At 39.7% G+C, this 70,706-nt stretch overlaps 5 protein-coding genes across 11 annotated transcripts; 4 read left to right on the forward strand and 1 right to left on the reverse strand.

The window, feature by feature from the left end:
* The first annotated feature begins 17,544 nt into the window (after positions 1–17,544).
* On the forward strand, positions 17,545–23,249 carry LOC117616267 (ferric reduction oxidase 7, chloroplastic-like). Of its 2 annotated transcripts, XM_034345524.1 has the most exons (9): positions 17,545–18,321; positions 18,409–18,502; positions 18,632–18,826; positions 19,789–20,023; positions 20,349–20,676; positions 20,763–21,027; positions 21,371–21,626; positions 21,738–22,164; positions 22,744–23,249. In XM_034345524.1, exons 1-9 carry the CDS (start codon positions 18,087–18,089, stop codon positions 22,911–22,913), a joined length of 2,205 nt encoding a protein of 734 aa, XP_034201415.1. In that variant the 5' UTR covers positions 17,545–18,086; the 3' UTR covers positions 22,914–23,249. The 2 variants fall into 2 exon arrangements, with proteins under 2 accessions (XP_034201415.1, XP_034201416.1); XM_034345525.1 differs by lacking the exon at positions 22,744–23,249 and having other exon boundaries at positions 21,371–21,627; positions 21,740–21,994.
* A 7,139-nt stretch (positions 23,250–30,388) lies between these two features.
* Positions 30,389–33,832, forward strand: LOC117626227 (endoglucanase 25). Its single transcript, XM_034357890.1, has 6 exons — positions 30,389–31,108; positions 31,390–31,697; positions 31,789–32,253; positions 32,492–32,627; positions 32,741–32,913; positions 33,053–33,832. The coding sequence occupies exons 1-6, from the start codon at positions 30,724–30,726 to the stop codon at positions 33,452–33,454; spliced, it is 1,869 nt and encodes a 622-aa protein (XP_034213781.1). The 5' UTR covers positions 30,389–30,723; the 3' UTR covers positions 33,455–33,832.
* Positions 33,833–34,550: 718 nt separating this feature from the next.
* On the forward strand, positions 34,551–39,340 carry LOC117613855 (MLO-like protein 13). Its single transcript, XM_034342454.1, has 14 exons — positions 34,551–34,757; positions 35,601–35,658; positions 35,877–36,094; positions 36,573–36,689; positions 36,845–36,885; positions 36,973–37,075; positions 37,530–37,604; positions 37,750–37,838; positions 37,994–38,043; positions 38,153–38,193; positions 38,306–38,521; positions 38,609–38,676; positions 38,785–38,845; positions 38,958–39,340. The coding sequence occupies exons 1-14, from the start codon at positions 34,638–34,640 to the stop codon at positions 39,216–39,218; spliced, it is 1,518 nt and encodes a 505-aa protein (XP_034198345.1). The 5' UTR covers positions 34,551–34,637; the 3' UTR covers positions 39,219–39,340.
* A 449-nt stretch (positions 39,341–39,789) lies between these two features.
* LOC117614694 (transmembrane protein 64) lies at positions 39,790–44,493 on the reverse strand. Of its 6 annotated transcripts, none has more exons than XM_034343585.1 (6): positions 44,301–44,493; positions 43,904–44,020; positions 41,488–41,768; positions 41,094–41,330; positions 40,748–40,965; positions 39,790–40,465 (listed from the first exon to the last, which is right to left on the reverse strand). In XM_034343585.1, exons 3-6 carry the CDS (start codon positions 41,737–41,739, stop codon positions 40,234–40,236), a joined length of 939 nt encoding a protein of 312 aa, XP_034199476.1. In that variant the 5' UTR covers positions 41,740–41,768; positions 43,904–44,020; positions 44,301–44,493; the 3' UTR covers positions 39,790–40,233. The 6 variants fall into 6 exon arrangements, with proteins under 6 accessions (XP_034199476.1, XP_034199474.1, XP_034199475.1 ...); XM_034343583.1 differs by having other exon boundaries at positions 41,488–41,781; XM_034343584.1 differs by having other exon boundaries at positions 41,488–41,781; positions 44,296–44,493.
* A 1,581-nt stretch (positions 44,494–46,074) lies between these two features.
* On the forward strand, positions 46,075–48,333 carry LOC117620492. Its single transcript, XM_034350589.1, has 3 exons — positions 46,075–46,114; positions 46,302–47,227; positions 47,314–48,333. Exons 1-3 carry the CDS (start codon positions 46,075–46,077, stop codon positions 48,331–48,333), a joined length of 1,986 nt encoding a protein of 661 aa, XP_034206480.1.
* The last annotated feature ends 22,373 nt before the right edge of the window (positions 48,334–70,706 follow it).

Raw genomic sequence — 70,706 nt, forward strand, 5'->3', positions numbered from 1 at the left:
GTAAGAAAATTCCTATATACTATGACAGCAGTCGTATCATTCATTATCACATAATCATTAACCGTCATATGACGATTTTGGGATACAAAGGGTGGAAGCCAGACTTTAACATCACGGTTTGTTATGAGAGCAACATTTATATCGAAATGATTTGGGCAAGAAGAAGAGGAAGCCATTTTAAGAGGGTTTCGAGGAAATTCTTATAAAATCTGAATTTTCTGAAAATGGAAAGAAGTTGAATTGAAATGCAGATCAGGCCTTGCAGAGGCAATATCTATAGATGGAAATGTGGCACCGTTTCCAAGATCCCAATATTTTCTCGGATCCTCATATTCTCTTTTTCTTTTTCAGATTCCAAAACTTCACTCGGCCTCCATTAATGTCTATTGGCACTTTAAAGGTTTTAAGGACTATTTTGGTCAAAGCTGATCTTACTTTGCGGATTTCACGAAATTACTTTTTCAAAAGCATCTCGAGAACCTCACAAATTTCTATGGTTAATTTGACATTCACTGGATGTACCTATTCCTCTAATTTGTGTATAAATATGTTATTAACGAATTCTTTTTTGTAGACTGCATCTAGTTTTCTCCATATCTAGTAATGCAATATCCACTTGTTTTTCCTATCAATGAGCACTCAATGTGCTTAAGAAGCGAGACTATCTCTAATCATCCATTCAGGAAGCAAGACTATCCCTGATCACGTTTCAGCTAGATCAGGGAACTGTAAGGATGACCACATGCTCTAATCTCCTGAAGTTCTTCTAGGCTAGGAGAAATGAGAGTTTGTTGTCTGTTACCTCACTGGTTTCCTTCCTTGATTTCTTGCATACCTTGCAATTAATATCACAATTCTTTGTATCTTTTCTTTCTTTTTACAACGCTCTATTCATAAAGGGATTTTGTTTCTTTAGAACGAACATATGAAGAACAAATCCATGTAGTGAACCTAACATTGATGGTTTTTTTTTTTTGGGACAGAGATAGAAGAATTGTGATTTTTGCTCTTGCAGGATATAATTAGATCATCAAGCATTACATTGTATTTGCTGAGTCGATACGAGCTTGAATGATATTTGAGCAAAGTTTCTCCCACCTAAGGATGTAAGCAATACTTGAGTTATTTCATGCTTGTACACTTTTTTTTTTTTTTTTTTACGACATTCTTAAAGATAACCAAATGGGGAGATAAGGTCGTTCCAGAAGAATGACTTGTATTATCGATCGTTCCAGAATAACAACTTGTATTATGACTATTCCACAAGAATGGCTTGTATCATTTTGATATGTATTCATGAATTATTAATGCAAAATTCACATATTGCAAGTTGAATACATTGATAGTACACTGTATAGATTAAAGTCCCACAAGAACAGAACATAGGTATATTAGTGATCAATATGATGTACGCCTGCTGCGTAGCAAATGATATGGATTGAAGTCCCGGGAGGACAATCCATTAACATGTCAATAGTAATACAGTGCATGCCTAATCCGTAGCAAATTATATGGTTTAAAGTCCTAGAAGGACAATTAATTGACATGTATGTATTAATATGTGGCCTGCCTGCAACATGATAGATATATGGGTTCTAATTGTTCCAACTCCTTGAATGAAGATTATCCACGCCCTACTATAAAATAATGCTCCATTGGAGGTTAGGATCCACATTCTCACATAATTCATCCTATAAGAGATGTCTGTTTGGACAAAAACAATAAAAGCCCCTTGAATGGCTTGGGTATCTAAAAGCAAAGAAATATTCATAATTGATGCGTGCACATGACATGAAAGTGGTGCAATCACGAATTGATGAATGATAATTTTTGGTTTTGGAGTAGCTACTCAAATCATCAATGGCTGTATTGATTGGAACCACGTTCTATTATTAAATGTCAACAATATAATTGCCCAAAAATGGAAAGAGGCAATTCCATTACAGATGAGAATGAACGTGAAGGAACAAACCCATAGTACGAATCCCAAAAGATGTTAACCCTGAAAGTTATACTTGGGTGTTCGGAATAAAAGAGGAATATACTCAATTTATCTGACATAATGTTTCTGGTAGAAATAAAGAATGTTGACGTTCTCCATATTTACAGATGAAATCGTTCCTTCTCATTGCACATTTACGGAGACTAACATGTTATTTTTAAGGGTTATTAAATGCACCGGAGTATATCGCTAGAAGCGATTCCCTAAAGATGTACAAGCAAAACAAATAGTTGGATATAAAGCTGTATAATGTGTGAAGAAGTGTAATCCCTTAAATAAAATCCTTGAATGATTGTAATTGCATGAAGCAAGTCTCTGAAGGACATGTGCCTGGAGCACAAATTTTGTACTCAATATTAATATGTATAAATTGCCTCAGTGAGTATATTAATTATGATATGGTTGCAAAGAGTTGATAATTGATTAAAACTCTTGACGAGTTCAAGAAATATTTATCTCTGCCTGAAGATCGAGAATTATGCCAACGAGATTCTTGCTTATACTAAGAAAGTATTCAAGCATTTTTATGTGGATTATCAACTAGGCACTTTAATGATTTTTCGGGATACTGGATCAGACATTGTATTTTTTAGATAGAGCTCAGCTCCATCCCCACCACTTTGGGATGATGTGAGACATATTTGATGCCATCTCCGCATAAAATAATATACAGGCATATTCTTTTCAAGTGAACTTACAAATAGCCCAGATTTTTGTTTGATTCACGGACTCTAGAAATTTCTATGATTTACATAGAGATAGCTTACTGAAAATATATTTGCTTACTCAACTACATGAATTGTTGATGGCTACATCATTCACTGAGTCCGAAAGATCTTCCCTCTAGAAAGATAGTCATGAAGATACTAGGGGGATCATCCAACAATATTACAAGATTGACTCACAGAAGCAGTGTCAACTATGACATTCAGAAAGATGATCAACAGTATGACTTAAAAGATATTTTGCCAAGCATCAGGGGGCGTGTGCTGTCAATAAAGATATTCACACACTGTACTCTTTTTCATTCGTCCAGGTTTTTATCCCACTGGGTTTTCCTACCAAGCTTTTAACGAGGCAGTGTAGCACTCGTGTCAATATACACAGAATTTTATGTTACACATGGTTATGTACTCTTTTTCCCTTCGACCAGTTTTTGTCCCACTGGGTTTTACTGGCAAGGTTTTTATCGATGCATATTCCATACATTGTGGTCTCCAAGAGGGAGTGTTGTAAAGAAAGTGGTGGAGTCCACATAAGAAAAAGAAGGAAATAATATTCAAAAAGCTTAATGATGATGTTGGAAGCCATCCAATTTGCCTATAAAGAAGTTTTCCATTGCTTAGCAAAACACACCAAAGAAGAAGAGAGGAAAGAAAGGAAGAGTGAGAGGAAACAAAAGAGAGTGAGTTCTATCTGAGAAGAAATTCTGTTAGTGTAAACATCATAAGAGCAAATACAATTTTACTCCCAATATTTAGTGGTACTTTTCATACTATGTTATTTTATTTTTAGGATTATTTATGTACATGCCCCCTGTGCTTTCAAAGTTGTCTCATATTACCACATGTTCTTTGAAACATCTCAAAATACCACCTACACTTTCGATAACTGTCTCATGTTACCTATTTTGTCAATATTAAGAGACGTTGCGTTACGTGATGGGTTTATTGAGTAATTTGGGGTCTATGTTGGTGGTGGGTGGAGATTTTTGAGAGAGAAATTGTAATAACCCAAACCAAAATATCTAAAAAGAAAGAAAATATCTAAAAAGTAAGGAAAATATCTTTTAGCAAAAAGACAAGTTTGCCCTCGCATATTTTAATAGGGGAAAATTTGACTTTTTAATCGAAAAAGAGCTTGGGAATTCCGCTTACTCCATTGCGTAGAGCGAGGCGAAACGAGTTCGTAGACACGGAGTAGACCCGAAGCGGAGCTATAACGAAGAAGATATGGTCTAAATACCGCGAAGGGCAAAATGGTAATTTGGTCAAAAAGTCAGATTTTTATTTCCCTCTCTCTCTTCTCCCCCGTCAGTTCTTCTCTCTCTCCTCTCTTCCTCTCCTGTCGCACCTAGCAGTGCGACTGTTCGACTTCCAAGCGACGCCCGGCCACCACAGGTCGAGCCGATCTCCGGCAAGGGTACCGTCGGGGTCCGCCTCCCTCTCGCCGTCAAAACCTGACCGACCTCCACCCTTGGGCTGCCCTGAGCTGATCGAAAAACCATGTTTTCCGACGGAGGTTCGTCCGAGTCCACCCGATTTTCCAGCTCGAATTTCTCCTTCGTTCCTCCACAAAATCGATCGAGTAAGGCACCAGAGGTCCGGTCGACCCGCAATCGGGACCTTCGAATGGTCAAATTAGCTTGGACCATCTGTGAGTGGACATTCTTTCATGAATTATTTTATATAAATAAGTTTTTATAAATGAGTTTATATTGATTTTATATAAATAAGTTTTTATAAATGAGTTTATATTGATTTTATATAAATCAGTTTTTATAAATGAGTTTTTATTGAATAAAGTTCTTTATTTGATCTTGAGTAAGTTTTATTATGGTTCCGAACATGATTAGCACAGTAATAATTCCACAGTTTTGTGCTGCTTACTTACATACGCTAAAGAGTTATAGAAAACAGAGTTTGAGGCTTATGGCAGATGAAATAGCAACACAATTTCAGATTTCAGTTATAAATCAGATTTTTCTAAAGGAATTTGTTTTAAAACCACCTCGTACCCATTTTCTTTGGTGATTACCCAGAGTTGGACCGATGTCTACTGACATGCAGTCCGATTTCAGATTATGTCAGTGCACTTGACTTTGCCTCACGAGTTTCGGGGATGCTCGGACCGTGAGTGCCAGAATTTGCAGCTCGGCAGACTTGGTGTCCCGAGACCTGCCAGGATTGCGGCTCGGCTGACTCTGTGTCCCCGAGACCTGCCAGGATTGCGGATCAGGCTGACTACGGTCCCCTGCATCCTGCCAGAGCGACTCGAGCTGACTTGGTGTCATCGAGGAATCTGCCGGCGGGACAGGCTGATCATAGTCCCCTGATTTCGCCAGTTTGCGGCTCGGGTAGCCTGCGTGACGCCCGAGACCTGCCAGGGAATTGACGGATATGACAGGGGTACAAATAGGTGGTATTTTCAAAGGATTTTGAGTTTTCTTTATTTAATTATGATTTTCAGTTATTTTATATCAGCTTCTCTGATTTTTCAGGCATTGATACATTTATATAGTTTTGTTCAGTTATGCAAGGTTTGAGTACAGTGCTTTTATACAAGTTTGATTTTAGTGTTTTATACAAGCTTTGATTTCAGTGCTTTTGAGCGAAATTTATCGAGCTTGAATATGATTTACATAGAATGCCTTGAGTTTAGTATGCTTTAAATGGAGAGTATGTATTCAGTTTTATTTAACAATTTTTATAATGGGGGTTATCATGGTTATAAAGTTGTTTCTAAGAACCTTATTTTTGTCCACTCACATTTTTTTTCAACCTGTTTTTCGCCCCCAGGCCGTAGAAGTGCGCGGGATCCACCACCGGGGCCATTCAAAGCTTCCGCGACACCACGTAAGGTAGAGCTTCATAGAAAATCCTTGGAACCCTGAAAAATTTAGAAAATGCTCTGATATCTAGTTGAAACTGAGAAACTAGAGTTGAGATTAGCTATTTGAGATATTCTGGCGGTTGGTGTGAATTTTATTAATTGTTTAACAGGTGGAAAATTTTGGGATTGGTCAAAATACAAGGGAGACTCTGCCGAAATTTCGGCAGAAGTCTAAGGAAAATGTGAAAAGAATTTGAGACAAGAAGGGTAAAAAGGTCTTTTGTGCCCGACATTCGCCAGGTGTCGGACACGCACAGGACTTGACTCGAATTCCAAAGTGAAAATTGGGTTGGGTCTTGTCAGAAATCTTCTGGAGGCTGTTGTGATGAGTGGGTGAGGCTTGGTTGTGTGTTCAAAGGTTGAGAGGATGAAGAGGAGGAGGGTGACGAAGACCAAAAGGGCACATAAGGAAATTGTGGATTGGGCTTTGGACAGAAGGAGATTATTGGAATTGGTTCGTCTGAAAATTGTGCATGTTTTTTATTAAGAAGAAGAAGAAGAAGAGGAAGGAGATGGGGAAGTGGACGATGAAGAAGAGAAAAGCTTGTTCCTTTTTTCAACAGCGGCTGTGCCGTTGTCTTCTGGAAAGAAGACTAGAAGCAAACCCATACCCCAAGAAGTGGGGGCCACATTATGTAGCAAAACGTCTCTTAATACTGACGGAATAGGTAACGTGAGACAGTTATCAAAAGTATAGGTGGTATTTTGAGACGTTTCAAAGAACAGGTGGTAATCTGAGACAACTTTGAATGCACATGGGGCATGTACATAAATAAGCCTTATTTTTATAACACTCTTTTATGATTCATAACTGAATTCTTTTTTTGGTAAATTGCTTTCATCTATCCCACAAACCACCTTTTTAGTTTTTCATGACTAGGCAAGGAGACATTATAGATGCATTTTAATTTCGTATTCTACGGTCTCTACAATTCAAAGTTTGCTTGATTAAAAAATGTCTATATCCTTTAAAAAAAAACCTCTATGAAGAAACTATGCCTACCAACATTGTCAATGGTAATTTGAATGAAGGTGAATTGTTGGGGTTGGAGTTAGAAAAGTCCACAACAGACATAAAATTTAACTGAGGTAAGAAATAAAAAGGGAAATTAGTTATGCTAATGAAAGAGAAGGGATAAACACTTTTGAGACTTCGAAAAAGAAAAAAGAAAAAAAGAGAAGGACACATGTCAATTTGTGGTTGAGTCACATTACTGGTAGGAGGAGTTCCTTCTTATGGGTAAGGAGTGAAGTATTGTCCTGAAATAAAATGATGCAATAAAAGATAGACAGTCTATCCAACAATGACACCCAGTAAGTTACTATTCAGGAGTAATATCCATGGTTATAGTCTACACATGGATGTTACATTTAAATGGACCGGCATATGTTGAAAGTTAAAAAAAGGACTCCGCATATCAATTTGTTTCCTCCACTCACACTGGAAAGGTATATTTTCAATTGATTGTATTAATTTAACAATTCAAGGTTAGAAAGGGACTTTAAAATCATTTTCTCATAATTTTTTAGTTTTTAAGTTTTATTAACTTATTAAATATTTTTATATCTTAAATTTGTCCATCCATGTGGCGCAATATGAGTGGATCTTTATGGACCCATTAATTGTCACGTCATGAGTTAACAGAAGATTTGATGAACATACTGACATAGCATGAAAGTGGTAAGAATATCAAATTTTAGGTACAAAGTTTATACAAAAGAAAAAATTCATGTAGCAAAGTCTGAATCTCGTGGGTAGTAAAGTGAAATAAGAAGTTCGTTTTTTCATGAAAAGAAAGAAAGTATTTTGACTAATACTAGATGTACCATCTTTTTATAACATGATTATATGATTTTATACCACATGATATTGCACATAACCTGAAAATCATCTCATTTAATTTATTCTATTTTTAGAGTTTTGTTTTGTCATTTTATGCATGATTTTTTGTAGAAAACCAACAAATGAGCCCCATCATTAAATTTTAAGAAAAATTAGGTATAAGTCATATATTAGTTTAGTAATAAGGATATCCTAAAGGGATAATTTGGTTTTGAGTTTGGAAAAAACCAATCAAACACTTTTAAATCAAACACCCATATTCACCTAATTTAGTAATAAGGATGTACCATCTTTTAAATTTTATTTTGGAAAAAACTCAATCAAACACCCATATTCACTTGGCTTGTTTAATTTCTGAGGGAAAAGACAATTTTACCCTTTTCGTTTAAAAGGATCGCCCGAAGTTTGTACCATCACTGGCCACCGGCAACCATCACTGCTGGCCACCATCTCCTACCGACAATCACCACCACCTACCACCATCTCTGGTGTTAGAAATAGACCATAGAAGTCAATACAAAAATAAAAAAAAAACTTCTAAGGACATAACACTACATAATTAATAGAGCATGAAAATCACTTTAGGAAACTTATACATAGACAATAAAGTGACAAGCCCATGAATTAAGATACATATGGAAAGCAATCTAAAGATGTTAGATTCACGAGACATTTCCATTATGATATATCACATCCTAAAATGTTCATGTTCATAGGATCACCAATTGGACAAATGGTGACCTACAAAGACTAGTACGCACTCTGTTTGCTCAATCGGGAGGATGACTAGTCTCAAGTCATGTAGAGATACTGAGACAAGTGTGTAGGTGCTTAATAGAGATAGAGTTCATTGAACGCGATCGACTAAGAATTCTTATATGGTAGTTTTATTTACAAGTGTCAAACAAGTAATTCTAAGTTGCTATCATGCAAATTAGTTCTCCAACCTGAGACATCACATTTGTCTTATGGATGAGTCAGTTATCTTTGAGATCATTAAACGATTGTATTGAGAGATATCGCTTAAAGGTAATCATCAGGATATCCTATAAGTTCACATAGGCATGTGAATAAACAACAAGGAATCTCTACTATAAATAAAAAGAGAGAATGCTTTAAAGATATGATTCATTGAATCTTTGGCCAAAGTATCAGATAAGATTGCAATATGAAGTTTGCAATCTCGTCCAAGTGAATAATATAACCTAGAAACGTAGCATTGGGGATTTGACACAAGTTAACCTTATCCTGATAATGTGACATAGAGTATTGTTATAGAGAAAGATCATATTGCATTCCAATTACAACTTACTAGGTTCTCCAATAAATTCTATTTAGCTTGGGTAGCCATGATATACTGCTAGGTGTCAACCATAGCTTGTGGAGGCCTTGTAAGGCTTAATTACAATTAGACTTCTCCAATAGGGTGAATGAAGGGATTCAATTCATTCACGGTTTAGAAGGAATTAGACTTACCCACTATCTCGCTAATTAGAAATTATAAGATCGCACACCGAAAATGAGGGGATTGAGAAATAGCCGAGAGAAAGAGATTTTTACGCCTTGGTCAAAGTCAAAGTCAAGGTCAAAGGTCAATTGTCGCATGAGACTTTTAAAATAAATTTTCATAGCTGCCCATGCATGCATGGTTGACTAGAAATGAGCCAAACTGTTGTTGGGACTCTTAAATAAATATTGATGGCTCCTGGACAGAGGGGAGCACGGAGGGTAGAGTGGACATTATTCTACGCGATTCTAATGAAAATTTTGTAGCTGGGAGAGCTTTACATGTAGATAATATTTTCTCAGTTGCACAAGTTGAAGTGCTGGCTACCAAAAAAGGCGCAGTGTTGGCGATAGAAAGGGGTTTCACTAATGTCACTTTTGAGAGCGATGGTCTCCATATCGTCTCTGCTCTATGAACTCCTACCATGTAGCGATTAGTGGAAGATGCCAAGAGTATTGTGGGAGCAAATTTCCCCACGAGAATATTCGGTTCAGAAGATTCCCCTTTCTTCTTCGCCGCCTCTTTCTCCCTGCAAAATAGAACAAATAAGAAGACCACACCCGGGGGGTGTTGGCCAAAGGCCCTCCGATGCCTAAGTCAGTTCAATCGATCCGTAGAGAAACGATAGCTAAAATAGGATACGGGATGTGTTTATAATATAAATTGGGTGGCCGGAGCCTTATGTAAAAGAGAGAGAGAAAAGAGGTGGCTAGGGTTTGAGAGGAATTTTATGTATAGATTTTAGTAGTAATTCTGACGTACCTCAACCCTTGTGTGTGGTCATGCTTTTATAGTGGTCTCGGAGGCTAGGGTTTCAGATGAATAATTCCGTAGATGGAAGGGAATTATTCCTCCCCTTTTTGGGATTGATTTGATTAATTAGGGATTTGATTTATTAGAGTAAATCAAATCCCTAATTGTGGTAGGCATCAAATCAAATCCCGATTCAATTAGGTAACTCCTCATTTAATTGGGGATAGTGGTAATTAACCAAATCAAATCTCAACCTAATTAGGTAACGTTCAATTTAATTGGATAATTCCTAATTAAATTGAGTAACTCCTAATTAGGTTGATCAATTCCCAATTTGGTCAAATAATCCCCAAATGGTAGGAATTATTTGACCTAGGGTTTGATTTAATTAGGTTCCCACAAATGCCCCCCAGCTTCTGCATGGCGCGTGGTGGCATGTAGGAGATGTAGATTATCCGTTGGGCTGTCCAGCTGTAACTGGGCTTCTTTCGTGGACTTGGGCTCCCGCGTAGAGGAGGTGTTTGACTTGCCAATTTTATGAACTCCTAAGTTGGAAAGAGTTTGCGATTCCTTGTAGGCGATTGACGATGTAGACATCGAGATGCTCTGTCCCGACTCACCCCCTATGGAAGGGGGAATTGAAGAGCAGGTAACCGGAGAGGATGAAGCAGAGGTGGACGCAGTAGACGAGATGATGGCAGATGTCATGATTCAGGCAGATGGAGTTGCTGAAGGCGTAGCTAGTCAGGTGGATGCCGAAGAGGCTGCAGCTTAAAGGTCTTCTGCTGGCGTCTCCAAGTAGACAAAGACTTTTTTTTGTTTCTTTTCAGCTTTTGTAGTTTGCTTTTTGTTTAGAATAACTGGTCTTTATTTGACCATCTTGTTTTTGTTGAACTTGGCCGGTTGGTCTGTTTGTTATGGAAATTTCAGTTACATTTTCCAACTTCAATTTGCATATTTGACTTGTGAACTGCTTGAGTAACCAGCCTATGTTTTGATTGCACGTCCTCCTTTAGAGATTTGTGAGTACTAGGGGATTTGTGAGTACCAGGGTCCCCCATGAAGGACTTCGGGCATGTACTGCATATCCCGTAGGATGATTCCCCTTAGGAAGTTGGCGAGCACCAGGGTCCCCCTTGAGAGACTCTGGGTGTGTTCTGCACATCCCATAGGATGATTTTCCTTAGGAAGTTGGCGAGCACCAGGGTCCCCCTTGAGGGACTCCGGGTGTGTTCTGCACATCCCGTAGGATGATTTTCCTTAGGAAGTTGGCGAGCACCAGGGTCCCCCTTGAGAGACTCCGGGTGTGTTCTGCATATCCCATAAGATGTTTTTCTCAGGTCACATCATGTTTAGCCTATGTCCAGAGACTCGTCGATGAGAGCGGCCCGTTTAGCCTACGTCCAGAGACGTGTCGATGAGTGTGACCCGTTTGACCTACGTCTAGAGACGTGTCCTGAGTATGGCCCGTTTGGCCCACGTCCGGAGATATGTCGATGAGTGTGGCTCGTTTGACCTACGTCCGGAGACGTGTCGATGTGTGTGGCCCATTTGGCCTACGTCCGGAGACATGTCGATGAGATGAGAGTGACCCATTTGGCCTACGTCCGAAGACGTGTCGATGTGTGTGGCCCATTTGGCCTGTCCTGAGGCGTGTCGATGAGAGTGTCCTGTTTGGCCTACGTCCAGAGACGTGTCGATGTGTGTGGCCCGTTTAGCCTACGTCCGGAGACGTGTCGATGAGAGTGGCCTGTTTGGCCTACGTCCGGAGACGTGTCGATGAGTGTGGTCCATTTGGCCTATGTCCGGAGACGTGTCGATGTGAGTGGTCCGTTTGGCCTACGTCTGGAGACGTGTCGATGAGTGCGGCCCGTTTAGCCTACGTACGGAGACGTGTCGATGAGTACGGCCCGTTTGGCCTACGTCCGGAGACGTGTCGATGAGAGCGGCCCGTTTGGCCTACGTCCGGAGACGTGTCGATGAGTGCGGCCCGTTTGGCCTACGTCCGGAGACGTGTCGATGAGAGCGGCCCGTTTGGCCTACGTCCGGAGACGTGTCGATGAGAGCGGCCCGTTTGTCCTACGTCCGGAGACATGTCGATGCCCGTTTGGCCTACGTCCGAGACGTGTCGATGAGAGCGGCCCATTTGGCCTACGTCCGGAGACGTGTCGATTGCATTTGTGAACACTCCATTGGAAAGAAAAGCTTGAACATGTATTGATGTCTACGTGACTACATTGCTTTATTGAACAAAAGAGATGAGTTGCAGAGGTAACATCAAAAGTAACTTGTCTTCAATGGAGGTGAGGGAGGCCTGGCCGCCTACTTGGAGCGAGCTAATAGGCTAGGAGCTTCGTGGATAGCACATTCGGAGGTGATGGGCATTCCGTTGTCTTGGAACTTCCTTCCCTTAAAAGGTGATGTCGGGATCGTCTTCCATGACTGGGTAGCAAGTGACAGCTTGGGAGACCTTCGCTTGTCGCTTACATCATCTTTCTCTTTTGCTCCTCGGTGGTCAGCTCGGGCTCTTAAAGTCGGCTAAGATCGTGCTGATCCGTATGACTTTTTTCGTGGAGGTTCGCTGGCAGCCGCGTCACGATCTTTGATTTGCTGGATAGCCCCCTTGCGATGAATTCCGTGCAATAGCCATCTTCGACCAGTTCTTCGAGGTGCTTTTTCCAGGCGAAGCAGTCATTTGTATAATGACCGTGCCCTTCATGGAATTCGCAGTATCTACTGGTATCCTTCTTGGCTGGGTTTCCCTTCAAAGGCGATGGTTTCTTCAACCAAGGCATGTTCTTTACTTGGGCTAGGATCTGCTGTATCGGAATAGTAAACTTGGTGTAGGTCTCAGTTGTTGGAGCACCTTCCTGAGGCTGTAATTCGCGCTTGCCCCCATCCTTGTCTTTTATCATGTCGTTTCTTTGGCTTGCCGCCTCAATCGGTTGATCGGCTTGCTTGGCAGCTTTCTTTGCGGCGATCCGGTCATCGTCCCAAAGCGCATAGCACTCTGCTGTCGCGAAGACTTCTACTAGTGTTTGGCAGGGAGAGATGGTCAGCTCGCGATACAGCTCACACTCAATTGGCAAGCCCCTCTTGAAGGCCGATGACGCGATTCGGTCGTCACATCCAATGATGTTCGCCCTTTCTGCTTTGAACCTATTGATGTAATCTCGAAGGGATTCTTCGTACTTCTTTTGTAGGTTGAACAGGTGGTCAGGATTCTTCTTAATCATCCGGTAAGAAGTGTATTCTTTGATGAAGACGTAAGCTAGCTCCGTGAAGCTACTGATCGACCCAGATGGCAGGGTGTGGAACCAGTCTTGGGCTGCTCCTAGCAAAGTCATTGCAAACACCTTGCACATCAGCGCATCGTTAGCCTTGTAGAAGATCATGATACTTTTGAAGTGCTTTAGATGGCTATCAGGATCGAAATCCCCTTTGAAATGCGTGAATGAAGGCGTTGAGAATCTTTTTAGGGGAGCAGTCTGCTCGATCTCGGCCTGAAAGGCATTGAGTTTGCTTGGTCCACCTCCCTACGTAGAGCATCTTCGAAATTTTCACCAATCTTTAAGTTACGAAGTCGGTCGTTTACGAGCTTCTCGACATCCTCCGCGCACATGGCTTGCCGATCACGTTGGCGACCCTCGTGATTCAGGCGGGGATGGTTGACTTCCTCGTCGACTTGAAGAAGTTGACCTCCTCGGTTGCCCTGCCCGTGAGGCAGATTGGTGGATTGAGCTTGCGAAGATTCCTCCACGAGTTGTTGTCGCAAGTTGGTTCTCGAGCGGATTAGTGAACTTTGGTCGTTGCGTTCGTCACGCAATCGTTCAAGGACTCGTGCCCCCTGTGTGCCTAGTCTTGAATGTCGTCGATCGGCTCAGAGTACGGCTTGTAGATGTCTGCGTCTCGCCAGCTCGATCTCGTTCTCTCCCCTGCCAGTTTGTCTCTGACTGACTAGTCTAGGATCCCTCAAAATGCTCGCCAGTATGCTGGCGGATCCTTCTCTCATTGTCATGGGCTCCAAGGCTTTGACCGAAGTTGATCTGCCTGAGGAGTTGGCCAATTAAACTGTTTTGGTCGTCAACCCTTTGTGTAAGTTGATCTACTCGTGCGTTAAGGCTCACTTGACTGCGCGTGTCGGGAATAGAGGTGTGGATCGGGCCCAATGACAGATGGGCTAGAGTTCCATTAGATGTGTACACGAGTGCATACGTCAAGTGTGGTTGCAAAGGAGCGAGTGAATGGATTTGCTCCAAGACTAGGGAATGGTCCGAGATGGCATTGAGGTGGTCACGAATGGCGGCACTGTCATGGGTGGCAGCACCAGCACCTAGGCCTTGCAGTTGCACGACGGAGGAGGCCACGAGGCTGCGTGGCTGCGCTGCAATTTCAGCAGCCACATGGCACAGCTGCTGCTGCATTCCGGTTGCTGTAGCAGTTGTTTGGGGAGGTTGCGTAGCTGCCGGAGGTGGCTGGACAGCATGGGCAGCCACGAGGGGCTGCTGGAACCCTCCGAGAAGCTGCTGGAACGCGCTGGCAGCCATGGGAGGCTGCTGGAAATCTCCGGTGGAACGCCCTGGCAGCCATGGGAGGCCGCTGGAACTCGCTGGGAAGCTGCTGGAATGCGCTGGCAGTCATGGGAGGCTGCTGAAAACTGGCCAGGGAGCTGCTGGAACGCACTGGCAGCCAGGGGATGTTGCTGGATTTCGCTGGGAAGCTGCTGGAACGTGCTGGCAGCGATGGGAGGTTGCTGCAAAATGCTGGCAGCAGCTGTACCACGTGGTGGCAGCGAGGCTTCGGCAGTTCCGGAGTGCACCGTTGAGGTGGTTTTGCCCCTAAGGCATTTGCTTCCAACCATGGTTGTTTGGAAGGCTTCGGTGGATTGAAAAAATAGGTTTGGAGCACGCTTTGAGTATATCTCGTGCTCTCAATGAAAGCACCAATTTGTGGGAGCAAATTTTCCCACGAGAATATTCGGTTCAGAAGATTCCCCTTTCTTCTTCGCCGCCTCTTTCTCCCTGCAAAATAGAACAAATAAGAGGACCACACCCGGGGGGTGTTGGCCAAAGGCCCTCCGATGCCTAAGTCAGTTCAATCGATCCGTAGAGAAACGATAGCTAAAATAGGGTACGGGATGTGTTTATAATATAAATTGGGTGGCCGGAGCCTTATGTAAAAGAGAGAGAGAAAAGAGGTGGCTAGGGTTTGAGAGGAATTTTCTGTAGAGATTTTAGTAGTAATTCTGACGTACCTCAACCCTTGTGTGTGGCCATGCTTTTATAGTGGTCTCGGAGGCTAGGGTTTCAGAGGAATAATTCCGTAGATGGAAGGGAATTATTCCTCCCCTTTTTGGGATTGATTTGATTAATTAGGGATTTGCTTTATTAGGGTAAATCAAATCCCTAATTGTGGTAGGCATCAAATCAAATCCCGATTCATTTAGGTAACTCCTCATTTAATTGGGGATAGTGGTAATTAACCAAATCAAATATCAACCTAATTAGGTAACGTTCAATTTAATTGGATAATTCCTAATTAAATTGAGTAACTCCTAATTAGGTTGATCAATTCCCAATTTGGTCAAATAATCCCCAAATGGTAGGAATTATTTGACCTAGGGTTTGATTTAATTAGGTTCCCACAAGTATGATGTCATAGATCATTGGAGTAGTTTTTACCTACATTGTACTGCAAACGTGGTGTTTGATCTTCTTGCATGCTTTGTCGAGATTATTGGCATTGTTGTTAATAGGTTTGAAGACCAGAGTTTATTATTGATCTTTTATTTGAGGATTGTAATCAGTTGTAGTTTACAGGTATGATTTGAGGGGAATGAAGGGACACTCTATTGGAGGCAAGGTTCTTGCTCCAGCTTGAGGTTGAGCGGGCACCGAGCCCATTGGTGGAGAGATTCTTGCCTAATCCATGACGACATAGCCTGATATTTGTACTAGTTACTCCTTTCCTCTTCAGTACAATACTATTGCCTTCCTCCCTCCCTCAAAAAGAGCCCTCTAAAGTTTAAGTGCCCGTTTGACATTGCTTATGATGGGTGGTAAGTGATTTTTAAAAAAAAAATTGGGGAACCCAGCCCATTTGGTAAACTATGCAAACATTACTTATTGTTAAAAGGGTTATCTACTGTAGACGTCCCTGAACTTGGCCTCCAGCTGCAATTGGGTTCGTGAACTTTTTTTTTTTTTACAATTACATCCGTTAACTCGATAAATAGTTCCAATTGAGTCATATCGTCCAAGTTTGTCAATTTGTCCATCAAAATGAGGGGTAAAATGTCCTCTTGAGTTGCAGATGTAATTGTTTTAAGTGTTCTTAACTTTAGACGTCCTTGAACTTTGCTCCCAGTTGCAATTGAGTCCGTGAACTTCTTTTCGACGCAATGACATCCTTTAACTCGACAAGTAGCTCCAATTGAGTCCCGCTGTAATAGAGTAATAGAGCTAAAAACCAGAAAAGATGGGTTTGAGGCAAAAGTCGAAGACCGACGGCTCATGAAGAACTTCTCGATCTTCTCGATGCTGGCGTAGTGGTTTCAAAGGTTTAGTTGGATTTGGCCACGTCGACCAATGCCGTGGAGTAACTGCCTGCTACGGTGGCTTTAATTCTGGCTCCAAGTGCGCCGTCGCTGTTATGGCTGCAGTGGATAAGGAGACCTTAAGCGGATGGGTTCTGGGTTTTGCAAGTTGGGAGAGGAGGGGGGGTTGTAGGTTGGGTTGGGATATGGTTTTTGAGGGGGTGGGCTAAGGAGAATGGGGATTGAGCTGCGGGAGAGAGCGAGAGACAGAGAGGGAGAGCTGAGAGAGAGGGAAGGATTCTGTTAAAGCAGGACTCAATTGGAACTACTTGTCGAGTTAAAGGATGTGATTGCCTTAAAAAGAAGTTTACGGACCCAATTGCAACTGGGAGCAAAGTTTAGGGACATCTACAGTTAAAAACCCTTAAACAATTACCTCTACAGCTCAAAATGATGCTTTTACCCCTCATTTTGACAGACAAATTGACAGACTTGGATAGTAGGACTCAATTGGAACTATTTATCGAGTTAATGGATATAATTGCCTCAAAAAAAAATTCACGGACCCAATTGCAACCGAGGGCCTAGTTTAGGGACGTCTACAGTAGATAGCCCTTGTTAAAAATTGTTGTGAGAGAAAGCTACAAGAGAAAACATCTAATGAGGTATTTTCATTTTCTGATTATGAGGGAATCAATGTCGAAGAGGCACTAATTTTAGGGGGATGTATCCAATTCAAACTTTTAATGACTTTTATAGAGTTTAAAAGTCTGGAGGTATTCAATTTAGACTTTTAAAGAGTATATAAAAGTCTAGTGGTATTCAATTGTGACTTTTAAAAAGTATTTAAAAGTTTGGTGGTATTCAGTTATGACTTTTAAAAAGTATTTAAAAGTTTGATAGTATTTAAAAAGTTAATGACTTTTAAAAAAGTTTATTAAATGAATGATTTTTTCCATACTTTTAAAGCTAATTATTAAGAGCAAAAGTCTTGCCAATTTATTAGTGACTTTTATCAACTCTATGAAAGTATTTAAGAATTTGTCATCTCTATGAAAGTCACTCACTTAAAAAAGTCTTTATAAGTATGAATTGGATAATGATTATACAAGAATTAGTACCAAACGCTAAACACCAAACTGCTTTCCCTCACAGCTAATTTTTCTCAACGGTAAATGAGTTTCTGCCCGCCCCGTGTTAAAGTTTTGGGTAAGTCCCTGAATGCACCCACGAATGAAGAAAAAGAGATGTCATTATTATCACCGGATAGGATTCTAAGGTACACAGAAAATTTGAGTGGTTCTTCGTTTCCAATAACCAGAATAGACGGCTTTCATTTTCATATTAAATGCTTGATATTCCTTAATATTTTCTCTTTTCATCCATGTTTCTTGTTTGTGTGGGTATTATTCATCTCTGAGTTGTGTGAACATCACCGTTCTTACTGTTATTGTGCCCCACATTTCGAACTAGATTGTAGTGTGTGGTAAATTTTAACACTTGCGGCTTGAACTATCTGGTACTGTGTTTCTCTCTATTTACTGCTCAATTTTCATGTTTCTGGGAACAGTCCTTTAAAGGTTAGATAATCAGATTACAAGCATCAGTGGTATAGAAATTTCTATAGGTCCATAATTTTCTGGAAAATCGAAAATTGTGTTTGAAGTGACACTTAATTACCCGGTTCACATGGGAATGGGTTCCACAAACTTTGGATATTTTCGAACTCTCTTTGTGCATATATACTTTGGCATATGGCCTTCTGGGTTCAGGCAGGGGACTCAGGTAGCTGAAAACATTATTAAGGAAGTTTGTGTAATAATTTTGGGTCCCAATGGATGAAAGTTCTGTCCATAACCCCCTTCTTTGGGGCCAAGGTTCTGGATATGCTAATGTCAGGAGGAAGACTCCTCTTTCTGTAACCTTAGCAAAATGGATTCTCAAGATTGCAATGTTGGCGCTTTTCATTTCATGGATTGCTCTAATGTTTCTGTTCCCAGCAGATTTTGTGCAGAAACTATTTGAGAAATGGATCCATGCCACCAATGGAACTGTTTTTGGGATTACAGGTGAACTTAATTATTGCCTCTGCTCTTTTTCAAGTAAATGTTCTCTTCTTAGAGGTCTCGAGTTAACTTGGATGCTGCAAACTGCAGGAAGCCTGTTCCTGCTATTCAGTGGTCCCATTCTCCTTATTGCAGTGCTGTCCATAGCATATCTTGTTATCTCTGGGGAAGAGGAGCTCCACGAGTATGTCTATTTTTGAGTTGGAAAATATTGAGTTAGATTGAATATACGTCATTGCATTTTATGTTCTAAGCTCAACCACTTAAATGTCCACAGGATTTGTTGTTATGTAATAATTAACTATGCGTGCAGGAAGAAGCCTTCAAAGTATCCGAGTTTCCGGTTGTGGACGTTCCCAGTTCTTGTGGATGGGCCATTTGGGGTTGTTTCTGCTGCTGAGTTGATTGGGATATTACTTTTTGTTGTGTTTGTTATCTGGGCTGTCTACGCTTATACCATGAGTATTCTCAGCTTGATGTCTGATCAGTTAACTTTTAAAGAGAAAAGGTATCATGTTTGTTCAAGATCAGTCTTATTCCTTTTTTTAGTTCCTGTCAATCTTTCTGAGTAGAGAAACTAGTTATCTCCATTAACTATCTATTTTAATAATTTTCACACTTCTATGTTGTTCCTCTCCTTTGAAAGTTCTGCTTCTGCTTCAGCATTTAAACTCTTGAGCTAGCCCTTAGTAGGTTTCAACTTGCAAGCTTGAAAAGCCTATATGCATGTATGTATAAAACTCACCAAGATTATGCTCTTATTCTTGTAAATGATTGTACGACTTATAAATAATTGAGGTATGTAAATTCCTGTTAAAAAAGTTGACACATATGAGATGAAACGTTTGGTTAAGTGCTTCTCCCTGCCATATGGTAGGTGCTGTAATAGTTTCATTAGTCAAGCTTTTAAAATGTTGAGCTTCTTGTTGATCAATTTGCTTTCTTTTTCTTTTTGGGTTTCAAAACAGTCAGTCAGTTATGTTTTTCTGATGCCTTTTTTTACGGGTTCCGATGTCCATTTTAATGACAGTAAACACACAATTATTGTAATCTGAAACTGTCCATTTGAATGAATGAAGCTCAGATTAAATCACTTAATTTTTAAGCTCCATTCATTCATGTAGGTGTCTAGGCTTTTTTAGCTGAAAAATGTCTCTGTAAAGTTGCTGTATATGGCTGAGAATCTCATTTTCTAAGGCAACATTATCTGCTTTACTTTCGATAATGTTGAAAACTTGGGATAAACTAACCTGTAATTCTGTATATTTCCCTTTTTTCTTTATGTTGTTTTTGCACGACTTGCTTAATTTGTAGAAGTATTCATAGTAGACTCGATTGTCCGAAGAAAATTAGTATATGAGAAACTTAAATCCTTCACGATTTGCATGCAAACATTGATGCTTATGTGCTATTTTTCTTCAGTCGAAAGATTGGTTTCATTAACGATTTACCTTGTACTTGAACTTGCAGTTGTTTGTTCCTGGAAATTTTGGGACTTCGTTTTGGTTTAATTGGGATGTTTTGCTTGGCATTTTTGTTCCTGCCAGTTGCAAGGGGATCAATTCTTCTTCGATTTATTGATATCCCTTTTGAGCATGCTACGAGATATCATGTATGGCTGGGACATCTCACAATGCTCCTCTTTACCATCCATGGACTGCTTTACGTAGTGGCATGGACAATTGAAGGCCGTCTCCTTCATGAAGTGAGTGCTAATGCTGCATTTAATCATATTTGTCGTTGATAGATAGGCTGTTAGCTGTTAAAATTAAGGTCTTGTTTACAGATGACAGCTAAAATTTGCTTCCATTTTACCATACCGTTATGGCATATTTTCCAGATAGACCATGCATTCCACTCTGAATGTTCTGAGATACTTGTTGCTATAAATGTATTAAATATATGACAGTGTACATGTATCTCTACCTAAATGTCTAATAAAATAACTTATAAGGACCATGCTACAGGCAAATATGGGCTCAGATTATGATGCCAGACTGCTTGTTTATGTTTTCAATGGTTTGATGCAGATATTGGAGTGGAGGGATATTGGTGTTGCCATTCTTCCAGGAGTGATCAGCCTTTCTGCGGGTCTGTTGATGTGGGTCACGTCACTTCCTCCAGTGAGAAAGCTGAACTTTGAGTTGTTCTTCTACACTCATCAACTATATGTCATCTTCATTGTCTTTTTGGCTTTGCACGTGGGTGATTTCATTTTCACAATGGCTGCTGGAGGAATATTTATTTTTATTCTTGATCGTTTTCTGAGATTCTGCCAATCACGAAGGGTGGTTGATATAATTTCAGCGAAGTGCCTTCCATGTGGAGCTGTAGAATTGGTCCTCGCAAAACCTGAAAGTAAATATTTTTCTTCACACTTTTATTATTTTTAATTTCATTATTCTGTTACCATATGAGTGACTGTTCGCTCATGACATGTTTAGATCTGCGGTACAACGCCCTCAGTTTTGTTTTTCTTCAAGTTCGTGAGCTATCGTGGCTGCAATGGCATCCTTTCAGTGTTTCTTCCAGTCCTCTGGATGGCAAATATCATATTTCTGTCCTCATAAAGGTTCTTGGAAAATGGACAGAAAAGCTGAGAGGAATTATCTTGGAAAATTCAGAAAAGGAGCTACCTTTCAGTCCTCATAGTAAGATAACAGCTTCTGTTGAAGGGCCTTACGGGCATGAGATACCGTACCACTTGATGTATGTACTCTATTCTTTAATTCATTTTATCACAAAAATTGTTGTATCAGATAAGGCTAATCCTGGTCTAATCACTGGTTTGGAATTTACAAGTGAAATACATGAAAGTTTGCATGATGCTGTGTGTCATGTGTGTCATATGTTCACATAACATCTTCTGTAAAGGTACTTACAAATTTGAAGGGCTCTTTACAAAGACAGTCCAATTATTAACCACCCAAAAAAAGAGAGTATAATGTTCCTTATTTTTGGATCAAAAGAAAAGAATATACTAGACATCCAGCTCAATGATAAATTTTGCTTTCTATATCTAACAGTTTGACTTAATGTTTTTCTTTCTTAGGTATGAAAATCTTATCTTAGTAGCTGGTGGCATTGGGATTTCACCTTTCCTGGCCGTCTTGAGTGACATTCTCCATTGTGTTAGGGAAGGGAGACCTTGTCTACTAAGAAATATTTTGATTGTCTGGGCTGTCAAAAGATCAAATGAGCTTTCTCTTCTTTCAACCATTGACATGGACTCAATCTGTCCATCGTTCTCTAGTAAACTAAATCTTGAGACTTGTATATATGTCACTCGGGAATCTGAACCTCCATTGGTATGTTTGGTTGTATTTTGACACATTTTCTGTACCTTCCTTAATTTGTTTGCGTTTTATTAATGTTATTTGTTCCTGTTTTTTGGGGAATTTGATTGTTGTTATTTGCAGGAAGACGGTAAAGTACAAAACACTCAAGACTTTTCTCTTTGTCCTACATCCAAAAGTTGTGGCATGTCTGTTTTGGTTGGTACTGGACATACTATATGGTCTGGACTATACGTTATCTCATCCATGGTAGGCTTTGTTATCTCAATGGGCTTGTTGGATATCTTCTACATAAACCCTTTTCATATATCTTCATGGTGGTACAAGGGGCTCCTTTTCGTTGTCTGTATGATTACAAGTGTCGTTATCTTTGGGGGTCTTGTGGTTGGTTTATGGCATCTCTGGGAAAGAAGAATTTTAGCAAAGGAACAATTTGAGGATGATAGGTTAAATATAGATAAGGCAGAGCATATAGAAACTGTAGCTCGCGAGGATTCACACCTTGCAAAGTTAACTGGCATTCGTTATGGTGCAAGACCAGACTTCAAAGGTATGCCTCCTTGACATGTCTATTTTCGTCTTAAATTCACAGTACATGAAGCTAATTAATAAATACGTAGCAATAATTCTATATGAGTTATCCAGATAGTTGAAATGCTAGTTAATGACTACATATAGACAATGGCATGCAGTGGTTCTTTCATTTGAATAACTTTGATCTGTTGAAGAGGTTAAACTAGCATAATCTCTTCTTGGTTGCTTCATATTTTTGAGGTGGCTTCCATACCATTTTGTGTCGATTTCTACTTCCTGCTATCTTTTCATTGACCAATAAATCTAACAAAGCTGGTGGATCAGATAGAGGTGGGGATTTTGGATTCTTACAAAGCTCCATTTGATTTCATAATAATGAAGAAGGAAAAAGACTGAACCTTCCGAGGAATTTGTATCGGTATAGAATATAGAATTTAGGGTACATTGAAGCACAGGAAATTGCTTTGCAAAGAGGTGCATCGGGTTGTTAGTTGCCCGAAATAGCTTCTTTCCTTACAGCAACAATCGCATTTCTCCGGTTGCAGTTGACCAGAAAACGTCTTGTCATTGCTTACTTGATTTCTTCTTATTGCAGAAATATTTGAAACTGTATCCCAGAATTGGGGCCATGTTGATGCCGGCATCATTGTGTGTGGTCCTCCAACTCTTCAATCAAGTGTGGCTAAAGAAATCAGGTCACACAACCTTAGGAGACAAAGCGACCATCCTATCTTTCATTTCAACAGCCATAGTTTTGATCTGTAGCTTCCACTACAAATCTATTTATACGATTGTGCATAATAAATATACACATAAATATGCTTGTAAATATATGTGTGTGTATGTGTGTATATATAAATAAACCATCTTCTCTCATATGGACATCAACAGGTGTAAATAGGGAGGAAAACAGGGAGGCGTCTGCACAGTAATAATGTCTGGATGTCCGCATATGAGAAAATTCGTATAAATAAATATGCGTGTATGTATGTATTGTGTTTGGTGTTCTAATATACTGTATGTAGTCATCGATCAAATTTGTATGAATTTCATATACTATTTATCCTAAAGTGGTGGTCAAATGTGACCTTTTTGTTAGTGTATCTTTTTTGGTTGAATGGAGACCTTTTGGTGCCCAACTAGGGGTTTGAATCCATATCAATCATACTGACTAAACTAATCGAGTCCAATTCAATAGGGGTGGGCATTCAAATAGGAAAATCAGAAAATTGGAAAGTCAAGTTCAATTGGGCCGAAAAAAGTTAGGTTGATAAAAAATCAGATTGAGTTGAACAAAAACCGAATTGGAGCAATTCTTGTAGTGAAAAAACTGGACCGGCTGTATAATGTCCTTAAACTAATCTTTCCCCAAGCCCAACTCCAAATCACTTCTTCATTATAGGCCCAATCACCTCTATTTGCATAAAATTGGGCTGTTTATGAATTTGGCATAATCAATCGAGTGCATTCGGCAATAGAGGACTGGTACCTAGGCATGAACGTCAGCTGCCAAAAGGAAACACTCCAAAGACACTAAAATAAGCCTTTAGAATACGAGTGACATCACCACCTTCTTAACCTACAGAAGGAGGACCTCCTTTCGAAGCGGTATCCGCCTGCTGATGCTCTCGACTATCGAACCTAGAGCCATAGACACGTGTAGCTACCAAGGTAATCTGCACAAAGTCCCACATCGAAACTTTGTGTATGTAAGATCCCACATCAACCAACAAAGAGAGGGTGATGTGCTTTATATGTGCACACCTGCATCCATCTAGCACGAGGCCTTTTGGGAGCTCACTGATTTCGGGGTCGTAGGAATTTCGAAGTTAAGCTAGTTGGGGGCTAGAGCAATCCCAGGATGGGTGACCCACTAGGAAGTTGCTCATGAGCTCCCAGAAACAAAACCGTGTGGGCAGAGAGAGGGGTCCAAAGTGGACAATATCGTACTACGGCGGAGCCGATCCCGAGGTGTGACAATTTGGTATCAGAGCCACTCCACCGTGTGGTGCGAGTGTGCTGACGAGGACGTCGGGCCCCTAAAGGGGGTGGATTGTAAGATCCCACATCAACCAACATAGAGGGGGTGATGTGCCTTATATGTGCACACCCGCATCCATCTAACACGAGGCCTTTTGGGAGCTCACTGGCTTCGGAGTTGTAGGAACTCCGAAGTTAAGCAAGTTGGGGGGTTAGAGCAATCCCAGGATGGGTGACCCACTGGGAAGTTGCTCGTAAGCTCCCAGAAACAAAACCGTGCAGGCAGAGAGGGGGGCCCAAAGCAGACAATATTGTGCTACGGCGGAGCCGATCTCGGGGTGTGACAGTGTAAATTCTCAGTTTCGCTTCCCTATAAATAGGAAACAGTGCCTAGTTAAAAAGTGCAACTATTTTTTTTACCTTTACTATTACTCTGCCAAAATTACCACATATTCTACAGTCGTTGACCTAAGCATCAGAGAGCTTTTGACAAGTACCACACCGGTGCCTGAAGCTTGACGATTGCTTATTCTTTATCTTCTTCTGCAGGATCCCTCCATGTTGAAGATTCATAATCTTCTCGCCTTGCTGAAGATCCAACACTCATTCACCTAAGTTGACATTTTGAAAAGGGCATCAACAGTTTGGCACCGTTTGTGGGAAACGACTTTTGAATCTCACCTTTCTACCAGTTTCGTTGGCTCCATCTTATATTCGACCTTGTTGTCTCTTCTACCTTTCGCACTCTGCAATGCCGAGCGAAGCTAGTCTTGACACCCAACACTAGAGGTGGGCATCTTAAACTGAAATACCGAAATCGTACCGTACCATACCGATTTTATATCGTTTCATTTGGCATAGGGAGATATTAGGTACCGTACCATACCGTGCCGTACCAATAGAGTATGGTATGGTAGCGGTATCAAGATTTTGATACCGGTCAATACCGTATTGTACCGTACCGAATAATACTTAAATATAATTTTGATTGCCTTTGTGTGTATGTTTATAGAGCCTTTTTCTTTGATTCTTTTGATAATTCAAAGCTTTTTCTTTGATTTATTTGGCAAAAGTCATCTTTCTTGAAGCAACTCAATTAGTAAATTTTGATTTATAGGTGAAAAGGTTTTCATGATGAGAATATAATAAATAAAATAGTTGTAAAATATTCAACCAAGACCCTTTGAGTGAAAGAAAAGAAAGAAACAATATGTACTTTTATCTCTTAATAAAATTAGTGCCTATCACCGTTTGATTTTAGGATTATCCTTGGACTCTTTACTTTTTGTTTGTAGAAAAGTCGCTTAGAATCTTGATTAAGATGGAGGCTTTTTTTCTTTTGGTTAAATGGTAGGCCTAAGCCGACAACAAACTAAACTAACAAGGAATGACCCTGGGCTGAGCCCTGACTAAAATATCAATAGCTAAAATATCTTTGAATTTGTAACTTAGGCATCACTTATTTTGGTGAATGAATATGTTGAATATTGAATTGGTTCATTTTTTAGTTGTGTCATTTTGGTACTGAAATTGTACCGATACCGATTTGGCATGGTACAGAACGGTACCAATTTTAGCAAACCATAATCTCATACCGTACCATATTGATTTAAATTTTCGGTATCAATAGCGGTACGGGCTCAATACCGTACCATACTGTACCGTGCTCACCCCTACTCAACACCACACCCCACATGTGGGGTCATCCCGAAGGAAACTTTCGACTGACGCACACCTCCAAGCTGAAGTGGAGCGCCTTCGTGTTGATGTCGCCAAAATGACAGAGGGCTATGACCACCTTCGTACCAAGAATGCTGAATTGGAACACGACTGCGAACTTTGAAGCGTAACAAGGAGAATACCTACCACCAATTCACCTAGCATGACCTTACCCAGGGTGTTGAGAGCACCCAATCAAACCAACAAGCCATCTCCCGTCATAGTGCCTACACCCAGCCTAGGCTTGACAAAGGGAAAGGCCACCTTCATCCTGAAACGACCAAGTCGCAACTTCTCCAAATTTCCCAGCCAAAAGATCGGCCTCATGCCCCAACCAAGATTTACAAGAACTGTAGAGACCGCATCTCGGAGCTTCGGTCAAAGCCCATCCCTATTCTTGTAGACCTCGACAACCCACGAGTTGCTTACCTTGGCCCCTTACCGAAGCCTACCCGTTTACCTACCTAGGAGGGGGTTGGGGACTTGGACGATTGGGAACCTTATCATCTTAAGGACTAGGAGCCTTATCATTCTGAAGCTTTCGAAGAATGGAAAACTTATCCACCTTCACCCACCCAACAAAACATGTCTTCAGCACCCGATGTCCTCCCTCACACCGATCTTGCCATGAGACTTATTTTCGAGAAGGTTTTCCGTCTCGAGGATGAGCAGCATTACAGCCATCAGCCCTTTTGGACGAAGGCATGCCTTAGCCCTTTCACCAAGCGTATCCTTAACTATCGTCAGGAAAAGGACGTTCAGCTGCTTCGCATTGCCTTCTACACGGGTAAAGAGGACCCCCTGACCTACATCCATTCTTTTTAGTTTGCCCTCGGATGCAAAGGTTTCGGTGATGAAGACATGTGCATCCTTTTCCCCTCCACCCTCAATGACGTTGATTTGAATTGGTTCTATAGGCTGAACCCTTGCATTATCAACTCATTCGACCTCCTGAAGCAGACTTTCCTCAATCATTTCATGATTCAGACTAATTGTTTGTACTCTGGGGACGACCTATATATGCTTCGATAAGGTGAAAACAAGCCCCTGCAGGAGTATGTCACCCGCTTTAGCCATGAGTATTCCTGCTGCTCGAAAGCAGACGATCATGTTGCCTTCGGCACTTTCAAGAGTGGCCTTTACTAATCCAACTTCCTATACCCGGTCCACAGCAACCCATGGAACATCTATGCCGAATTAATGAAGCAAGCAGTTATTCATGCCAATGTCGAATACTTTAAGTCAAAGCGTAGCCCTTTCCTTCGGGAGGACTTCATATGTGGGGTGTGGTGTTGGGTGTCAAGACTAGCTTCGCTCGGCATTGTGAAGTGCGAAGGGCATAAGAGATGACGGGGTTGGATAGGAGATGGAGCCAGCGGAACTAGTAGAGATGTGAGATTCAGAAGTCGTTTTCCACAGGCGATGCCAAACTGTTTGTGCTTTTTTTCGGATGGTCAACTTAGGTAAAGGATTGTTGGATCCTGCAAAAGAAAATAAAGAAGAAGCCATCGTCAAGCTTTGGGCATCTATGTGGTACATGCTGAAGGCTCTCCAATGCTTAAGGAGGGGAAAGAAAATGAAAATGAAAACGGTAAACACTTTAAAGTAATTTTAAAAAATAAGGGTTATTTTGAAAATTATTTTCATTTTTAGAAAATAGAAAATGAAAACTTACTAAACAAGTTTTCAAATTTCAATTTTCAACAAAAGTGAACCAAAAACAAAACAAAAAAAATTGAAAACAAAAAATGGTTATCAAACACGCTATTCAATTTAGGAATTCTATCACCTAGATTAAAGGACGCATGTTAATACTTTCAGGGTGTGTTTGGTATGCCTCACTAGACTGGACTATGCTAAATAAGCCTTAAAGCCCATGTTTGGTAAAATAGGGGACTAAGTTAAAAGGGATTGTGGAGTCCAATAGTAAAAATCCATCATCACTTGCTCTCCTTATACAATGAGGTTGAAATACAGTTCGCAAAATAGCAAGCATGCAATTTTGATGCTCGAGTCCGACCAATCCAATCACAATACCAAATCCATATCCAAGCTTCAAGAATAAGTTTCTTCTTCCTCTTCACCTAGAACAATCACCACCATAAACCCCGTCACACAACACCACCAATTCAAACCCAGCCACCTGAATCAACCACTACCAAATCAAACCCAGTGGAACCACAACCCAATTGAACCTTCCGAAAAATTATCAACCATCAACCATGGCTCAGTGAAACCAAATGGAGATTTGTGACTTCGAAGAAGATGACGATTTGTGACTTCAAAGCGGAATAAGAGATTTGGCTGCCAAAAGTCATGAGTTTAATCATGGCCTTCATGTTTTTGAAGAAACTCCTGCCTTCCTTAGAGCCATTTTAGATGTTGATGCTTAAGGTGCTACTAGACCTCCTTTGTTCCTATTTAATTGTTTCTATTTTGGGGGCTTTACCCCCCTCTGTACCAAAAAAAAAAGGGGGGGGAAGAATATAGAGAAAACGAGAGGGAAGCAGAGAAAGGTTTGGGAGGGGGATATAGAAAAGGAGGGATACCATTGTGTTAATATTGAAAAAAAGAAGAAGAGAGAACCAGAGAGTGGGATCGGGAGGGGGAGAGAAAAAAGGAAAAAGAAACAGGGTTGGGAAGGAAGAAGAAAAGAGAAAGGAGAGAAAAGAAAGAAAGAAAAATGAGAAAAAAGAAAAAAGATAGTTTGTCTTTAAAAAACATTTTTAAAATTATACATTTCTTGTTAATTTATTTGCATTATTTATTTAGTTTTAGGTCAAAATCCCAAATTAATTTTAAATATTTAAATAATTTTTTTAGTCCAATACAGCACCAAACATAGGTTTTCACTATTCTTACATTCCAGCTTCTTAGTCCGACGCATCACCAAACGTAGGCCAGTACTTAATCCAGCTTAGGCCAATTCGAGCTAATCCAAAACAGTCCCAGGATTTAGTCCAGTCCATGACAGTCCACTATACCAAACGACCTCTCAAAATGTGTAGTGAGTGTTTGAAGTAACCCATTCCTCAATAGACCACTCATTCCTTGGTTTAGGAACTACTTCCTCTTTCACAATTTTGGTTAGTTGGGTCCAACCATTCGATTTCAAAACGCGTATTCTGGTGTATTACTTCTAGGGTTATCATTTAATTTCCTTATTATTTGTGTATGTCGTTGAGTCATACTGCATGAGTGAAATGAGACTGGTCGGCTTTTTGTATCATGAAGGCCTCCGTAGGCGTATATAATGGGCTTCTGATATAACTATGTTTATATTTAATACAACTATTTAAAAATTATCTTTACCCTCTAAACAATTTTTAAAGAGGATTTACCATTGCGTTTTAGTTCAACATGATATATATATATATATATAATATGGCTTATTATCACAAAACGTCTTTAAGGTTTACGAAACTTTCAGATTGCATTTTTAAAGTTTTTTTGTGTCACTCATGGTCCTCAAGGTTAATATGTGCAATTACAAATGATCCCTACCGTTAGATTCTGTCAAAAACTCCGTTAGTTTGCTGACGTGGCACACATATATATCACAAAACATCCATGAGGTTCACACACTCACAAATGGTCCCTACGAATTTTTTTATTTTTTAATTTAAAATTCATTAAATTTTGGTTTTCTGTTTAAAATAATTTATAAATAAAAAAACCATTTATAGAAGGATTTTAATCTTGAGGACCATTTATGAACCCTAAACCCTTAGATTTTTCATTTTTAAATTTTATAAATTATAAATTATTTTTTAAAAACTCCATTAGTTTGTTGATGTGGCATATATATGGAGTCCACATCTATAATAATATAGTGTCACATGTATTTAAAATATAATATATATATATATTTTAAAATAATTTAAATTCATAAAATTTTAAAAATAAAACAAAAATGTTATGAATTTTAAATTTAAAAAATTAAAAAATTTCATAAGAAACATTTGTGATAGGTGTATGAACCTCAGGGATGTTTTGTGATATATATATATATATGCCATGTCAGCAAACTAACGGAATTTTTGACGGAACCTAATCGCATGGACCGTTTGTGATCATGCATACTAATCTTGAGGATCACGAATGACACAAAAAAACATTAAATGTGTAATCTGATAATTTCGTAAATCTTAGAGTTTTTTTTGTAATAATAAGCCTATATAATATATATATATATATATATATTTTTTTTTTAATGAGAAGAGGAAGATGTCTTAACCAATGCGGAGGCGTGGAAAAGAGAATTTTATCTAACGTTGGTTGGATTGGGTGGAAGTTCGTCTGTGTACATCTGCATCCTAGTAATGTGAAGTGTAAAGCAAGCAAAGCAAAACAAAGCAATTTGGGTCTCTTTTCTAAGCAAGCAATTTACCTATCCAGTCAGTGAATGCGCGTGGGATAGAAAAATTGGACACGGTGTCGTTGTCTAGTAGCGGAGTGGTCAGTGTCATCAACCAACAGAATAGTATTTAATTATTCAATAAAAAAGAATAGAAAAATACGGAAAGAGAAACAAATCGCAAGCCACAAGATGAATTCAATACAACTGTGATCTGTCTGTGATTGAGAAAATAAAACAAGCACCGTCACCCATCAAATTATTGAGTTAATATAATACAACAGAAAAAGTCCAAACTGAGTCCACATTTTCCTTTTCTTTTATAGGAATCGGAGGAGGCTCATGAGATTACAAACAAGCTAACAGCAGCGAAGCAGCTACTTGTTTTGTGAATTGAGAGTTGCTTTTTGTCCCAGACTCAGATCTGGTTCTGGTTCTTGCTTTAGGTGTCGGTGGTGTTTTGACTTGTGAGACAAGTGACAACTCCTCTGTCGGTGTCGGCAGTGTTGAGCTGAAGCTATGAGCATGTACGGCAGGGACCCTTGGGGTGGCCCGCTGGAGATAAACACGGCGGACTCGGCCACGGACGACGACCGGAGCCGGAACCTGCAGGATCTGGACAGGGCGGCGCTGTCGTCGCGGCCGTTGGATGAAACGCAGCAGAGCTGGCTGCTGGGGCCCTCGGGGGAGCAGAAGAAGAAGAAGTATGTGGATCTGGGATGCATCATTGTCAGCCGTAAGATCTTTGTGTGGACGGTCGGGACGCTCCTGGTCTCCGCCTTTCTGGCCGGCTTCATCACCCTCATCGTCAAGACAGTGCCGCGTCACCACCGCGGCCGCCCTCCCCCCGACAACTACACACTGGCGCTCCACAAGTCTCTAATGTTCTTCAACGCCCAGCGATGTACGTTTTCTTTATGCCCTTTATTCTTATTATTCATCTTTCTTGTTTCTAAATTCTACATTTGGGTTTGTTGTTTCTAAAATTCTAAATCTGGGTTTGTTGTTTCTAAATTCTAAATTTGGGTGTTAAAGTAAGTGTCAGATATAGATATATATTATCTGGATAATTGATTTGATTTGATTAATTGCATTCTTCTTGATATCTCGATCATCATTTTTTTCATTTTTCATTAACTAATAATAATAATAATAATAATACTCTGATATGATATGATATCACAGCGGGAAAACTCCCAAAACATAACAATGTGTCGTGGAGGGGTAACTCATGTCTTAAGGATGGCAATGATGCATCCACCACTTTTAAAGATCTTGCGGGTGGTTTTTATGACGCCGGAGATGCCATCAAGTTCAACTTCCCCAAATCCTTTGCCATGACCATGCTCAGCTGGAGTGTAATCGAGTACAGTACTAAATATGAAGCTGCTGGGGAACTCAACCATGTGAAGGAAATCATTAAATGGGGTTCTGATTACTTTCTCAAGACGTTCAACCATTCTGCTGATTCCATTGACAAGCTTGTTGCTCAGGTTTCTAATGCATCCACTAGTCTCGACTCGACTCCACTGCCATTTTGTGTTTTCCTTCTCATTGTCCATTGCTAATCTACTACTTTTACAGGTTGGGATTGGATCTACTGCTGGAGGAAGTACTACTCCTAATGATCATTATTGCTGGATGCGCCCTGAGGACATTGATTACCCCCGTCCTGTGACTGAATGCCACAGTTGCTCCGATCTAGCCGCCGAAATGGCTGCTGCTCTCGCTGCTGCATCCATAGTTTTTAAAGACAACAAGGCCTACTCACAGAAACTTGTCCATGGTGCGAAAACACTCTTCAAGTTTTCTAGGGATCAGCGAGGCAGATATAGTGCTGGTGGTGGTTCAGATGCTGCACTCTTCTATAATTCCACCAGTTATTGGGATGAATTCGTATGGGGTGGAGCTTGGATGTATTATGCTACTGGAAATTCTTCTTATCTTCAGCTTGCAACAACTCCGGGTCTTGCCAAACATGCTGGTGCCTTTTGGGGCGGCCCTGATTATGGAGTTTTTAGCTGGGACAACAAGCTTGCTGGAGCTCAGGTATGCTAATAGGAGTTTGTGGTGTTCATGCTTTGATATGAGACCTGAAAGATTATATAAGTAATATGTATTACTATCTTTAATTAGTTCTATGTTCATTAATCGGGTGTAATCCTTAGTAACTTCCAAGTGTCAGCCACCCTTCTATATCAAATGTTAGATCACAGTTGGGTTATGAACTGCACAATTTTAGTTCATATTTTTTATTGCTAACACAATCTTAAATTCTTTTGACTAGGTGCTTCTGAGCCGTTTGAGGTTATTCTTGAGTCCTGGGTATCCGTATGAAGAAATTTTGAGGACATTTCACAACCAGACTAGCATAGTAATGTGCTCGTACCTGCCAATTTTCACGACCTTTAACAGAACCAAAGGTACAATGTTTCCTACTCTATAATGTTTGGGTTCTGTGCTTAATTGACCTCACGAGGTTCCACAAGTGGATTTATGCATGTATGGGATCTAACATCTTAGTGACCTGCCACAGGAGGCTTGATCCAGTTGAATCATGGAAGGCCACAGCCTCTTCAATATGTAGTCAATGCAGCCTTCTTAGCTACATTGTATAGCGATTATCTTGAAGCGGCTGATACACCTGGGTGGTATTGTGGACCCAACTTCTACTCTACTGATGTCTTGCGTGAATTTGCTAAAACTCAGGTATGTATACTTTTTTTTTAATTTGCTTTATTTCCTTTAAGAAGAAAATAATATTAGGGCTACTTACACCTCACACATATAAAGAAACTCATATTGAGACATGATGGCCGATAACTTGTTTTTCCCACTGCTTTGGCAGATTGATTACATCCTTGGCAAAAATCCCCAAAAAATGAGTTATGTCGTGGGCTTTGGTAATCGTTACCCCAAACATGTCCACCACAGAGGAGCATCCATTCCTAAGAACAAGATCAAATACAATTGTAAAGGGGGATGGAAATGGAGGGACACTTCAAAGGCAAACCCAAATACGCTTGATGGTGCCATGGTTGCCGGGCCCGACAAACATGATGGTTTCCGTGATGTTCGTTCTAATTACAACTACACAGAGCCGACCCTTGCTGGAAATGCAGGTTTAGTAGCAGCGCTTGTTGCTTTGTCGGGAGAAAAAAATATTGGGATTGACAAGAATACCATTTTCTCTGCGGTTCCTCCAATGTTTCCAACTCCACCACCACCTCCGGCACCTTGGAAACCATGAGATGCTGAAGTGGTCCCGGTTGTTTTAAGTATGTTGTGTGACTTACGGCTAGATGATTTTGCTGCAGTGTTAGACTTTGGAGCTTTATCTACTTGACATAAAAACAGTAACTCAGTCACATGAATATCAAGAGATGGGCGCAAGGAAGTAAGGATGAAAGCAATAGACAGATGTTGAGCGGTTATTGGGCTGGGGCCAAATCGTCGACTCAGACTAGCACGAGGAATTGATAAATGTCTATTTGATTGGATTTTGTGATATATACGGTATATATGTATGGAATGAATCATGTATTCTTTGAAACATTGAAAGTGAACAGTTTGAATGTGTTGACAATAAATTTAAATTTAGAAGTCTAGTTTTCCATGCTGCGTCAAAGGTGTCTTCTATTTTTCCCTTCTATCTCTCTTTAATGAGCTGCAATTGGTTCATCTCACATGTCTACCTGTAATTCGGTATTTGCAAGCATGAGCTCTGCTACTGAGGACAAAGAGGAGCTCTGCTACTTAGGACAAAGAAGCCTCTTAACAAGACTGCGAAAAGAACGAACCATTTGAGAAGCCAGGCTAGAAGCCTTTTAAAAAGACCGGCAACGGCACTTGCTCTTCATACTTTCACCGTTGAGGGAGGTAATTCAGAAGCCACAGCTGTTATGGGTGCCCTCCAAGTCTAGGGCAGCAAGTGACATTTTTGGTATTATGGCGAGTAATGTGCCACATGAATCAGGTTCTTTTATTCTTTTTCCTTTTCTTTTCTGGTACCTACAGCTACAGAGTTTCGGTTAACAGAAATCCAAGTTGAATAAAGCCTTTCATGGCTCTTTCTTTCTACATGTTGGCTTCCTAGACCTAGTAGCCTATCACCAACTTATGGAATGAACTAGAACTTTCCACTTTTACTCAGATAAATTATGTCGTTACTTCAAATGCACGGCCGCCTTGAATACTTTGGTTTCCCACTGCTTCTTTGCTTTATTCTCCTCTTTCTTTTTTATTTCGAAAACTGCTTTATTCTCTTCTTTTTCCTTTGCTTTGGAATAGGGCATTCTCTGTCCCCCAAAATCAAAATTTCTCTACTTATTCAAAGTCCACAATCAATTAAGGCAACACTAGTTTGCGTCCCAACTTCAAATGCTCATAGCAATCTTTTTGTCATATTGCTCCTTTTTTGGTGTGAAGAGGATATGGCAGAAGAACTCAACAGCTCTTTAGAGTATACATCAACATGGGTTGTTGCAGTTGTTTGCTTTGTCATTGTTCTACTATCTCTTTGTGCGGAGCGTGCTCTTCATAAACTCGGAAAGGTATCCAAATTGTGCCCTTTCTCATATCACGGTTACAATCATTACAAGAGTTGCCTCACTAATCTTTTAGTTTTTTTTTTCTCTCCCCCACTCTGGAAAATGCTACCCTTGTGCCATATTTTTTTCTCCTTAATTCTTTTTCAATGTCGGGAATATGGTGGCACCAAATGCCGCCTATGTAAAGAGCTTGGATTTTTACAAGTGTTGGCAACTTGGAGCAGGGTAAAGCACATAAGTAATGGGTCATGGGGATATGCCATGCAAATCAGATAAACTTCAGTGTTCCGTATGGTACTGGTGGATGAAGTTTGTCTTTCGTTGTTGGCCATCATTGGTACTCGGAGAAAACCAATTCCAGTAGTCAGTTGCACAATAATAAGTAATTAATAAAATATAGTAGTTAAGTAGAAGCTAGTTCTTGATCTTCTTATGTAATCACCGTACTGCTCCTCATTCAATGTATAGAATTCTCAGCAAGTGGTAATGCACATATGTGAATAAGCAGGAATGTGTTGGCAGGTAATAAATTCCAAAGGAGAAAAACGAATCTCGAAATCTCAATTGTGTTAGAAAATTTTAGGAAATAAGTCTTGGGAGCTTATCAAAACATGGAAAAGGTGCGCATGCACAGTTTAGCTTTGTTTATCCAAAATTCTTGAAAAGTGAGACTTTTTTCTGCTTTCAAATATCATTGATGGGCAACCAGTCACATAGCATTCTTAGCTCTCTTTATAATAAAAAATTGAACTCATAGAACATTCTGTAAGGGTTTGTTTGGGCACAGTACTAGACTTTCAAGTAAGTTTCTCTTTGGTTTCATGTTTTGTTGTGTTGGAAATTCAGTACTTGAAGCATGAGCAACAAGACGCGCTATTTGAAGCACTACAGAAACTAAAAGAAGGTAAACTATCTTTCTCTATGCTGTTTCTCTTTTAAGGCGTCATGTATCTTCTTCATTGTATGTCATTGCCAATCCATCAAGAACATGTTAGTCATAAGATATAAGCTGCATTGCCATCTCATCTCATTTCATCTTGTATGTTGCCTAATTAAATCAGTACAGCCTAATTTGTTGTAGTTTATTAAGCCTAATCATTGTGTTTCCTATGTCTGAAACAGAATTGATGCTTTTAGGGTTCATTTCCCTTCTACTAACTGTATTTCAAGGTTCCATAAGCCACATATGCATCCCCTCTTATCTCGCATCTCACATGCTTCCATGCAAGCGGGAAACTTCTGAGGGAAACAACCATGAACATTACTCTCTTAATCCATCTCTAAACAATCGGCGGCGGCTTTTGTCTGCAGAAACAAATTCAGATCATTGTCTGAAGAAGGTACTGTATTGTTAGTACCTTATTCAATTTACCATGACTTACAATGTTTGTAAAATGGATGTGGTGCTTGTGTGTACATTACAAATGATGGAACATGTGAACTATGCCTTCTGTCTTCATCCGTCTGACCCCTTATTTTTGACAAAACAAGTTACCGAGAATGCATCTCAGACTGCATTCCTTAAACTGCAAAAATATCTGATCTATTGGCTTTGCCACATAAACGGGCCATTAAGGAATTTAGATAAAAACAGGTTACATTTTGTACAGGCATGTATCTGAGTTTTGGCGTTGTCATCATTAGAAGATTCCATTGGCACAGGTACAGGCACATGTATATGCAAGGTGCCATTGTTATCATAGGGTAATTTAATCCTATGGTTCCATTTAAGAAAGCATGAACCTTCCAATGATGACAAGGTGACAATTATCATCACAAACATTAACAATAATGCTTGTCCTTTTTCTTTTTTCTTAGGGGAAGGTTCCGTTGTTATCGTTGGAAGCACTACATCATCTACACATCTTCATCTTTGTATTGGCAGTTGTTCATGTGATCTTTTGTGTCACAACTATGGTTCTTGGAGGGGCAAGAGTAATGCATCTTTCATAAATTTTACTATTTGGATGATTGTCTAAATATGTTTGATGCAACATGGTGTCTTCTTCTCCAGCTCTTTATGTTATATAAGTTGCAGTGGATATAATTTAAATCTCTACATTGTAACCTATATGGTTTACCATATGTAGATACGCCAATGGAAGCACTGGGAGGATTCTGTCAGGCAAGGGTAATGTCAACTTGAATTTCCCAAGTCTGTTTTAGCTAATCGAAGTGCCTTCATTCATTAAATTGGATATTTGAATTTACTATTCAGTGCAGATCCAACTAGTCGTAGAAGAGTTCGTGCACATCATCATGAGTTCTTGAAAACACGTGGAGTTGGATATTGGAGAAAAGCGGCTGTAATAGGTTGGGTGGTGAGTTTGCTCTAGTTTTGTGTTTGCAAATTGTTATGGAACTGTATATAGTTCTTAACATTCCTTCATGCTTTATATTATTTAGATTCATATTTAAGGTTGATGAATTACTCCAAGAGCCAAACCACGAAATATCTTTTGCTCATTTCCTGAGGACGATTTATTTTCTTGATCTCAATTGTATTCTGTTTAATTCATTCCTTCCTTCCTGACTCGCAATAAATTTACTATTTAAAAAAAAAAAAAAAAAAAAACAAATTCCAAGTACAAATTGTAATGACAATCCTCGGAAGTAGACGATCAGAATTATTATAATATCTTGATGAAAAGTAACTGAATATTCTAAGCGTATGATGAATTAAATAAAATATAAAGACTGTACCATGATATGTTCTATCTTGTTTATGCCTGTGCTGATTAGTTTTGGATTGTTTATTACTGTGTGTTCTGGTAGACGTCATTCTTCAAACAATTTTACGGCTCTGTCACTAAGTCGGACTACATTGCACTGCGACAAGGGTTCATCAAGGTCAATATCCCCTTATTGTTTCTATGTGGTTCACAAGTTTCTGTACAATTTCTGCGTTTTTCTTTATCAAGGTTAAAGGTTTTCCCCCAAGGGCATGTTGTTAGTTACTGAAAATGCACGGGACTTACTCTCAGTTTCGTTTCAGGAGCACTGCCCTGGGAATCCTAATTTTGATTTTCACACATACATGATGCGGACACTTGAAATTGACTTCAGAAAAATTGTTGGGATAAGGTAAATTAGAAAACCTTTTGAGTTTTACTTCTTAAGGTTAAGCTTTAAGCTAGCTGTGTGTTAAGATTCTTGTTTGGTCGGAACTGTGTATTAAGAATCATTATATTGAATTTTATGATTGTCAACTAATAAATATTTGACTCGACCGTATGTAGCTGGTACCTATGGCTGTTTGTTGTGCTGTTTTTGTTGCTGAATGTGGAAGGTAATCTTCTCAATCTCAATTTGAGCTCTTATATATATGTGTACTCTCTCTCTCAAATCATAATAAAGAGAAAAATTGAACTTATGAATTTTCCAATCATAATGTGCAGGATGGCATACGTATTTTTGGTTAGCGTTTTTGCCGCTGATTGTGAGTGCCTTAAGGTCCATTAATTTCAAGTGGAAGTTAATAATTACCTGACTGACTATGGGAGGAAATGAAATCATCTAATAATGTTTGTGGTGGGTGCATGGGCTGACAGCTTCTGCTTCTTGTGGGCGCAAAGCTGGAGCACATAATTACCCGTTTGGCTCAGGAGGTGACAGAAGGGACAACACAGGTTGATCAGGAAGCAGCTGCAAGAGTGAAGCCTTCAGATAAACACTTTTGGTTTAACAACCCTCGCATTGTCCTGATTTTGATCCACTTCATATTGTTCCAGAATTCATTTGAGATTGCTTTCTTCTTCTGGATTTGGGTACGGTAACTAGATATCTTACAATTCTTCGGTAGGTTGTGCATTAATTTCTGCATTGATGTGATGATCAGCTTCACTGCTTTGCAGAGCACGTATGGAATTCATTCATGCATTATGGAGAAGTTGGGTTACATCATACCAAGACTTATTATGGGGTAATTCTATAACCAAAGAATTGGAGAACACAAAAAACTGAATATGAAATGAACTACTGCTTTGCTTTGCTTGCTTATGTTATGCCTTTGTTCCATCATTCTCTGCAGTGTGATTGTTCAAGTGCTTTGCAGTTACAGCACCCTACCGTTGTACGTTATCGTCACCCAGGTTAGACCTCTCTCTCTCTCTCTCTCTCTGCTTGTTTTTTCCTTGTGTCTTTGTCATTTCACTTGTACAAATTCTCATTTTTATCTTTGCTCATGGTATGATGATGATGAAGATGGGTACCATGTTCAAGGAAGGAATGTTTAATAAAATGGTAGAAAAATATATTGGTATGTGGGCTGGAGATATAAGGAGTAAACATGGGAAAACAGACGGCGATGGATCTGTCTCAGAGCGGACAGAGATGCACAAAATGGTGAACATAGAATTATCTCAAATTGTTGATATTACACAACAACAAATAGTTGCCACCCAAGAAACGGTCCCTCATGTCCAACCGCCATTTTCATCGTCTCAAGCTCAACTTTCTTCATGATTATCTTATTTATTCATTTAATTTCATGTAATGTAATGTAAGCGTATACTTAAATTAATTATGTGCCCAGCCCAAATAACATATTTCATTGTCATTCAATTGTCTGCCCTCATTCGTCCGAAATAAACTATGAAACTAAGCTTGCTTTGCTTACATCAAAATACTGCATCCTCCCCCTCACCTTATTACTTAATCTCTCTCTTGCAGTCGTACATTTCACAATTATGAGCATGCAAGAAGTGGAACTCTACCACAAGAAAAACTTTGTTGCAACGGGGATGATACTATTTTGTTATCCCTGCCAATAATGCTACGCCACGTGAAAGTGTTATCACGCATATCATAGCATTATTGGCCGGGATAGCAAAATAATGTCATCCCCATTTCATGGAAGTCTCTCTCCTACCACACACATTTCACAATTATTTTGCCATATAATATAATATATGTCAGCTCCCAGTGGTCTCCCAGGCGTTGGATGATTTTAAAAGAAATCCAATGGTGAATTTGCCGTGTGCATAAAAAATGACATCCGTGATCCAATTGATTTTAAGTGAAGCAAAACACCAGAAGTCATAAAGATGCTTTCACATTACGATATTTACAGGAAATCAATCGAAATATCCAAATCTCTAGTTCTGCAGCTAGTCCCGAACGCTCGCGGCAGATTAGAAAAATAAAAAATAAAAAATAAAAAACTAGCTGAGAAGTCCTCTCCATCAGAGTATCTTCTTATGGCATTTGCAGCAAAGAAACCAGGTAGATAAAAATATGTAACATCCACGCGACCACAAAGTATGCGCACTGTAGTTCAAAATTTTCTACATTTTATACACAATAGTATCAATCTTTTTTTTTCTTTTCTATGTTTGCCTATTTGACATAGTTACAAAACCTACCCCTCCCCTTCTTCCCCTAAAAGGGGAAGACATAAAACATCGCTAACAAATCCACTTATCTGCCATCAAATTCCCCTGGGTGACCAGGCTACCATGTTCCTATAAGCTTAGGTTTTTCAACAGGAAGCTTTCTCCATCTCTAAACTGCCATGGCCCGAGGCAGATGCTTCCACTCCACTAGTTTCTTCTTCTCTTTTAAGCTCGTTTAAAGCATTTTTTGCATAAACAGTAAAAGCAACTGTGGTTATAATTGCAACAATTAAGGATATAATGTTGTATATGATCTCAACTGTAGTCAAGTGATAGTTCCCATACTTAACATCTGCAAATGTCCTTATTAAGCGACCACTGCACAAGAAAATAGCAGAAATGGTTGAAAAAATAGTTTATATTTTATTTCTAAAGATCAACATTTGACTGGCAATAGCCAAGCATGGTTAGCTGAAATATCTCATGGGCATGCCTTGTGTGCAAATGTATGGATATCAGAACGAACTTTACTTTGATGAGATTTACCACTAATACTTAACAGAAATCGGAAAACATAAAGCATTACGTTTTTCTTCAGTAATAATTCCCTTGGAATTTGATGGTTCAAAAGTTATCATAGACAGAGGATAAAGAACCCACCTGTAGATGTAAATGAAAGCTTCTGGCACCATTCCAGCAACTGATCCGCATAAGTAGGGCCAAAATGTCATACTGGTAACCACAATTGCATAGTTGAAGATTGTGTACGGAAAGGGTGAAACCCTAAAGAGAGCAACCACTCGAAATTGATGGAACCAACAACCTTCCCCAGCAAGTCTAATCATTGCAGCATTCCGGGGCCATCTCTTTAACCATTGCTGCCCACATAACCAAAGACATATCACAGGCATAGAAATGTAGTATTATTTTAAAACATAAAACAAAAATGAAAAAGAAAAACTCTCTTCAACAAGTCATCATCAGTTAGAAAAAATGAAAACCTTACATGGATGCGGTCACGGAAAAACAGACCAATCAAATATGGCAGGACCATCCCAATAGTTGTTCCAACCATGATTATAACAAACCCGAAGCCATAACCAAAAATCATTCCAGCCAACCACATGGAAGGGCCAGAAGGTATTAAGACCACAGGGAACAAAGCGAGAGAAGCAACAAGAACAAGGGCAAGAACAGGACGGCCAAAGGCAGTGGCTTCCCACTGCAATATTGGCAAGAGAACCTGCCATATATTAAAAAGCTTCAGGTATTAAGAAAAAATATAAGATTTTGAATCCGCTGAACAACCAAACAAAGTATATAATTACAAACAGGACAATAGTGAGTTGACTATAACATGTTATATAAGATCCAAGGAAAGAAGAGTTAATAGGAAATACCTTTTCAAAAAGAAATGGCATCCCCCATTTTAAGAAAATGAGAAGAAATATAATGATAACAAGGCACCCAGCAAAGGCTCTAATCCACCACAAAAAAGATTTAACTCTTGTTTCTGATTGTGGCTGCAAGATATCAGCTTCTGCCGTCCTTGTTTCATTGGATATAACCAGCCGAACGTATTCACTGTCTTCTCTCACACGATACACTGAGGTTGAATGCTTCCCCAACTCTTCAGAAGTGTTTGTCATCATTAATGAGACCCCAGAGGCAGTAGAAAGCGCTATTAAATTCAACTGAAAATTATTAAAAGTGTCAAGTAAGATAAGATACACATATGAAACCCTTCCCATATGAGAAAAGTTATATGAAAATGATCAGAAATTTATAGGGGGAGAAAAGGTGAAATATTCAGCATCGAAATTTAAATAAGAATCCTGAACCATGGCAAGTAGTACCTATATCACACACTAAATCATATGATATTCTATGAGAATTCCACTAGTGACAGATGTAAGAAGGAAATCGGTAATTACTATATCTAGATTTTATCTATTACAATTATAGTTTAGGAGTTTGATGATTAGGGGTTTAATTATCTTGTCATTGCAGTATTTATTCCCTTACGGCCTTTTGTCATGTGATTGCTTAAATGATAGGCCGTTCTATAATGGAGATTTAGAGTTCCTGGTGTATGATAAGAACAAAGACTTGAGTTTGAACTGCTTTGCCTCTCTCCTTCTCCTCTATCTATTTTAGATTTTCTTCCCTAGACCCCTCTTTTTCCTATTTTATTTTGGAATTATAGCAAACTTCAATGTCAATGATCACTGTTGTCCTTGGAGCACGACCATGTGCAACAATCACCATGTGTGAAGCCCTGATGACAAATCTGCAGGGTCTCATGTGTAGCCCCATGCACCATGACCCAGCCAATACCTCTTTCGTTGGTCATCTCTGACTGTTGTTCCATTGAACTCCAAACAATGTGCACATGGCACCAGATTCAGTCTCACCACTGGTTGTTGTCTCTGCTCCTCCGTGTCTTGTTTCGATAAACCAAACATATCAATTGGCTACACATCCCCGATATCCTTCTGGTCAAATGCCACCAAGTTCACATGTGATAAATCCAATCTGACTCGACTGTAACTTATCTGAATCTTCTGGAGTTACAAGAGTGACAGTAATCACTCAACATTAGCTGAAATTTCTTAACTCACAGTACCAATAATTTCTTGAGACCTGATGAAATTACCTTATTCTGCCTGATACAAACATGATCCAACCTTGTTATGCTCAAATCAAACACAACACCCAGTTTAATCTCAAACCAGCTTTTACAAACAAGAAGGAAAAATATAGTGTTGTTGCAGCCATCTTCAGAATTGAGTTTTTAGCAACTACAGAACAACTTTGGGCTTTTGTTCACCCTTCTTAAAGCCATCAATGCCTAGTTTACCTAGTCTGGAGGATGCAGATCCCATGCAAGAAAGACAGTTGCTTTTATTCCCTGATCTTGATTAGCATCAAACCACTCCTGTCATGGAGAGGATCTAATGTTGACAATTATATTCTTGTCATTGAGACTCTCACCCATTGATTTCATAATTCCTCATCAATTTAACCGTGCAGCTCAAACTAAAGATTTGTTGATCTTGTAGCTTCCAAAATCAAAACAAAAACCATTAATGTTACAAAACCTGAACACAAGTTTCATACAATCTGGGAAGAATAATGGCGTAGGTGCAACCATGAAAGTGAATAAATTAAGTACATCATGTTTGTATCATTAGAGTTAGAATTTAGGATTTACTTAAAATTTAGACTCTTAGAAGAATTTAATTATTATGTTTTTGCAGTATATATTAGTTTTTAGGTACTTGATTACTTTGAGATTGCGTACAATACAAATAGACCATATTGTAACGGATTTTGGAGTTTTTGGCATTTTGACTTAAAATGCAGAGCACTTCTCTTTTTTTTTCTTTGTCTATCCTAACTTCTTATTCTTATATCTATTTCTCTCTCTTCTTCTCCAGATTCGTAGACGAAATGCTCAGATAATTTGCAATAACATCATTAAATACATAATCAAGGGCAACTGGATAAAGCAGAATAAGGAATGTTACTACTTTGGTGACTGTCCAATGACACCTTTGACAGCCTAAAAAAAAAAAAAAAAATCAAGGAGCTTTGCACCTTTGACCATAAAGTGTCAACTTTAAAGCCCTCGCTTCTCTTGAAAACATTTTGTCTCTCCCCTCAACTTACCCGTCAAAGAAAATAGTTTCCGTTCTGATTTTGATTAGCATTTTCAAAATCAGTAAACACAGAATAGTTGCAGCAAAAGGGGCAAAAGTAAACGGGATGATGTTAATCATTTTCATGAAGTGAGGAAGAGAATAAGCCACTTACAGGAAACTGCCAGAGGCGCTACTCTTCTACCTTATATCTCTATGTGCTAAGTGCTAAGTTGAACGGCACAGCAAACAGCAGCTTCATCGCATTTGGATAAATAATTGATATAGTACGCTGTGAATACATGTTTGAAAAATTAGAGTTTGCATTTGCTGAAGTAAGAATCCCTGAAGTATATATTTTCATTACCCGACCTCAAGAAAGTGGAATTTAAGAGCAAGTAGCAGAAATCAACGACTGCCCAAGATCATAGATAGACAGATAGATATATAGATAGAAAACATTGATGCTTGTCCTGAAGACAACTAGGGTTTCGTATCACAACATGGGAAGCACGAATTACTGAAATTAACTAGCAGAAAAGAAAAGAAAATAATCAATCTACGCACTTTACCTACGGCTGTTTCTAGTGGAGCCGAGCTGAGGAGTTTGATTGAGTTGGACCACCGCAGCCGGAAAAGCTGGCTGCTAGCAGTCGGCGGTATTGCTGGTTGTTGCTTTGTTCCGAAATTATCCTTTTCAACCACCCCACGCCAGGAGAAAGTGTAAGGTCTCAGAAACCAAATAGAAAAGAGTAAATAATATCTTCGTCTTCAGTAATATCTCTTCGTTTTCTTTCAATTTTCTTTATAAAACTTATTATGCGTACGTGGACCGTGGACCGGGCAATGGCATAGTCCGCCAACCCAACATCACTTTTTGTTAATTGGTCAACATTATGGTGGGCATTCAAACTGGCGAATCGGAAATCTGAACCGAATTATACTGGACCAAACTGGACAAAAATTGAGTTGAGCAAAAAGTCAACAACAAGTCAAAAACCGAATCGGACCGGTTTGGAGCGATTTTGGATTCGATTCTATGTCTTCAAAAACCAAACTGGACCGAACCGAATCGGTCAAATTAAAAAATATATATTTTCAATATATATTTTTAATTTAACAAAAAAAACTAATATTTATCTAAGTTCAATTTCAAAATATCTCTCTTTTCTAATTTTAATATTTATTTTTATATGAAATTGAATAATTTATTAATTTTCAAGTAAAAATAATAATATTTCAGTTGAGAATTGTATTAAAAAATAATTTTTATAATTTGGTTCAAAACCGAACCGAACAGTTTTTGAAATTTTTTATATTAAAATCGAACCGAACCAAACTGAATGAATAGTACCGAATCGGTTCTAATTTGAGGCAAAAATCGATCCAACCCAAACCGTACCCACCCCCAGTGGGCATTGGAACCGCAAAACCTCAAAATCAAATCAAACCAATCCGAAAAAAACCGTGTTGACCGAAAAAGTAAAAAACCGATTCAGATTGGTTTCGATTCTAGTTTTCCACCCTAAGGAACCGGTCCAATATAATTAATTTATATATATATATATATTTAAAATATATCAAATTTTTTAGGCCCAACCCCAACTATTTCATTATACCAACAAAAAGCCCAAATTTCCCAAGTTCGTTGCCCAAGTCCAACAAGCCGTATTTTAATATCGGGTTAATGACCTAAATGGTCCCTCAACTATCGCTCCAGTATCATTTTGGTTCATCAACTAAAATTTTCAATTTAAACGTCCTTAAACTTTTCATTTTGTACCAAAATTGTCATTCCGTGATAGAGTCCGTCACTTTCGATCACGTGATGGCCACATGACTGAGTTTTGAAGGGTATATGCGACTTTTTGAAAAGCCCTATCGTTCAGAACCAAAATCCCTCCAAAATCCCTCTACTTCTTGAGAAGCTCTCTCATTTCCCGCGATTACCATCGAGTGAAAGGGATTCTAATGCGAGTTGCTGAATTGGTCAATGCTGTAGTAGTGTGCGCGTTGTTGAATTGGTGAAGTTAGTGGGTAATTTCAGTGTTAGTTTTGGAGTTCGAATTTGGGAGTTTGGGTTAGGGTTTGATTTTGGAGATTTTGGGAAATTCACTAGTTGCTGATAATGGAGTACGAATTTCGTTCGGGTGGAAAGACTCCCAAATACAGTAAGGGCTTCTATAATGCATTTTATGTTGTTTTTGTTTGGAAATGGATGAAATAGATGAGTTGTCCTTGTCTGGAACTGTGGTTTCTTTATAAAGATTCCTTTTTCTGTGTTTATGTTCGGCTTTTTGGTTGTTTTATGTTTAAAGTAAGGGTAAATGAATCGTTTTCTTGTATATGGATGTGGATTTGGCTTTTGCTACAGTGACTGTAGAGTGTAAACTTTATGTCTGTGGTCCCTTGGTTGTGGTTCCTATATGTTGAATATGGTGTTTTTTTTAAACAGTTGTGGTCCCTTGGTTGTCTGATTCACTCCCAACTCAGTCTTTTTTGCCCTTGTTGTCGTTAGCATTAACAACAAAACTATGACTTTAAAATAACATATTGTTGTTTCAATTTTGCAGCTAATAATGGAATGTGCACTCTAGAATTACATCATGGGGGTTGGTTTGAAAACGAGGTTTATAAGAACGGTAAGGTCTGTTATTTGGATAATATTATAGAGGATTTTCTATCCTTGTTAGATTTACTGAAAATTGGGAGAGGTCTTGGGTATGAGGTTGACATTTCTCAAGTTGAGCAACGTTTGGACATTAGGTGTAAAAATCCTGAGGGTGGACTGGAGCTTGTTACATCAGATGCTACAGTGGTTGAAATGGTTGGTCACATACCATCCAATAAGGTTGTTGTGTTATACTATAGTGAGATTGAAGACTATGAGTATGATGCAAATGCAGAGAATTGTGATGGGGATTTGACTCAGAATTATCAAGTGAACGAGGTGGATTATATTGAAGTTGAAGATGAGGAGACTTTTGAGAATGTTGGGACAAAAGTGGCAAATGAAGATGCTGTCAAAGAGGTACCAAATGAAGATGCAAGGGCAGAGTTACCAAATGAAGATATAGGGGCACATTTCACTATTGATAATGAAGGAGTAGAATTACCAAATGAAGATATAGGGGCACATGTGGCAATTGATAATGAAGGGGAAGAATTGCCAAATGAAGATGAAGATGCAGATTCAGAAATTAAAGACAGTGATTATGAGTTCAGTGAAAATGAGGCAGAGGATAGGCCAACTGTGGGAGAGAATATAGTAGATGAGGGGACTAGTTATGGTGCTCTAGGAGAGGTGTCATCAGATGGTGCTGACACGTCAGAATTTGACAGTGGAAGTGGGACTGATTCTGAGGGTAATGGTAGAAGAAAGATAAAACTGCCAAAGTTTAAGCAGTATAGAAGAGATGTGGATTTGAAAAATCTTGAGTTTAGATTGGGAATGAAGTTTGCAAACAAAAAACTACTGATAGAGGCTATCAAGGAGCTTGCAATTATAGAGGGTAGGTAGTGAAATTGAAAAAAGATGACAACATACGAGTTCAGGCTAAATGTGTGAAAGGGTGTTCTTTCCAGGTATATGGATCAAAGATTAGTAGAGAGGAAGGGACATTTGCTATAAAAACTTTGAGCCTAGAACATCAGTGTGGAAGAGGGGACAAGCTTAGGCATACTACATCAAAATGGCTTTGTGACAGATATGCAAACAAGTTGAAGCGCAACTCAGACTTTGATCTGATATCATTTCAACAAGATGTGTTGGAAGATTACAAAATAAATGTCACCAAACTTCAAGTTTATAGGGCGAACAGGCTAGCCAGAGATTTAAATGAAGGTACTTTCAAAGAACAATATGCTAGATTGTGGGATTATGTAGAAGAATTGAAAACTGCAAACAAGGGTAGTACAGTGAAGATTAAAACTCAGATTGTGAAGGGTGAGACAGTGTTTCAAAGGATATATGTGTGCTTGGCTGCTTGTAAGAAGGGATTTTTAGAAGGTTGCAGACCTGTTATTGGTGTTGATGGCTGCCATTTGAAAGGGCCTTATCCTGGACAGATCTTGACGACTGTTGGGGTGGATGGGAACAACGGTTATTTCCCAGTAGCTTATGCAGTGGTTGATATTGAGAGTAAAGACTCTTGGATTTGGTTTTTCAATCTTCTTATTGAAGATTTAGGGATTACAAATGAAAAAGCTTGGGTAGTGATTAGTGACAAACAAAAGGGACTTGTACCTGCCATTGAGAGAGTACTTCCAACTGCAGAGCACATGATGTGTGTGAGACACCTGTACAGTAACTTTAGGGCATCATATATTGGTCTTGCTCTGAAACATATATTATGGGCTGCAGCAAGAGCTACAACTGTGCCTTGGTGGGAGGCAGAAATAGAGAAGATGAAAAATGAGGATGAGGAAGCATGGAAGTGGTTGAAGAAGAGACCTGCAAAAAATTGGAGCAGATCTCACTTCGAATCACATTTTAAATGTGATCTTTTGTTGAATAATCTATGTGAAAGTTTCAATGCAGCCATACTAGATGCAAGGGATAAGACAATTTTGAGTTGCTTGGTGAGGATTGTATGTGATGCTTAGGATGGCTAGTAGGAGGTCTGCATGTCAGAATTGGAGATACTCTGTTGGGCCTAGGATCTTCAAGATAATTGAGAAGAACAAGCTAGGTTCATCACAATGCATTCCTAGATTGGCTGGTGAGAAATTGTATCAAGTGAGCCACATTTATGGTGGAGAATTTGTTGTAGACCTTAGAGCAAAGACATGCTCTTGTAGGAGGTGGAATTTATGTGGAATACCATGTCCCCATGCAATCTCAGCAATATTTCAAAGATGTGAAAACCCAATTGCTTATGTGGATGATTGTTATAAACTAAAGACTTATATGAAGGCTTATGAACCTGTGATTCACCCAATCCCTTCAATGGACCAATGGAGTAAATGTGGTCTTCCTCCAATTAAACCTCCACTTTATAAGCAACAACCGGGTAGGCCTAAAAGAGTTAGGACGAAGGAGCCTGGTGAGGTTGAAATACCAGCCCCCATCCCACCAAACCCTATGCCTCCAAATTATATTGCCCCACCAGCCAAGCTTAGAAGGGTTTTCATTCAAATAAGATGTGGTGGATGCGGTCAAAAAGGCCATAATAGAGCAACATGTGACAGACAAAACAATGAAACCCAATAGGTATGACTGTTAAACACCTTGTTTAGTTCTATGTTATGGCGTACTTACATTAATAATTTTGTTATACATTTGCAGGTTCATGCATCTTCAACCCAAATGGAGCAAGGTTCTTCTTCTAACACAGTAAGAGGGAGAGGCATAAGTAGAGGAAGAGGAAATATTGCTCAAGCTACTGCTAACCCAAATTCTCTACAAAGTGTAAACTTTGGTTGTTCTTGTGGTTTTAAATTGCAAAAGTCATTAGGAAGCTGAAATCTTTAATTTTTTTTTTAGATGGCAAGAGGTAATGGAGAAGGAGGCAGAGGCATAAGTAGAGGAAGAGGCAATATTGCTCAAGCCCTTGTTTACCCAAATTCACAAGAAAGTGTAAGCTTTATTTTCTAAATTTTTTCAATTTTTTATTGCTTATGTCATTGAAAAACAATAAAGATCAGTAACTTTTCTAGGTGACAAAAGGTAATGGACAAGGAGTCTTACCATCTTCACATATTGGCTTAGGAAGAGGTTTACCATCTTCAAAGCTAAGTGCAATTAGAGGAAGAGGCTTAGGAAGAGGCCTAAGTGGAGGAAGAGGCTTTTCAAAGCTAAGTGCAATTAGAGGAAGAGGCTTAGGAAGAGGCATAAGTGGAGGAAGAGGCTTAGGAAGAGGAAGAGGCTTACCATCTTCACGATCAACTGTAGGTTTTTGTCATTTGGTTCATTTCTTACCATTTCACTAATTGCCAATTTTTCAACTGTTATACACCTGGCATTACTACATTGTTAGCAAGAGGAAGGGGACAAGGAGGACCAGCTTTGGACAACATTTCCCATGATAATAACATGGCCTCAATATAAGGGAAATTATTGCTAAGGTTGTCCTATTTTGTGTATTTTGGGATATATAATTTTCTGGCCATAGGGATTTTGTGACAAAAGGGACTGATTCTGACTTTTGACTGTGTAATTGGTTTTGAGTTTGAAGGGCTAAAACTCTGTAATTGCTTGGCTATTTTAGGTTAGGTACTTTTTTGGGCAGGAGGATTTTGTGTACTTTGTGTAATTGGTTTTGAGCTAGAACAACTCAAACTGTGTAATTGGTTGTCTGTTTTGGTTTATGTACTTTTCTAGGCAGGTGCATTTTGTAATTGGAATTCTGTAATTGGTCTAACTGGTCTTCAGTTTCATGGGCTCAAACTCTGTAATTGGAATTTGAATGTTTATATGAATGTTCATTTTGTAAATTGCCTGTGTGGTCAATAATGGAATGCTTTTTACTTTGTTGTACTCAATGGAATGGCATCTCCAGATTCATATAACCTCAATTCAAGAACATTTCAGAACACTAATGCACATTCAAGGGACACTAATGCACATTTCAAAATAGTAATGCACATTTCAAAACCATTACATTCAAAAGGAACAAACCCTATAACAATTACAACTTCCCACTCATCAGAAATGTTATAAACAGACCCCAAAGACAAAATCAAGGAAACCCACATTATCAATTGTCTTTGCCCATGACCCCATTCCAAAACCTTTTTTTCCTGAACTATTTCTTTCAATTTCTCCTACAGTTCTTTCTTTTTTGCTTCCACAGCTCTCAATTGTTCTTCCTTTGCTCTACCTTCCTCCTCCATTGCTCTAAGTCTTCTAAGCAAACCAGGGACCACTTGTTTTCCTCTTGGACAAGTTTCATTATCCACCCACTCGAAATAATGCACACCTCTTCTGCTATTCTGGCAAATCAAATCTTACCCAATTTCAGACCTCATCAAGCAATTACAAATGGAAAAGAACAAATTTTGCAACCCAAATAATAACTTACCCAATTTTATCACAAGCATCGAACCTTCTTACTGGGTTCAAATCTGTCCACGAAGTCCGACGAATTATCTTCGTCCCACAGGCGCAGTACCGACTCATCCCACTTGATGTCGTTGAAATCTCCGACATTGCAAACCTAGGGTTCTAATTTGGGGGTTTTGGTAGAGCTTCTAACATAAATGGGAGGGAATGAGAAGGAATGCGATACTACAGTGGCTTGGTCGTTTTAGAAGAGGATGTTCACCTAAAAATATGGTTTTGTCCCTCGATTTAACGGAATAATACACAGACTTTGACGGAACGACAATTTTGGTACAAAATAAAAAGTTTAAGGACGTTTGAATTGAAAATTTTAGTTGATGGACCAAAATGATACTGGAGCGATAGTTGAGGGACTATTTAGGTCATTAACCCTTTAATATCCAATCACATCAAATCTCACTTCACTCTTTCTTTTCCTCTCAGATTTTTTTATCTCTTTTTCTTTCTTTCTTCTCTCTTCTGCCTATTTTCCTCTCAGTTTTTTTTTTCTTCTTCTTTCTCTCTTCTTCTTTCTTTCTTCTCTCTTATTCTTTCTCCTCTCATTTCGTCTCCATTTTTTTTTTCCTCTCTCTCTGATTTTTTTTTTCCTTCTTGGTTTTATGTTTCCCTCTCTCCCTCTATATCTCTTTCTTTGCAACTATGTATTTCTATTTCTCTTTTTTTTTTTCTCTCTTCATTTTTTGTTTCTTTGTACATATATGTGGTCATCTTGTAAATTTGGGTGAAGTTCTTGGAGATCTGGGTTAAGTTCTTGTAGATCTGGGTAAAAAGCCAGTCTAAAGCAAGTCAGCGTCTCTTATCTCTCCAATCCCTTGTGCAGATATGTATTTTTTTTTTTTTTGGGGTCAATAATCCCTTTTGGTGCTTTTATTTCACTTTTGGTTTCATTTGTTTCTTCTGATATGGTATTGATATTTTCTATGATTTTGGGTTGATGATGTTATTGAGGTTTGATTCTTTTTCTTCTTTTTTTTCTTTCGATTTTTTCCTGTTGTGTTTTGACAGACATGTTCTCTATTCCTGATATCATTCCTCAGTGGCAAAATCTTTGAACGTTGTTGTAAATTTTAGACGGGAGAGAAGCTCATTCATTATTCAGAAAAAGAAAATAAAGTTACAACAATTGACAATTTGTTGCTCTTTGAAACAGGCACTGAAGTAGCATGGATAAAAAGAAAGACTGAAGATGTTGCAGAAAATTGAATATGTTCTATTTCTGTAATTTTTTTGTAATTAAATTTGCTTTATTTTTTTTTGTTTTTAGGTTGTAAGTTTTATTTTAATGCTTGATATTTGTTGTTTTGTCAAAAAATTGTATTAATGCTTGATGGATTCATTCAATTTGCAGTGCGTGGATGTGAATTGGGCCAATCGGTAATAATTAGGCCCAAAAGGTTTTAAATATCAATTCGGCTGAAGCTTAAAAAAAAATTTAAGAAAAAAAAATTCAATTAAGCTGAAGAGTCGGCCCAAACCGTAATAACGGGTACCGAACCGGATCAAAATCGATCTGGGTTGCTGGTTTTCTCAAGCATTTTAGTAAAAATCCATATCGGATCAGAGCGGTGAACAATATCGATTTCGGTTTTGGGTTGATGCCGGTCTACATCGGACCGTGCCCATCCTTAGTCAACACTATACCTCAAATAAATTAAAAAGATTGCTGTTAAACGAACTCTAAAATTAATTGAGTACATTTTAATATTTTAATTAAAAAGTTAAATACTTTTTTGATCACTCGTTTTACATGAAAATTCAATTTGGTCACTGGGTACAAAATTTAGCCAAATTGGTCATCGTGTTTTCCAAAGTTTACAATTTATAGACATTTTGTTATCTTTAGTTCAGTGCAGTTTTTTTTTTAATTTTTTTAATTTTAAGGAAGCACCTTCAATCTTTTTCCTCTAACTCAACAAGTTAGGTATATTATGTTATTAGGGTTTAGTGTGACGGTGGAGGAGACGATGTTATGAATGAGGTGTTGCTATGTTCGTTGGAGTATCGATTATGCTTGAATCCAGTCCTTAAAATCACTAATGGTGACTTTTGGCTGAATTCTATAATAATAATCAAGGATAGAATTTGCTGGCAGAATGACTCTACTTATGGAAATCCCCCTTGTTCTTTTTTTCCTTAGTTTTTTGGTTCAATGCACAAGATACCCCTTACATAAACATAAAATCTGTTTCATTTGTAATGTTGTTTTGTCTTAAAAAGAAATGGTATTGTTAAACAAACTCTAAAATTAACTGAGTATACCATTCTATCAAACTATCTAATTTACCATAAAATAAAATGACCAAAAAGAATATATTGAATTGTAAAAAAAATATAATTTAAATAAGTGCGCCATACTCACCATATTTAACCCCACATATTATTTACTAGGAAGGAATTTTTCTCTTTTATGAAATTTTAGTGAGGAAAGCAGAAACATTTGGTTTTGTTGCATGCAAGTTTCCCATGCGTGGTACAAGCTAAGCACAGCAAGAAACAAATAGAAAAAAGACAGAAATATAATCTGGTCATATGAAAACAAAAAGATTGCGTATGCTGATCAGGTTTTTTTTATAAATATTTTTATTTATGTCGTCGTTTTTTAGGTGTTGGGGCGGACTATAAATCCGATGAATGGAGCGACAAGGCTTATTTTTAAGTGGGAAGTGGGACTTGTGTCAGGTGGCAGTGGAGACGATGCTGCTAAAATATGAAACCAAATATGATCGAATATTTGTTTGTGGGAAATTTCTGTGTATTCTTCTCATTGTTTGAGGTCATGTTTATAATACAATAGAACATTAATGGACAAGTAAATAACAAATTCCTATTTCTATTTACAGTAGGAAATCAGGCGTTAAAGTAAATCAAATATAATTATAATGGAAATCCTTGGTGTGTATTAATGAAAGTCAATGGTCCACAAGTCACACCAACAACTCCCCTCACGTTGGTGCATAGATGTCGCCAATGCCCAACTGGTCCAGTGAATTGTGGAACGCTTTACTGGAAATTGCCTTTGTCAAAATATCCGCTAATTGATCCTCCGACTTTACGAAAGGAAACTGAATCACTTTAGCTTCGAGCTTCTGTTTGATATAGTGTCGATCTACCTCAACATGTTTGGTGTGATCATGTTGAACTGGATTCTGTGTAATAGCTATTGCAGTCTTGTTGTCACAAAAGAAATTTATTACAGATGTAGGTCTATACCCAAGTTTAGTAGGCAACCTCTTTAACCAAATGAATTTACAAATTCCTTTAGTCATACCTCTTAACTCGGCTTTTCACAGGATAAGGCGACCACCTTCTATATCTTGCTTCTCCATGTGACCAAATTTCCTCCTACGAATGTGAAGTAACCAGATGTGGATTTCCTATCTGTTATACTTCCTGCCCAATCTGCATCTGTGTAACCATCAACATTCAGATGACCATGTTTTGAGAACATAAGTCCTTTTTTGAGTGCAGACTTTATATATCTAGATATCTGAATAACAACATTCATGTGGTCTTTAGTCAGAGAATGCATAAATTGACTGACTACGCTCACCGCATAAGCAATGTCTGGTCTAGTATGAGACAAGTAAATCAATCTTCCCACTAACCTTTGGTATCTTTCTTTGTTAGTTAGAACTTGATCAGGGTATTCTCCAAGATGATGATTCTGAGCAATAGTAGTGTATACAAGTTTGCAATCTAGCATTCATGTTTCTGTCAATAAGTCCAAGACATATTTCCTTTGAGAGAGAAATATGCCTTGTTGTGATCGAGCCACCTCAATCTCCAAGAAATATTTGAGTCCACCTAGATTCTTTATCTCAAATTCAGTAGCCAAAAAGTCTTATAGTTAGGGCTGGCAATGGGTCGTGTAGTGTCGGGATAATAAACGTGTCAAGAATGCTCAACCCGAACCCAACCCATTTAATAAACGTGTCGTGTCGGGTTCGGGTCGTCTTTTATCGTGCGGGTTTCGAGTCGTGTAACGGGTTCATAAAGAATAACATGCATGTTACAAAACTTACAACCGAAAAAATTTTAATTAAAAAAAAACAGAGGGAGTAGAGAAAATATAAGGAAAAGAAAGAAACAAAAATAGAGAGAGAGAGAGAGAGAGAGAGAGAGAGAGAGAGAGAGAGAGAGAGAGAAGATTGAAGGAAAGAAAGAAAGAAAAAAGAGAGATGAGAGAAAACTAAAGAGAAGGAAAAAAAAAGGAGAGAAGAGGAAAGGAAAAGAGAGAAAAAAAAAAAAAAAAGAGGAGAAGAAAGACGGAAAAGAAAGGAAAACACAAAAGAAAAAGAAACATTATAAATATCAAAAGGCATACCGTAAAATCACAAAGTTGTTTGTAGCATGGTGGATAAGATGTTTGAGAAAAATGAGGATGGTAGGGGTTCGAAACCCCTTGTGTGTTTGCTGAAGTCTCCATTTGTCTTTATTTTTTAGCGGGTTAGCGGGTTGTACACGGGTTGACACGACTTGTTTAATAAATGGGTTAGATAGGTATTATAGCGGGTTAGCTAGTTGACCCGAAACCCACCAGTTTATTAAATGGGTCAGAACGGGTTGACCTGAAATTGACCTTTTTTTTATCGTGCGGGTTTCGAGTCGTGTATCGGGTCATGTCCGAAATTGCCACCCCTACTTATAGTTGAGATATTTCATGTTTAACATTCCCAGTAATAATCATGTCGTCAACATAGATTACTAAAGTTGTTACCTTCCCTTTTTGATGTTTCAAGAACAAAGTATGATATGAGTTACTCTGTCTGAAACCATTGTTCTTCATTGCCATGGTGAACCGTCCAAACCATGCGCGTGGTAACTGTTTCAATCCATACAATGCCTTTCGTAATTTACATACTGTTCCAGTCTTAGTAGTACTATCTAGGAAGAATGTCCATATACACCTCCTCCGTGAGTTCTCCACGTAGGAATGCATTCTTTACATCAAACTGGTGTAGTGGCCAGTCCAAATTTGCTGCGAGGGACAATAAGATCTGACAGTGTTCAATTTTGCAACTAGTGCAAAGGTTTCTTCATAATCTACACCATAAGTCTGTGTGTACCTTTTCGCCACAAGTCTTGACGTGGATCGCTCGATATATCCATCATCATTGTGTTTTATGGTAAACACTCATCTACATCCGACAGTCGTTTTTTCCCATGGTAAAGTTTCCAGTGTCCAAGTCTAATTCTTCTTAATAGCTTTCATCTATTCTTTTATAGCTTGAACCCACTTAAGATCTTTAAATGCTTCAGCAACCTTGGTTGGGATATAAATAGCAGACAACTGATGCATAAAGGCCTTGAGTGGTTCATACAGCTTCTCAGTAGTTACATGATTCGCAATTGGATATTTTGATGTCATGTCAATATTAGGTGAATAATGATTTGGTGTCTTTCCACGATTCTGCCTGAAAGGTAATTGGTATCAAATAGATTTATCCTTTAAATTCACAAGTGTAATAGGAGTAGTTACCTCAAGGATATTCTTAAGAGATTGGTCTATTGGTACTGTTGAGTTAAAGAGGGGTCTTCATCTTGTTGTTCTGTATTGTTTGTATGTGTGAGACTCGAATCAGAAATATCTTTGCAAAGATCGGGTGGGTTAGGCAATTGATCGCTATGAATGCGCAATTGTTTGCTTTTCGGCAGAGAGTAATCACGTGCTCCAGACTTGGGACAATCGATCATTTCTGTATATTGGATAATTTCTTTGTTTTCCAAGTTCCTCCAATTCTACTCTTCACTTCGTATTCTCCATGAAGCGTAGAATTGGATGATGGGTCATGGAAAAACATCTTAGATTATAGAAAAGTCATATCTAAAGTGACATAGGTACATCAGGTAGGAGGGTGATAACAGCAGTAGCCCTTCTGATGTGTAGCATAACCCACAAAACACAACAAAGCGCACAGAGATTAAGTTTTCTAGGTTGATTTTTGCGGAGATGAACGAAAGCCACACATCTAAAGATTCGGGGTGTGAGTACCAAAACAAAGGGCAGGGGCCCGTGTTGCGTAAGCACTTGTAAGGAAGTTTTAAATGTCAATACACTAGAAGGCATGCAGTTGATCAGATGAACTGCGGTGACAATAACATCATCCTAGTAATTGCGGGGAACATGAGTGCCAATCAGAAGTGCGCGGGCGGTTTTAAGAAGATGTCGATTCTTTCGTTCAGCAACACCATTTTGTTGTGGTGTCTGAGGACAAGTTGTCTTATGGATAATTCCATATTGTGGAAGAACTAAAAACGGAAAAACACTTCATTTTTATTCTTCAGCAAATAAAGCCATGTCATCCGTGTATAATCATCTACGAATGTGACAAACCATCGAATGCCAGAATGAGCAGTGATAGGTGAAGGTCCCCATACATCAGAGTGAATTAACGTAAACGGAGTAGTATACTGGTTCGTACTCAACGGATAGGGCACACTAGGAGTAGGCATTCAAACTAGACCGGAAAAAAAAAAAATCAAGTTGACTAAAAAGTCAACAACCGATCAAAAAATCAAACCAGACCAGTTCCAATTTCGATTCCATACCTCTAAAACCCAAACCGGACCGGCTTTAATATAATTAATTTTTAATTTTTATAAATACATTGGGGCTTATTTTACCTCAACCTTCCACACTCAGCTTGAAGCCCAAAGAATTGGGCATAAACCTATCATCTATATCTCAAGCCCAACACCTTATACTTCTTATTTTTTTAGTAGCCCCCCTTTTAATTAATATTACCCTAGCCAAAATTCAAACCCTAGCCTCTCTCTCTCTCTCTCTCTCTCTCTCTCTTTTTCTCTCTCTTCCAAATCCAAACCCTAGCAGGGTGCTTTTTTTTTTTTCCCCCCTTCCATTTTCTCTCTTTCTCCCATTTTCTTTTTTCTTCTCTCTTTCTCTCCTGAAGAAAACCTAGCCTCAACTTCTTCTTCTCTTCTTCTCATTTTCCTCTCCTCTCATCTCTATCTGATTTATATTTTTGTTTCTTACTCTCCTTTGGTGCATCAATTGGATCTGTTTTGCTAGATAGTTTTTTTTGGGTATCTTTTAAGGTTCAGATCTAGTTTTTCTTGTAATGATTCGTCGATTCGCTCTTAGCTCAGCAACAACGACGGTGACGTTCCTCTTGCCAGATGCTTACTCAGGTTAGTATCTCAGAGCATATCCATATTTAATCTTAGCAAGATTTTTGTTTTGTTTTTTCACTGAAATTTGATGTTGGTTTTTTTTTTCCTTTCAACCGTTGCTCTAACAAATGACTTATGAGGTGGTCTTGATGGAGACAAAGGTGATGACTTGCCCCTAAAACTCGCCACTGAAGGTGGTCTTGATGGAGACGAAGCACCCAATGGCCAACTCCTCTGCGTTGCTATCTTCCATGGCCATGCCCCTTTTTTTTTTTGGTTTTTCCCCAAATTGAAGTGTTCTGATTTGTGATACAAAGCCCTAGTTATTTTCGTTGCACCTGATGTGCTAGTGGGCTTAGTTGAAATTGGCCCAATTCTTAATAATCCAAGCAAGCCTTTGCCTTTATTATTTCTTTCAACTTTTTTAATTTGATGGAGAAGATTGAAAAATAAAAAGACTAAGCTATGATTTTTTATCTGTCCAAACTGGAAAACGAAATTGAACCAGATCTTAACTGGTATAAGATGACTAAGAATTGGGCCGAACCGGACCATGTCCAGTCCTAGGGCACACGGTAACTCTGACCAAAATACAAGTGTCACATGTGAAGTCATGAGTCCTTGAAACTTGAGAATAAATATGGTATAAGATGCTTCATATAACTAAAAGACGGATGTTCCAATCGATGGTGTCACAACCAGGTTTGCTTTTGTTTGATATCAAAGGGATGTGTCACACTGTTAACCATGCTGAGACTGAAGTCATCTACATAATATAGCCTCCCTCTCTTAGTACCACGACTAAGAATCTCCTTAGGGTGAATATCCTGAAGCAAACAAAAACTCGAGTAAATGAGTACACAACAATTCAATTGTTCAGTAAGCTGACTAACGGACATCAATTTATTAGATAAAGATGGAACAAGTAAAGTATTAAACAGTGAGAGAGAGGATCAGAGTGCAACAGTATCAGCAGGATAAGGAACTCCATTGGCATTAGTAATACAAGTTCGTCGGGGTTGTGTAGTATTCATAAAATCATTAGGATCAAACGTCATATGATCAGTTGCACTGAAATCAATTATCCAACTCTTGGAATCAATCTTATCCGAAGTATGAAATCCATAACCAGTACCATTACTAGTCGCATCGCATTTTGTTCGATCTTTGAGAGTGGCCCACCATTCGGGGTAGCCATGCAATTTAAAACAAGTCTCACGAGTGTGTCTCGCATCACCACAAATGTGTCAGGTTGTTAGTCGGGAAGTCATAACCTGTGCAGCGGAAGATGTATATGATACAGGTTTAGTAGGAATCCGGATCAAGATATGAGCCTGAGTCGGGGCCGGAGTAGAAGTCGAAATAGGGATCTGGGTCTGAATCATAGACAAATTTGGTGTCGGTGTTGGGGTCATCATCGGAGTTGGGGTCGGGGTCGTTGATAGGAATTTTAGTACCTGTGCAAACAGGGTTAAAATCACATAAAATACTTGCAAGAATACAAGGCTATTGTAGTATAGATGCTCATGCAAGGTCGTTTTCCTCAAGGACTAATTAGCAATTTAAGTAAAAACAAATTCCAAATAACTACTTAAAATAAAAGGTCAAGAAAGATGATTATGAATTTGGTTGATTCTAAAAACAAATATTAAAACAAGATTGAAAGGAAAGAGTTTTGAATATCAATTTATAAAAGCACTAGGGTTTCACCATCACCTAGCAATCCTATGAACTTTTACCAATTACTTATGATTTGCACATGCCACTTTGAAGGTTAGGTTTTCCTAATGTATATTCTACTTGGAACCTCCAACACAGAACGTATATCCAACATGCAACCCGTCCGGACGTTCGGATCAAATCTGAACATGAAAGACTCATTAAGTTTTATGAAAACCCTTTGAAAAACCATGCAACCCTTAAGACGTGGTGTTCATCTTAAGTGAAATTACAATTATTAATCACAAGAAGCTAGCATCAATTTCAGGGAACCTTCCGACCAAAATTGCATCCAATTACTTTTCTAAAGATCCTAATGGTGATCAGGCATTAAGGCAATTAGATAGTTTAAAACAGTGATTAACAATTCAAGTAGGCATGCACTCATCATAAGCAATTAAATAAAAATCACATATTCATGCTAAGGTTCAAGGCTTCACCCTAGCAAAAGAAATTTAGTTACTCATACTCATAATTGAAATCCAAGAAAATATCATTAAGAACAAAAGAACGAAAACACCTGAAAGTTGTGAAAACCCAAAACCCTAGCAATTGCTCTCCACAATGCAAAGTTCAAAAGTGAAAAAGAAGTCCTTAATTCCTTGTGAGAAAGAGCTTAAATACCCCTTAAAACCTAGCTGCCAATGTACAGCTTTTCCATCCCCACAAGGAAACAAATTAAAATAAAATAAAACTATGAAATAAAGTCCAAATTGGAATAGGAGAATCTGCCCAAAATCTGCCCAGCCACGTTTTTGCCCCAAATCTCCTCCAAATGTGGCCCAAGATAGCTTGTTTTAAAGATAAAAATGTTCTTAACACTTCTCTGAAAGGCCACGAACCCATCCGAGGTCATCTTGTGCTCCAAAAACACAATAAAAGCCCAACACGTCACTATTCCAGCACCGCGCACCGCTCCTTTATTTTATTGCTAGAAAATAACCGCTTGGAAGAAAACTCTGAAATTTTGATACGATCAAGCTAAGTGACTCAAGAACGTCCTCCAACTGGAATTACTCCAAAATTCCTCCATTTGATTTTGTTTTGCTCCAGAGAGAGTCGATGTAATAACCCAAAACAAAATATCCTAATTTAATTATTAATTTATTGTAGAAGAAAGACGATTTTGCCCTCACATTATTTAATTGGAAAAAGTTGACTTTTTAACCGAGAAGGAATTTGGCAATTCCATTTACGCCGATGCGTAGACCACGACGAAACAAGTCCGTAGACACGGAGTGGACTCGAATCGGAGTTGTAACGAAGAAAATACGGTCAAAATACCGCGAAGGGCAAATCGGTAATTTAGACAAAAAGTCAGATTTTTTTCTCTTCTCTCTCTCTCTCTCTCTCTCTCTCTCTCTCCCCTCAGTTTTCTCTCTCCTCTCTCTCTCCTCCCTCCCGCAAGCCGTCGCTGCCCTCCTCCCTTCCAGTTGCTCCCGCCACCGCCACAAGCCACCTCGAGCTGCGGCACCGGTACTGATGGAACCGACTCGCCCTCGCCGTCACAACCCGACCGGTCTCCACCTATGCACGACCGGAGCTCGCCGGAAAACACAGAAAACCAATCGGTTTTACCCGATTTTCAAACCTCTCGTTCTCCTTCAATTCTCAACCAAATCGTTCGAGTAAGGTATGGATTCTCACCTATTTTTCATGCTCTAGCTGATGGTTGGATAGGTTTTCATCGATTTTAGCCGTAGATCACTCAATTTTCAACTTGAAATTCGGCCGAGTTTCGGCCTCCGTGATCGGCCTTTTCCGGCCACTTTTTGGGGTATGTCCAAGAACAAAAGTGGCTCCAAATGTGGTGTTATACCTAGGATAGGAGTTTGGAGCCTTGGTTTTGAGTTTTTCCGGCGAGTCTTTATCGCTTTGGACACCCAAGCTGCCGGCACGTGTGGCGGCACGTGGGTGAGGGTAGTGTAGTGACTCTGTATATTTTTGCGATCCTCGTGTTGTCACGAGCGCGTAGGATTTCGCGGATCTCGATTTGGATTCCGTTTGAGCCCGAACGAATTTTCCATATTGTGCGATTCTCGGGTGCAGTACCGTCGAGCCGTTGGATCGCACTCAATTTCAAATATGTCGTTCTACATGATTTCAGGATTGTGTAGGATTCAACGGATCGCGAATCGGAGTCCCGGATACTCCGAAATCGCGAACCTTGGGGCTAGGGTTTGGAATTTAAGCGATTATGCGATCATGACCAATCTGACCATCCAATTCGGGCCAAACTCGCAGGATATGGGTATTTCTCTGTAAGGAATCTCTAGCGAATCCCAAATCGGCCATCGGAGATCGTGGACCCCACGGGGTTCCTGAATCCTGCTAGTTTGCGGCTCGGATAGACTGTGTGTCGCCGAGACCTACCAGGGGAGTTGACGGATTTACAGGGGTACACCTAGGTTGTAGTTTTAAAGGAATTTCAGTGCTTTTATGCAATTATTGCTTTCAGTCATTTTATGCAAGTTTTCTCGACATTTGAGCATGTTTTACATCTACATAGATACATATATATATATATATGTTGATATGAATGCTTTGTATTTGAATACCGTCGAACTTCAGGTTTACATATCTATTTATTTTACAGTGGGGGTTATTATGTTTATAAATTGTTTCGAGAACGTTATTTTTGTCCACTCACACTTTCAAATATTTTGCGCCCCTAGGCAGTCGCACCGCCTAGAGGTGTAGGCACTCAGGGCAATTCGCAGTTTATGGGAACCTCGTCCAGTGGTGGGGCCCAGACCAGTGCTGCCAGCAGAGGTGGCAGTCAGCAGCAAGGATGAGGTGGACGTGCCAGAGCCACAGGCAGAGTGTACCATATGTCCCAGCAGCAGGCACAGGCGTCACCTGATGTATTTACAGGTATTTTATCAGTTTTTGGAACTCCTGCTAGAGTTTTAATTGACCCTGGGGCTACGCATTCATTTGTTACACCTAGTTTTGCCCACAATGCTGATGTCAGACTTTCAGCCCTACGGGATGAATTAGCGATCTCTGTACCTACAGGAAAGATTTTTCATGTAGGTACGATGTATTGCGATAGTGCAGTGTTAGTAGGAGATGTATGTCTGGAAGCAGATTTGATTCCGTTGGAAATGGTGGGTTTGGATGTTATTTTGGGCATGGATTGGCTAGCCAAACATCATGCCTCAGTGGATTGCTTCAGGAAAGAGGTTGTATTTCGTAGTCCTGGACGACCTGAAGTGACATTTTATGGTGAGCGTAGAGTGCTCCCACCTTGCCTCATTTCAGGGATGACGACAAAGAGATTGCTTAAAAAAGGGTGCTCAGGATATTTAGCCCACGTAATCGATACCAGAAATCAGGAGTTGAAGTTGGAAGATATTCCAGTAGTACAAGAATTTCCAGACGTGTTTCCTGATGATCTTCCTAGGTTACCTCCTCACCTGGAGATCGAGTTCACTATTGAGCTCATTCCAGGAACGAGCCCTATATCTCAAGCACCCTATAGGATGGCACCAGCAGAATTAAAGGAATTGAAGGTGCAGCTACAGGAGTTAGTAGATCAGGGCTTCATCCGACCTAGTTTTTCCCATGTGGTGCTCCAGTGCTGTTTGTGAAGAAGAAGGATGGTACCATGAGGTTATGTATTGACTACAGACAACTGAACAAAGTCACGGTGCGGAACAAGTATTTGTTGCCCCGTATTGATGATTTATTTGACCAGTTGAGGGGTACTAAGGTATTTTCCAAGATTGATTTGAGATCTGGGTATCATCAGTTACGGATCAAAGAAGAAGATGTGCCTAAGACAGCTTTTCGAAAGAGGTATGGGCACTATGAGTTCTTGGTGATGCCATTTGGATTGGCAAATGCACTAGCTGCGTTTATGGATCTGATGAACAGAGTGTTCCAACGTTATTTGGATCGCTTTGTGATCGTATTCATAGATGATATTCTGGTGTATTCCAAAAGTCAGAAGGCGCACATAAAGCATTTGGAACTGGTGCTGAAGACTCTGAGGAGGAAGAAATTGTTTGCTAAATTCAGTAAGTGCCAATTCTGGCTAGACAGAGTTAATTTCTTGGGGCATGTCATCTATGCAGAAGGTGTCTATGTTGATCCCCAGAAGATCGAGGCAGTAGTGAATTGGCCGCAACCAACCAGTGTTACTGAGGTACGGAGTTTTCTTGGGTTAGCCGATTATTATCGTCGCTTTGTGGAAGGATTTTCTACTATAGCGGCGCCTTTCACTCATTTGACAAGAAAATGAGTTAAATTTGAATGGTCAGATGAGTGTGAGAAGAGCTTCAATGAACTCAAAACCAGGTTAACCACTGCTCCAGTGTTGACACTCCCAGATGATAGTGGCAACTTTGTTATCTACAGTGACGCCTCCCAACAGGGACTTGGATGTGTACTGATGCAGCATGGTCGGGTGATTGCTCATGCTTCCAGACAGCTAAAGAAGCATGAGATGAATTACCCTGTTCATGATTTGGAGTTGGCAGCAGTGGTGTTTGCTTTGAAGATTTAGCGGCACTACCTGTACGGATCACAAGAGCTTGAAGTATTTATTCACTCAGAAGGAGCTGAATCTAAGGCAAAGGAGATGGCTAGAGCTGATCAAGGACTATGATTGTATCATTGAGCACCATCCGGGGAGAGCTAATGTTGTATCTGATGCACTCAGCAGGAAATCTTCCGGTTCAGTAGCTTATCTCCGAGGGAGGTATGTACCGTTGATGATAGAATTGAGAAAGCTCAGAGTGGAACTGGGTGTGGATGAGCAGGGAGCATTGTTAGCTACTCTCCAGGTGAGACCAGTGCTGGTAGAACGAATACTCGCCGATCAAGCACAGGATCCCTTAATTTTCACGCTACGAGCAGAGGTGGAAAGCGGTGACAGAACGGATTGTTCAGTGAGGAATGATGGAGCTCTAATGGTGGGTACCAGGTTATATGTTCCTAATGATGAAGCTCTAAAGAGGGAAATTCTCGAGGAGGCCCACAGTTCAGCTTTTGCAATGCACCCTGGAAGCACTAAAATGTATCATACCTTGAGAGAACACTACTGGTGGCCTTTCATAAAGAAGGAGATAGCAGAGTATGTCAGGAAGTGCTTGATTTGTCAGCAGGTGAAAGTAGAACGACAGGAACCTTCTGGGTTATTACAACCACTCCCAATTCCTGAGTGGAAGTGGGAGCATCTGACTATGGATTTCGTGTTCAAGCTTCCTCGAACACGGAATAAGCATGATGGAGTTTGGGTGATTGTGGATCGACTCACAAAGTCTGCATTTCTTACCGGTAAGAGCAAACTATACGTTAAATAAGTTGGCTAAGCTCTTTATAGATGAGATAGTGAGACTTCATGGGGTACCAGTATCTATCACTTTTGATAGAGATCCACGGTTTACTTCCCGATTTTGGACGAAGTTACATGAAGCTTTTGGAACCCAGTTGTAGTTCAGCACTGCCTTTCATCCTCAAACAGACGGTCAGTCTGAGGGGACGATTCAGACTTTGGAAGATATGTTGAGAGCTTGTGCATTGCAGTTTCGGGAGGACTGGGATGAGAAGTTGCCACTTATGGAGTTTGCTTATAATAACAGCTACCAGGCGAGTATCAGAATGTCCCCATTTGATGCATTGTATGGGAAACAATGTAGAACTCCATTTTATTGGGATGAAGTAGGTGAGCACCGATTGGAAGTGGCAGATGACGTCGAACGGACGAAGGAACATGTGAAAATAATCCGAGAACGACTTAAAATGGCCCAGGACAGACAAAAGAGCTATACAGACAATAGAAGGAAAGACCTTCAGTTTGAGGTTGGAGACTGGGTATTCCTGAAGCTATCGCCTTGGAAGGGCGTAGTAAGATTCAGAAGGCGAGGGAAACTAAGTCCTCGCTATATTAGACCTTATGAGATTGTGGAGCGTGTAGGCCCAGTAGCTTACAGACTTGTGTTACCTTCAGATCTGTCTCGGTTGCACGATGTGTTTCATGTTTCGATGCTCCGGAAATACATCTCTGATCCTTCTCATGTTTTGGAGGAACAACCGATAGAGCTACAAGAAGATTTGACTTATGCCGAGCAACCAGTTCAGATTTTAGATCGGAAGATGCAAGTTTTGCGTTCGAGGGAGATTCCACTCGTGAAGGTCCTATGGAGGAGTCATACTGTGGAAGAGGCCACATGGGAACCTGAGGACCAGATGCGGGAACAGTACCCTAACCTTTTCGAGTAACAGGTACGTAAATTTCGAGGACGACATTTTCTTTAAGGGGGTAGATTGTAATAGCCCAAAACAAAATATCCTAATTTAATTATTAATTTATTACAGGAGAAAGACAATTTTGCCCTCACATTATTTAATTCGGAAAAAGTTGACTTTTTGACCGAGAAGGAATTTGGCAATTCCACTTACGCCGATGCGTAGACCACGACGAAACGAGTCCGTAGACATGGAGTGGACTCGAATCGGAGTTGTAACGAAGAAAACACTGTCAAAATATCGCGAAGGGCAAAACGGTAATTTGGACAAGAAGTCAGATTTTATCTTTTCTCTCTCTCTCTCTCTCTCTCTCTCTCTCTCTCTCCCCTCAGTTTTCTCTCTCCTCTCTCTCTCTCCTCCCTCCCGCAAGCCGTCGCTGCCCTCCTCCCTTCCGGTTGCTCCCGCCACCACCATAAGCCACCTCGAGTTGCGGCACCAGTACCAACGGAACCGCCTCGCCCTCGCCGTCACAACCCAACCGGTCTCCACCCTTGCACCCAGAAAACTGATCGGTTTTACCCAATTTTCAAACCTCTCGTTCTTCAATTCTCAACCAAATCGTTCGAGTAAGGTATGGATTCTCACCTATTTTTCATGCTCTAACTGATGGTTGGATAGGTTTTCATCAATTTTAGCCGTAGATCACTCAATTTTCAACTTGAAATTCGGCCGAGTTTCGGCCTCCTTGATCGGCCGTTTTCGGCCACTTTTTGGGGTATGTCCAAGAACAAAAGTGGCTCCAAATGTGGTGTTATACCTAGGATAGGAGTTTGGAGCCTTGGTTTTGAGTTTTTCTGGCGAGTCGTTATCGCTTTGGACACCCAAGCTGCCGACGCGTGTGGCGGCGCGTGGGTGAGGGTAGTGTAGTGACTCTGTGTATTTTTACGATCCTCGTGTTGTCACGAGCACGTAGGATTTCGCGGATCTCGATTTGGATTTCGTTTGAGCCCCGAACGGATTTTCCATATTGTGCGATTCCCGAGTGCAGCACCGTCGAGCAGTTGGATCGCACTCAATGTCAGATATGTCGTTCTACATGATTTCAGGATCGTGTAGGATTCAACGGATCGCGAATCGGAGTCCCGGATACTCCGAAATCGCGAACCCTGGGGCTAGGGTTTGGAATTTAAGCGATTACGTGATCATGACCAATCTGACCGTCCAATTCGGGCCAAACTCGCAGGACATGGGTATTTCTCTGTGAGGAACCTCTAGAGAATCCCAGATCGGTCATCGGAGATCGTGGACCCCACGGGGTTCTGGATCGACCGGCCTGGCAGTTTATCGCTTAGTAAAGCTTCAGGTCTTTGAAGACCGTTTTAAATGTCTGAAATGCTAAAGTGGGCATAGGATTGACTTTAAAATGAGTGCACGTATTTCTAGGAGCCGGGGGTCAGGGTTTTTAATTTAATACTTTTATTGAGCAGTTTTATTAATTTAGTATTCATGGTTAATCAGGCACTAGAGGCCAGACTGAACCACAGGAGGGACCTTCAAGAGGTCCAGCTAGCTCGGACCAGAAGTGAGTGGACTTTTCTTTTCTAAATGATTTTATAAATAAATTTCATTATTTGATCTTGAATAAGTTTTATTGACTGTTTTTCCGAGCATGATCTGTACAGCAGAGTACTTTTATTTATATGCAGCTTAGTTTCAGAATTGCCAAATTATGGTTATTTATCAGACTTTTCTAAGTTATTTTATTTTAAAACCACCATGTACCCAATTGTGGTTATTACCCTCAGTTATACCGATGTCTACGGACGTCCAGTTTATGTTCAGTTCTGTCAGTGCACTTGACATTTGCCTCATGAGTTTCGGGGACGCTCGGACCATGAGTGCCAAGATTTGCAGCTCGGTTTGACTTGGTGTCGCCGAGGTCTGCCAGGATTTGCGGATCAGGCTGACTACGGTCCCCTGAATCCTGCCAGTGCGGCTCGAGTTGACTGTGTGTCATCGAGACCTGCCAGCGGATCAGGCTGACTGCGGTCCCCTGAATCTTGCCAATTTGCGGCTCGGATAGACTGTGTGTCGCCGAGACCTGCCAGGGGAGTTGATAGATTTACAGGGGTACACCTAGGTGGTAGTTTTAAAGGAATTTCAGTGCTTTTATGCAATTATTGCTTTCAGTCATTTTATGCAAGTTTTCTCGACATTTGAGCATGTTTTACATCTGCATAGATACATATATATATATATATATGTATATATATATATATGTTGATATGAATGCTTTGTATTTGAATACAGTCGAACTTCAGGTTTACATATCTATTTATTTTACAGTGGGGGTTATTATGTTTATAAATTGTTTCGAGAACGTTATTTTTGTCCACTCACACTTTCAAATGTTTTGCGCCCCCAAGCAGTAGACGTGCACAGGAATCCACCACCGAGCCTTCTTCTAGCTCCTGCGCCACCCAAGAAACGTAGGATCTTGTTGTAAAATACTTAATTTCTTGTAAATATCTAGTAACTGCTCTGATATCTGGTTAGAGTGAAAACCAGAACAGTTGGATGTTTTATTTACTTATTCTGGCAGTTGGTGTGAATATTACTGCTTGTTTAACAAGTGAAAATTTTTGGGTTTGGACAAATTACAGGAGAGACTCTGCCGAATTTTCGGTAGGAGTCTAGGGAAGTTTTAAATCGTAGTGTGTAACCGGAAGGGTAAAAAGGTCTTTTGTGCCCGACATTCGCCAGGTGTCAGACACGCACAGGGTCCGGCCTGAATTCCAAAGTGGAATTAGGATAGGGTCTTGTCAGTCGAAAGTCCTATATTGGAAATATAATTCAAAGTATCAAAATTCTTCCAAAATATTAACCAAAATATACTAAGAATGAGGTTAAATATATAATATAAAATATGTCCATCAAAATACCCCCAAACTTAGCTTTTGCTTGTCCTCAAGCGAAACAAGACTCAAACAAAAATAAAAACTTAACAGATTAGACATCTGGCTAACACTTAACCAGGACAAAATTTCCACCTTCAAGTTGCAATCCATAGAAAATTTTAAAAACTAGAACATCCTTTCCATAGATCCAAGTAATCCCACCACAAAGTCTAAGCTATTTAGACTCAATTAGAAAAGAATTCACAAACTTCTTTCGGTGTAAAGTGAACCATTATGGTTATGGAGACTCGACTAAAACCCTTAACTCTCATCCCTTTTATTCATACTTCACACACTCCACACTTTTTTTTTTTCCTTTTTTTTTCTTTTTGTTTTGTTTTTCTTTTTGTTTTGTTTTTGTTTTTGTTTTTGTTTTTTTTTTGTTTTTGTTGTTATAGTAATAGTAGTGGTTGTGCAATGTTGGTTCCCTTAAGCTTTCGATCCAACCGCGTAGCGAGCTTTAGGTCAATGTCTCCCAAACCACTCAGGTTTTAGGGCACTAGGTGTAGAACACCCCTAAGGACTTATTAACTCAAGCTGAAAAGGCTACGAAACCAACTAACCACCCTGCCTCATGCCAAAACTCTATCGTTTGTCTCGAGAATTACTGCTGATTATGTAAGAACCCAAACCAAAATATCTAAAAATTAAGATTTCTTTATTCTAACCAAAAGACCATTTTGCCCTCGCATGTTTTAATGGGGAAAATTTGACTTTTTGATCGAGAAATAATTTGGGAATTCCGCTTTCGCCGTTGCGTAGAGCACGGCGAAACGAGTCCGTAGACACAGAGTAGACCCGAATCGGAGTTCCAACGAAGAAAATACGATCAAATTATCGCGAAGGGCAAAACGGTAATTTAGAAAAGTCAGATTTTTATCTCTCTCTCCCTTCTCTCTCCTCAGTTATCTCTCCTCTCTCTCTCTCTCCTCCCCTCGTGCGACGCAGCTCCCCCCTCCCCGTTTCAGCTCCAGCCGTCGCCACCTCAGGGCACGGCGACCCTCGCCACCGGTGCCGTTAGTTCCGCCTCGCCGCCGCCTACCTCCCTCGACCCGTCGCCGGCCTTGGACCGCCGCATTTCTGCCGGAAACTGGAGGTTTTTCGCCGGAATTCATCCAAACTTCATCACCTTCATTCTCCCTCGTTTCTCAACCAAATCTTTCGAGTGAGGTACGGTTTTCCACCTATTTTACGTGCTCTAACTGATGGTTGGCTGGGTTTAGATCGATTCCACCTCTAGGTTGCTCAATTTTTGATTTGAAAATCGGTCGAACTTCGGCCGCTGTGATCGGCCATTTTCGGCCACTTTTTGGGGGTTGTCCAAGAACAAAAGTGACTCCAAATGAGGTGTTTTACCTAGGGTAGGAGTTTGGAGTCTCGGTTCCGAGATTTTTTGACGAACCCTAATCGCTTTGGACACTCGACCTGCCCGCGCGTGTGGCGGCGCGTGGGCGAGGGTGGTGGCATGATTCTGGACAGTTTTGAGGTCCTCGTGCCGTCACGAGCTCGTAGGATTTCGCGGATCTCGATTCGGAGTCCGTTTGAGCCCCGAACGGATTTTCCATATCGCGCGATCCGTGGGTGCAGTGTCGTGTAATCGGTGGATCGCGCTGAATTTTGGATATGTCGGCCTACGTGATTTCAGGATCGCGTAGGATTCGACGGATCGCGAATCGGAGTCCCGGATACTCCGGAATCGCGAACCCTGGGGCTAGGGTTTGGATTTTAAGCGATAACGCGATTTTAGCTAATCCGACCGTCCATTTCAGACCAAATTTGCAGAACATGGTTCCCTCTCTGTAAGGAACCTTCAGGGAAGCCCAGATTGGCCATCGGAGATCGTGGACCCACGGGGTCCCGGGTCGGCCGATCTGGCAGTTTATCGCTTAGCTGAGTGTCGGACCTTCCAAAAC

Source organism: Prunus dulcis, chromosome 1 (genome assembly GCF_902201215.1).
Source record: "Prunus dulcis chromosome 1, ALMONDv2, whole genome shotgun sequence".
Taxonomy (NCBI): domain Eukaryota; kingdom Viridiplantae; phylum Streptophyta; class Magnoliopsida; order Rosales; family Rosaceae; genus Prunus; species Prunus dulcis.

Bases quoted from the DNA above. Each gene is read 5' to 3' on its own strand.
- LOC117626227 (XM_034357890.1), top strand. From the start codon at position 30,724: ATGAGCATGTACGGCAGGGACCCTTGGGGTGGCCCGCTGGAGATAAAC. The intron at 31,109-31,389 runs GTACGTTTTCTT...ATGATATCACAG, and splicing joins GTTCTTCAACGCCCAGCGAT to CGGGAAAACTCCCAAAACAT. The intron at 31,698-31,788 runs GTTTCTAATGCA...CTACTTTTACAG, and splicing joins TTGACAAGCTTGTTGCTCAG to GTTGGGATTGGATCTACTGC.
- LOC117614694 (XM_034343588.1), bottom strand. From the start codon at position 41,739: ATGATGACAAACACTTCTGAAGAGTTGGGGAAGCATTCAACCTCAGTG. The intron at 41,331-41,487 runs GTATTTCCTATT...AATATATGGCAG, and splicing joins TGCCATTTCTTTTTGAAAAG to GTTCTCTTGCCAATATTGCA. The intron at 40,466-40,747 runs GTGGGTTCTTTA...TTTCTTGTGCAG, and splicing joins GCTTTCATTTACATCTACAG to TGGTCGCTTAATAAGGACAT.
- LOC117620492 (XM_034350589.1), top strand. From the start codon at position 46,075: ATGGATGTGGATTTGGCTTTTGCTACAGTGACTGTAGAGT. The intron at 46,115-46,301 runs GTAAACTTTATG...TCAATTTTGCAG, and splicing joins TGCTACAGTGACTGTAGAGT to CTAATAATGGAATGTGCACT. The intron at 47,228-47,313 runs GCAATTATAGAG...TGTTCTTTCCAG, and splicing joins TAGAGGCTATCAAGGAGCTT to GTATATGGATCAAAGATTAG.
- LOC117616267 (XM_034345524.1), top strand. From the start codon at position 18,087: ATGGATGAAAGTTCTGTCCATAACCCCCTTCTTTGGGGCCAAGGTTCT. The intron at 18,322-18,408 runs GTGAACTTAATT...TGCAAACTGCAG, and splicing joins AACTGTTTTTGGGATTACAG to GAAGCCTGTTCCTGCTATTC. The intron at 20,024-20,348 runs GTGAGTGCTAAT...GGTTTGATGCAG, and splicing joins AAGGCCGTCTCCTTCATGAA to ATATTGGAGTGGAGGGATAT.
- LOC117613855 (XM_034342454.1), top strand. From the start codon at position 34,638: ATGGCAGAAGAACTCAACAGCTCTTTAGAGTATACATCAACATGGGTT. The intron at 34,758-35,600 runs GTATCCAAATTG...TTGGAAATTCAG, and splicing joins CTCTTCATAAACTCGGAAAG to TACTTGAAGCATGAGCAACA. The intron at 36,690-36,844 runs GTAATGCATCTT...TACCATATGTAG, and splicing joins TGGTTCTTGGAGGGGCAAGA to ATACGCCAATGGAAGCACTG.